Source organism: Dendrobium catenatum, unplaced genomic scaffold, assembly GCF_001605985.2.
Source record: "Dendrobium catenatum unplaced genomic scaffold, ASM160598v2 fragScaff_scaffold_158, whole genome shotgun sequence".
Classification (NCBI taxonomy): Eukaryota; Viridiplantae; Streptophyta; class Magnoliopsida; order Asparagales; family Orchidaceae; genus Dendrobium; species Dendrobium catenatum.
Window position 1 is genome coordinate 193,424 of NW_021318620.1, and position 72,089 is coordinate 265,512.

The following is a 72,089-nucleotide window of genomic DNA, read 5'->3' on the forward strand; positions in this document are numbered from 1 at the left end:
AAAAAAAGTTCAAAAATTTGCAGGATGGGCCTGGCATTGAGCATCACATGCAAGATTGGGTAAGTATTCTTGATTATCTTCACTTGGAATAGGTTGCAACTTGTGATTAGTGCACACTGCACTTGGGGGGATTTGGGATTGTCGGATTGGATAAGATCTTTGAGACACTCATGGCTTATTGTCTTTTGTTGTTGGGTGGCATGTTATGCGTCTTCTTATCATGCAGATGCGACCATTGTGAGGATTAAATATATTTGTTGGATTGTAAATCCTTTTGATATCAAGCGATCATACTGAATTTTGGGCTTGCAGTTGAAAATGCACATTTTAATTCCGATTGGTTGCTCCTGTTGTTGTCAACATTATTTGTTGTTTGCAAAGAGTTTATGTTCCTCTACTTTCCTGCTCAAGTTTAATAGGGAATGAACTTACCTAAACATGGCTACAACTTGCTCAAGCTTAGCTCATTTACACCTAGTTGCTCAGTTGTATTATTTATTAGTAATCTTTGTCCCAGTTATTTTGGGTTGTCAGTGAATCATATCATTATTCCAAGAGATAGGAGTAGCAAGGATTTAGTTCAAGTGAGGTGTATTAAGGATGAAGATAAAAAAAAATACTTTTTGTTGCGTCCTGGAGTATTCACAGCGGTAGAGAAATATATAGCTTAACGTCTTAGTATTGTATGAAGATCCAGGACACAATTAGATAAGTGAGACGGTGTAGCATTCAAAAGAGACACCAGAGTTTTTACGTGGAAACCCCTAAAAAGGGGGAAAAACCACGGGGCCTGGCCCAGTTTGAAGGAATCCACTAGTATTTGCAGTTGATTACAAATGAGGTCCTTAGGGAGAAGGCCTTGGCTTGATGTTACAAATGTACGTCATATAGAGCATATTACATGATGGGAGTTACAATAATCAACATAAACATATTTATTTGGTTGGAAGATCGGTGCTGGAGGTTGGAAGGACCATAGTCGGCAAGAGACAAAGGTCAGAAAGACCGTTGTCTGGCGATATAGGTCGGAAAGATCGTAGTCAGCAGGAGACTGGGGTCAGAAAGATCGTTGTCTCGTGATGGAGTTCGGAAGGACCATTGTAGGCGACGGAGGTCCGAAGGACCGTACTCGGTAGGAGACTGGGGTCAGAAAGACCGTTGTCTGGTTATGGAGGTCGGAAGGACCATTGTAGGTGATGGGGGTCGGAAGGACCTTAGTCGGTAGACAGTATGAGACCAGGGTCTGAAAGACCGTAGTAGGAGCGCGGTACTTCGGGAGAACTCTCGGTGTCAAGTGGTGGCCCGGAAGAAGTCTGGGCGTCAGGTGGTGGCATGGTGGAGCTCAGGGCCTCAAATAGTGGTCAGGTGGAATTTCGGGCTTTAGGTGATGGCCTGGTGGAGCACAGGGCCCCAAGCAGTGGTCCGGCGGAAGTTCGTGCCTCATGTGGTGGTCCGACAGAAGTTCGGGCCACAGGTGGTGGTCCGACGATCAACGGTGTCAGGCGGTGATCCGGCGAAGGTGAGGGCCTCAAGTGGTGGTCCGACGGAGCAACAAAGACAGGCGGTGGTCCGGAGAAGGTGAGGGCCTCAAGTGGTGGTTTGGCGGAGCAATGCCGTCAGGATGTAGTCCGGCGGAGGTGAGGGTCTGTAGTGGTGGTCCGACGGAGCAATGGCGTCAAGTGGTGGTCCGGTGGAGGTGAGGGCCTCAAGTGGTGGTCCGGCGAAGGCTAGGGCCGCAAGTGGTGGTCCGGCGGTGGTCGAGGAGGACCTTTTTCCTTCTCTTCTTGCTTAAATCCCTCCCCTTCAAGAGAAATGAGGGGTATATTTATAGATTTTCTGGAGTGACATGACCCATAAATTGGTGAGAGATCAAGGGTAAATGGGGAGTGGTTGGATGGACGGCCGATGTTGAATCCCTTGATTGTGCACCGTTCGTCAGATAATTGAAGGTCTTAATGATGTTGGAATTTGGCGATCTTGGGCTCGTTGGATTTGTCTCGTCGAGCCACTCGATTCGACTATAAGCACGTTATGTTTCAAAACCGTTTGTAACCCAAATTGTGGTTCAAAGTTCAAACTCTCCAACAGCACTTCGGACCCTTGATTTGGATCCATTTGGGCTCGGATTGAGTCGAATTTGGTGTCATTGGGTTCGTAATTCCGAGAAGTTCAATTCGACTGTAAGTTTGCTGAAATCGGAGTTCAATAGAATTGTTTTTCGGTTATGCATTTGCGTTATTCCTTCTGCAAATCTACTGCAAGAGTTGAGTACAATCATAAGGAACCAGAAACACTAATTGAAGGTTTTATAACTGCAGCAAATTGTAGAGACGTTATCCTTAATCCGAAATGAGGATGCATGGCAGCCATTTGTGATTAATCTAAGACTAGGATTAACTGTATACCATTCCTTTTACTCTTTTGTGAATTATTTTGTTGTTATATCTTTCATTCCAATCTGATAGATGCTTAATGATATATTATATCTAGGTCGTCTTACTGCTAAGGTTTGTAAGGCATTATCCTGTCATTCTCATATTAATTTTCTTTGTTTTCCTACTATTAAACTGCTTGTTGCTTGCCAAATAAGCAGCGATAGCGTTGCTGATTCCGATCACTTCTCAAAACCAGGAAAGATTGATCAAAGCAAGTCCGCCGCAGAAGAAAGTCCGTTCAGTTGTAAGCGAAGCTTCATTAATGATGATGACAATGGGATCAAGCACCTGTTGGAGCAGCCAAACTCAGAACCGTTTCAGTCTAATTAACTCGGAGCAATAGCATATCAACAAGACTAGGAGACAAACTTTCTGTTATAACTGCCACTGATTGATTCTTTTGAAGTCTCTGGTGCTTCTTGATTAGTTTGGTTTGGAGTTAGCATCAGAGCAGCACCATAGGAGATGAGCAACCAGAGCACAAGTGTAAGAATCCCGTAACCTGAGTGAGGGTGTCAATGCATCTTTTTGCTTTCTTCTCTTTTTTTTCTAATCATAATGAAAGGATTGTTATTCGGTTTTTGCTCGGTATTTTGTTGGTATTGCTAGGTATTGTTTGATAATAACGAGGTATATCGTTATGTGAAGATCAATACCGAGTAATACCGAAATACCGAGTTTTTCTAGAAAAAACTCGGTATTTTTTGGATTATCGGTATTGCTCGGTATTTTGTCTTCACATAATGGTATTTCTCGTTATTGTTGGTATTGCTCGGTATTTCTCGTTTTGTTCCTGCGATCTTAGTGCCGGCCGAACGTAGCTCTAGCTCTACGTACATTAACCAGACCAAATAAAAGTTCTAGAAGTTGAGCCGCTGAGGTTCGTCATCTTTCAGAACGGGTAGAAACTATGAAGTCCATTTTTATCTGTAATTCAAAGAGGAGCAGTATTGATAAGTGGCTACCTTCGCATTTGTATGGAATGAAGTTTAAAAAAATTATATGATTTTAAAAAAAATTTAGCTATTTTATAAACATTTTTTATTACTTTTGAAGTTTAAAAGAATTATATGATTTTTTTAAAAATTGAATTAACTATATAATTATATTATTTTATTTCAAAATATGTGAATTCATTAAATATTTACATTCCTTTTACCTCTTCCACCCTCCGTCTACCAAACTTTTATTACGTTCGGTGCAAGGACGTAGAAGAACGTCCGGTCGGAGGCAATTTTTCATCCAAAAATTAGGTATTTGCTTGGTACAACTATGTATTATTTGATAATAATGAAGAATACCGTTCTCTGAAGACCAATACCGAGTTATATCGGGCTTTACCGAGCAAATACCGAGTTATACAAAAGTTGTACCGAGTTTTTTTCTCCAGATTCAGGTAGTCAATCGTCCTTTATGTAATCAGTAAATTTTGCATTCAACTGATAACAGTAAGATGACCTTTTGAATGTATACGTGATTTGCAACTGACGCAGTCTATCAACCAAAGGATCTCCAAACCTTTTAACAAGCACATTACAAACTTCTCTAAAACTCGAAGTCCTGCATCGGAAATGAATCTTTGGAGTATATCCCTGCTTAAAATCAATCGTTAGTACTGCTATTAACTAATACCGAGCAATACTGACTCCTAGTATTGCTCGGTATTGTTCGGTATCAATCAATACCGATCAGTACAAAGCATTTAGATTAGCCTATAAGTACTATTAAGGAAGAATACCGAGCAGTACCGAGTATTATTAATGCTCGGTAAAGCTCGGCATCGAGTTGCACCGGCCTGTTACGTGCCAATAGTGGACTCATACAAGCAATTATAAGCAAATACCGAGCAGTACCGACTATTAGTGCTGCTCGGTGCAGCTCGGTACAGCTCGGTACCGAGCAATACCGTTTAATTTTTATGCTCGTTGCGCATCGGTACCGAGCAGTACCGATCAATGCTAAACTCATTTTGTTCTTTCATGGCAGTACCGCTAGGTAAACCCTAACCCTAAATACCACATAAGAAGAATAGTGCTACCAATGCTAGGTATTTTGCCGACCATTGCTTGCAAATACCTAGCAATACCGACTTTAAGAATGCTCGGTAGAGCTCGGTAGCAAGCTCTACCGATAACTTAACCAATCTTTAACTACCATAATACCGAAGCAGTATTGCTCGGTAACTTGCAAGTTTATTCGTGTTTACAGAAGAAGAAACTAACCTGAGGCATCGTAAATGCGGAGCTAGAAACTTCACTGAAATGGAAGAAGAAGCGCCGGTTGGAGAAGATGAAGGCACGGTAAAGTTTGTCTCGGCAGTTTTTCTCGACTCCGCGGTATAATATTCGGGTCCGTTGTTCGGGCCGTCATTTTTAAATTTCGCACGTGCCATTGTCCCACTCTTCGCCGGGTCGGGTATTGGGTATTGTTGTTGCCAGGTGTCGCGTTATCACGGCTTACCGAAGGTAAAGATGCGTCAGGTGGGAGGACGCAATAAAAATTCGTTGGCTACAGAGAGAGTGGTTATTTCTCCTTCCTCCTGGATCTAATGTTTCCTTAGTTGGTCTTGCCCTGGCCTGACGACTGGTTTCCGCTCTCGGATGATCCGAAACTTGTGGCTTTTCAGATAGGAGAGTCTTGGGTCTTTTCTCCTTATTGGATTCATTTGAAATTTGTGGTATGTATGTAAATCCCCTTATTTTATTTCATTTGTGCCCTAGGCTGACTTCTGGCTTCAACTCCAATGATACGAAGGTGGTAGCTTTCTTTGCTGAAATTGGTGGCTATGTTGGGCTTGGATAGCCAGGGAGGGAGAGAGAATAGTCAGCTCTCCATCATCTCCTTGGATCTAACGGTTCTTTAGTTGGTGTTGCCGTAGCCTGATGACTGGCTTCTTCTCTCGAATGATCTGAAATATATATGAGAGAGAGACGTGTTATGTATGTAAAGACCCCTTATTTCATTTTTTTCCCTAGCCTGACTACAAGCTTGTTCAGTGTGCAGTGTGTAATTTAGGTGTCACGGTTTAGGGTTTAGGGTTTATGTTGGCGTCGATCTTTGGACGGTAAATTTCGTTCGGCCTCCACACAGAATAATTTCTCCAAAATTTCATTGTAGTCTGAACTTAAAGTTACTCCGGACATAATACTTTCTCCACAAACACATTTCTCCTTCATGGATCCAACATTTCCTTGGTTTTTCCCTAGTCTAAAAGCTGGCCTAGTGGCCTCCACTGCTGAATGATCTGAAATATGTGGCTTTTTTGGACTTGGCTAGCCACAGAGAGGTGACTGCTACATGGATGGCCAGGGGCTCCTCTCCTCATGCAACCGATGCAGTGCCACTCCTCAGTTGTTTATGTCATCATTCTAGATGTGACATTTTTATTGAATTTGCTTGCTTTGATTGGGCTTTTCAGTTTGCAAACAGTAAATATTTTATTATCATTCACAACATTTCCAAAAAAAATGTCTTTCTATTTTGTAGAGATCGAGGTGCCCTTTCTTATTCCTCTTGGATCAAAATATTGTTTGTTGGGCTTGCTCTACTCTCCGGCTTAAACTCAGGAATGATATGAAATTGGGCTTGTTTAGTCACAGAGGGGTAACTGCCGCATGGATGGCCTCGGGAATCTCTCCCGAGGCAACCGATGCAGTGCCACCCATCCATTGTTTATGACTGATATATCATCAAAAAATTATCTTGATTGGGCACAAATCTCAAGGCAAAATCAGATTGGATACTTCAAAAATTAAATCAATGACCATTTGAACTCCAATTTCAGCAAACTTACAGTCGAACTGAACGTTTCGAAAATACGAACCCGATGACACCAAATTCGACTCAATCCGAGCGCAAATGAGTCCAAAACAATAACACAATTTCATTGTAGTTCGGACGAGGTAGAGCTATGTCCGGATTCCGCACGGTATAATTTCTCCACTCACACATTTCTCCGTCCAACATATCCTTGGTGTTGATAAATGCACTACATCCAGACTCACATACTTTATCGGGTGAGGTGGGGCATTATGATTCGCCATCAGACGTTCTGGTGTCCACACAGAATAATTTCTCCTTGGTGTTGCCCTAGTCTGACAGCTGGCCTCCACTGTTGAATGATTTTAAATATGTGGCTTTGTTGGGCTTGGCTAGCGATAGGGAGGTGACTGCTTCATGGATGGCCAGGGGATCCTCTCCTTAGGCAACCGATGCAGTGCCATGGTGCCACCCATTAGTTGTTTATGTCATCATTCTGGTTGCGACATTTTTATTGAATTTGATTGTTGTGATTGGGCTTTTCAGTTTGCAAACAGGAAATATTTTTAAGTGGAGAATGAGTGCGGCGTTACTTTATATTTTTAAGAATAAAGCTGATGCACAAGATTGTGCGAATTATCGAGGAATTAAGTTAATGTGTCATACTTTAAAACTATGGGTGCGAGTTATGAGAGCGTAGGTTGTGGCGTGATACTAATGTTTCTCAAAATCAATTTGGATTCATGCCGGGAAGGTCTACTCTGGAATCCATACATTTATTGTGAGGTTTGATGGAGAAATATAGAGAGAATAAGGGGATCTATATATGATATTTATTGATTTAGAGAAAGCATATGATAAAGTTTCAAAAGAAGTGCTATGGAGAATTCTTGAAAAGAAAGATGTTAATAATGCTTATATTCAAGTCATTAAAGATATGCATGCAGGAGGAGGTAGAGCGACGTCCGGAGTCTGCACGGAATAATTTATCCAATCACACATTTCTCCATCCCATCTTTAAATGTTCGGTGTCCGCACAAAATAATTTATCTTTGGTGTTCCCCTAATCTAACAAGTGCCCTCCACTGTTGAATGATCTGAAATATGTGGCTTTGTTGGACTTGGTTAGCCACAGAGAGGTGACTGCTTCATGGATGGCTAGGGGATCCTCTCCTCATGCAACTGATGCAGTGCCTTCTCTCAGTTGTTTATATCATCATTCTAGATGCGACATTTTTATTGAATTTGATTGTTGTGATTGGGCTTTTCAGTTTGCAAACAACAAATATTTTATTATCATTCACGGCATTTCCAAAAAAGTTGTCTTTCTATTTTGTAGAGATCCAGGAGTCCTTTCCTATTCCTCTTGGATCCAAAATATCGATAGTTGGATAAGATCTTTGTGTCGCCCATGGCTTATTGTCTTTTGTTGTTGAGTGCCATGTTATGTCTTCTGATCATGGAGATGCGGCCATTGTGACGATTAGATAGATTTTGTGGATTGTAAATCCTGTTGCTATCAAGCGATCATACTGAATTTTGGGCTTGCACTTGAAAATGCACAATTGATTTCCAATTGGTTGCTCCTGTGGTTGTCGATATTGTTTGATGTTTGCAAATATTTTATGTTCCTCTGCTTTCCTGCTCAAGTTTTATAGGGAATGAACTTACCTAAACATAAATTCAAATTGCTCAAGCTTAAGCTCATTTACACCTAGTTGCTCAGTTGTATTATTTATTAGTTATCTTTGTCCCTGTTATTTTGGGTTGTCAGCGAACCATATCATTATTCCAAGTGAACAATGTCACACAATATTTTTCTACATCGCTTGTGGTGGAAGCTCTATTGAAGCTACTGCTATAAAAATGCACTAGCTGTTTCTTACAACAGTAAATTATGATTAATTAGCCGATTTGCTTGATTTTTCTCTATGTTGTATTAAAGGATTAACTAAGCCTCTTGTAATGCAAGCAAATTGCATTTTCCAGTTGCCTAAAGAATTATACTACCAAATATGTATTATTAATGTTATTATTAATATTTTTAATTTAATTTAGTGTTGTTTTTATTTTTTGTCTTGGTGAAGTGCAAGATTGTGTGAATTATAGAGGAATTAAGTTAATGTTTCATACTTTAAAACTATGGGAGAGAGTTATGGAGCATAGGTTGTGGTGTGATACTAATGTTTCTCAAAATCAATTTGGATTCATGTTGGGTAGGTCTACTATGGATGCTATACATTTATTAAGAGGTTTGATGAAGAAGTATAGAGGAATAAGGAGGATCTACATACATATGATATTTATTGATTTGGAGATAGCACAAGAAATTTTTTATGGAGAGTTCTAGAAATAAAAGGGGTTTGTAATGCTTATATTCAAGTCATTAAGAATATGCATGCAGGTTCTGTTACTTGTGTTCCGACACAAGGTGTTTTGACCAAGTATTTTCTTATTTCAGTTGGATTACATGAAGGATCAGTCTTAAGCCCATATCGTTTTGCTTTAGTTATGGATGTTCTCACTTGACATTTACAAGAGGTTGTACCTAGATGTATGCTTTTTGTTGATGATATTATTCTTGTTGATAAGACTAGAGAAGTAGTTGAAGGTAAACTTGAATTATGAAGGTCAACCTTAAAGTCAAAGGCTTTCATTTGAGTAGATCTAAAATTGAATATATGGAGTGTAATTTTGGTAATAATAGTTTTGTGGGGGATTGTGACTTTGGGTGATCAAGTCGTTAATAAGAGTACGCATTTTAGATATATTGGGTCTATTGTTCAGAGTGATGGTGAAATAGATGGGGATATTATTTGTAGAATTCAAGTTGGATGGTTGAAGTGGAGGAATGCATCGGGCCTATTGTGTGATAGAAAAGTTCCCCTCAAACTTGAGGGAAAGTTCTATAAGATAGTGTTGATATCTGCAATGCTTTATAGTGCAGAATGTTGATCTTTAAAAGAGAAGCATAAAATTAAGTTAAGTGATGCAGAGATAATGATCAAAATTAAGTTAAGTGTTGCAGAGATAATGATCCTCGGGTGGATGAGTGCCTTTAGTATTTTTATCCTCGGTGGATGTGTGCCTTTACTCTTTTTAATGGAATGTGAAATGTGCATATACTAGAAAAGGTTGGAGAAGCTCCAGTAGACAAGAGAGAATTGCCTTAGATGGTTTGGTCACATAAGACTTTAGTTAATGTTATTTACATATCTAACTTCTAAAACTTTAATATTATATGCCTACCACCCATAGAACAAATATGGGTGCATGGAATGAAATATTAAAGTTTATAGGATAGTAAGAATGAAATATAGGAGTGATATATTTGATATTAAAATTTTATATGTATGTTAGGAATGTAATATTAAAATTGTAGGTATTAGATATGTATAGCATGAAATAAAGTGGTATGTATGTAAACCCCCCATCATTCTTTATTTTTACCCTAGCCTGACAAGTGGCTTCCTCTCCAATGATTCGAAATTGTGTCTTTGTTGGGTAGAGAGAGGGAGAATGGTAATTTCTCCTTCCTATTGGATCTAATGTTTCCTTAGTTGCTACTGCCCTGTCCTGATGGCTGGTTTCCGCCCTTGTATGATCCCAAACTTGTGGCTTTTCAGATAGGCGAGTCTTGGGTCTTTTCTCCTTATTGAATTCATTATAATTTTGTGATATGTATGTAAATCCCCTTCTTTCATTTGTGCCCTGGCCTGACTTCTGGCTTCAATTCCAATGATCCGAAGGTGGTAGCTTTCTTTGCTGAAATTGGTGGTTTTGTTGGGCTTGGATTGCCAGGGAGGGAGAGAATAGTCGGTTATCCATTCTCTCTTTGGATCTAACATTTCTTTAGTTGGTGTTGCCTTAGCCTGATGACTGGCTTCCACTCTCGAATGATCTGAAATGTATGACTGTATGAGAGAGAGAGAGAGAGGAAGCTACGTCCGGACACCGCACAATAATTTATCCCTCATCATGGATCCAACATATCCTTGGTGTTCCCCTAGTCTGACAGCTGCCCTCCACAGTTGAATGATCTGAAATATGTGGCTTTGTTGGGCTTGGCTAGCCACAGAGAGGTAACTGCTTCATGGACGGCCAGGGGATCCCCTTTCCTCAGGAAACCGATGCAGTTCCACCACATTCCGAACTCCGCACACAATAATTTCTCCAAACACACACGTCTCCCTCATCATGGATCCAACATTTCCTTAGTGTTGCTCTAGTTTGACAGCTGGCCTCCACTGTTGAATGGTCTGAAATATGTGAATTTGTTGGGCTTTGCTAGCCACTGAGAGGTGACTTCTTCACTGATGGCCAGGGGATCCTGTCCTCAGGCAACCGATGCAGTGCCACCTCTCAGTTGTTTATGTCATCATTCTAGATGCGCCATTTTTATTGAATTTGATTGTTGTGAATGGGCTTTTCATTTTGCAAACAACAAATATTTTATTATCATTCACACTATCTCCAAAAAAATTTCTTTCTATTTTGTAGAGATCCGGGGCCCTTTCTTATTTCTGTTGGATCCAAAATATCGTTTATTGACTTTCTAAACTTTTTAATACTGTTTTGAAAAGTAAAAAGATGTCAGTTGAGTGAAGAATGAGTTTGTTAATTCCTTTTTTTAAGAATAAAGGTGATGCTCATGATTGTGTGAATTATTGAGGAATTAAGTTAATGTGTCATATTTTAAAACTATGGGATCGAGTTATGGAGCATAGGTTGCGGCGTGATACTAATGTTTCTCAAAATCAATTTGGATTCATGTCGGGTAGGTCTATTATGGAAACCATACATATATTGAGAGGTTTGATGGAGAAATATCGAGAGAATAAGGGGGATTTACATATGATATTTATTGATTTAGAGAAAACATATGATAAATTTTCAAGAAAAGTGCTATGGAGAATTCTTGAAAGAAATGAGTTAATAACGGTTATATTTTTAAATTATTAAAGATATGTATGCTGGAGGAGGTAGAGCTACGTCCTGACTCCACACTGAATAATTTTTCCACTCACACATTTCTCCATCCCATCTTTTTGGACGTATATATTGTGTCCCCACAAAATAATTTCTCCTTGTTGTTGGCTTAGTCTAACAGCTTCCCTCTACTGTTGAATGATCTGAAATATGTGGCTTTGTTGGGCTTGGTTAGCCACAGAGAGGTGACTGCTTCATGGATGGCCAGGGGATCCTCTCCTCAGGGAACCGAAGCAGTGCCACCCCTCAATTGTTTTTGTCATCATTCTAGATGCGGCATTTTTATTGAATTTGATTGTTGTGATTGGGCTTTTCAGTTGTCAAACAGCAAATATTTTATTATGATTCACACCATTTTCAAAAAACATTATCTTTCTATTTTGTAGAGTTACAGGGGCCCTTTCTTATTCCTCTTGGATCAAAAATATCATTTTTTGGGCTTGCTCTACTCTCACGGCATGAAACTTGCTCTACTCTCACGGCATGCTTAAACTCTGGAATGATATGAAATTTGTGGCTTTGTTGGGCTTTTCTAGTAACAGATGGGTAACTTCCGCATGGATGGCAAGGGGAACCCCTCTCCTCAGGCAACCGAAGCAGTGTGCCATACATCCATTGTTTATGCCTGATATATCGTCAAAAAATTATCTTGGTCGGGCACGAATATCAAGGCCAAATCAAGTTGGAAACTTCAAAAGTTAAATCAGAGACTATTTGAACTCCAATTACAACAAAGTTACAGTCGAACCGAACATCTCGGAAATACGAACCCAATGACACCAAACTCTACTCAATTCGAGATCCAAATAAAAGACTCGAAGCACATTTGAAATGTTAAAACCATAATTTGGATTACCAAACGGTTTAGAAACATGACATGCTTATATTTGAATCGAGCGGCTCAAAGAGATGAATCCAACGATCTCAATATTGCTAAATTCTGATATCATTAAGACATTCAAATGTCTAGTAAACGGTCCACGATCAAGGGAATCAACATCGATCGTCTTTTAAAACCACTCCCAATTTATCCTTGATATCCCTCATATTTACAGGCCTCATTTGTAATCAACTGCAAATACTAGTGAATTCATTCAAATTGGGATAAATCCTATGGTTTTTCACTTTTTTGGGTTTTACACATTAAAATCCTGTTGTCTCTTATAAATACTGCACAATATCTTTTTATTTGATTGTGTGTTGGATTTTCGTAAAAAGCTAAGACGTTAAACTTTATATTTCTCTACCACCACGAATATTCCAGGATGCTACAATGCCATTATTCTGGATAAGACATGTTAATTGAATTTGATAGTTGTAATTGGACTTCTCAGTTTGCAAACAACAAATGTTTTGTTCTCATTCACACCATTTCAAAGGGTTGTCTATCGTGTAGTTGCATGCATAGTCTCTCGTTGGTGCTTCATTGGTGAATTCATACTTGGATGCGGCCCTTGTGAGGATTAGATATATTTTGTCGATTGTAAATCCTGTTGCTGTCAAGCGATCATACTGAATTTTGGGCTTGCACAATTGAATTCCAATTGGTTGCTGCTGTGGTTGTCGATATAGATTGATGTTTGCAAAGAGTTTATGTTCCTCTACTTTCCTGCTCAAGTTTGATAGGGAATGAAATTACCTAAATACGGCTACAACTTGGTCAAGCTTTAGCTTATTTACACCTAGTTGCTTAGTTGTATTCTTTATTAGTTATCCTTATCCCAGTTTTTTTGGGTTGCCAGCGAATCATATCCTTATGTCACAGAATATTTTTCTACATCGCTTGTGGTGGAATCTCTATTGAAGCTACTGCTATAAAAATGCACTAGCTGTTTCTAACAACAATAAATTATGACTAATTAGCAGATTTGCGTGATTTTTCTCTATGTTGTATTAAAGGATTAACTGAGCCTCTTGTAATGGAAGCAAATTGCATTTTCTGGTTGCCTAAAGATTTACACTACCAAATATGTATTTTTTATGTTATTATTAATATTTTTAATTTTATTTAGTGTTGTTTTTTTTTTGTCTTGGTGAAGCACAAGATTATGCGAATTATAGATGAATTAAGTTAATGTTTCATACTTTAAAACTATGGGTGAGAGTTATGGAGCATAGGTTGTGGTGTGATACTAATGTTTCTCAAAATCAATTTGGATTCATGTCGGGTAGGTCTACTATGGATACTATACATTTATTAAAAGGTTTGATGGAGAAATATTGAGAGAATAAGGAGGACTACATATGATTTTTATTGATTTAGAGAAAGCACAAGAGAAGTTTTTTGGAGAGTTCTAGTAATGCTTATATTCAAGTCATTAATATGCATGCAGGTTCTGTTACTTGTGTTCAGACATACGGTGGTTTGACCAAGAATTTTTCTTTTTCAGTTGGATTACATGAAGGATCAGTCATAAGCCCATATCGTTTTGTTTAGTCATGGATGTTCTCACTAGACATTTGCAAGGGGTTGTACCCAGGTGTATGCTTTTTGCTGATGATATTCTTTTTTTTGATAAGACTAGAGAGGGAGTTGAAGGTAAACTTGAATTATGAAGGTCAACCTTTGAGTCAAAGGCTTTCATTTGAGTAGATCTAAAATTGGATATATGGAGTTCAATTTTAGTAATAATAGTTTTGTGGGGATTGTGACTTTGGGTGATTAAGCCGTTAATAAGAGTACACGTTTTAGATATCCTCGGTCTATTGTTCTAAGTGATGGTGAAATAGATGAGGATATTATTATTAGAATTCAAGATGGATGGTTGAAGTGGAGGAATGCATTGGGCCTATTGTTTGATAGAAAAGTATCCCTCAAACTTAAGGGAAAATTCTATAAGATGGTGTTGATACCTGCAATGTTTTATAGTGCAGAATGTTGATCCTTAAAAGAGAAGCTAAAATTAAGTTAAGTGTTGCAATGATAATGATCCTCGGGTGGATGAGTGCCTTTATTCTTACTAACGGAATGCGAAATGAGTATATGCTAGAAAAGGTTGGAGTAGCTCCAATGGCATATAAGACAAGAGAGAGTCGTCTTAGATGGTTTGGTCACATAAAACTTTTGTTAATGCTATTTACATATCTAACAGCTAAAACTTTAATATTACATGCCTACCACCCAAAGAACAAATATGGGTGCATGAAATGAAATATTAAAGTTTATAGGATGATAAGAATGAAATATATGAGTGATATATTTGATATTAAAATTTATATGTATGTTAGGAATGTAATATTAAAACTTGAGGTGTTCGATATGTATAGCATGAAATAAAATGTTATGTATGTAAATCTACCGTCATTCTTTATTTGTACCCTAGCTTGACAAGTGGCTTCCTCTCCAATGATCCGAAATTGTGGCTTTGTTGGGTAGAGAGAGAGAGAGAGAGAGAGAGAGAGAGAGAGAGAGAGAGAGAGAGAGAGAGAGAGAGTGAGTGGTTATTTCTCCTTCCTATTGGATCTAATGTTTCCTTAGTTGGTATTGCCCTAGCCTGATGGCTGGTTTCTGCCCACGGATGATCCCAAACTTGTGGCTTTTTAGATAGGAGTCTTGGGTCTTTTCTCCTTATTGGATTCATAATAATTATGTGATATGTATGTAAATCCCCTTATTTCATTTGTGCCCTAGCCTGACTTCTGGCTTCAACTCCAATGATCCGAAGGTGGTAGCTTTCTTTGCTGAAATTGGTGGTTTTGTTGGGCTTGGATAGCCAGGGAGGTAGAGATAATAGTCTGGTCTCCATTCTCTCTTTGGATCTAACGTTTCTTTAGTTGGTGTTGCCTTAGCCTGATGACTGGCTTCCACTCTCGAATGATCTGAAATGTATGAGAGAGAGAGAGAGAGAGAAGAGGAAGCTATGTCCGGACTCCGCACACAATAATTTCTCCCTCATCATGGATCCAACATATCCTTGGTGTTGCCCTAGTCTGACAGCTGCCCTCCACTGTTGAATGATCTGAAATATGTGGTTTTGTTTGGCTTGGCTAGCCACAGAGAGGTAACTGCTTCATGGACTGCCAGGGGACCCCCTCTCCTCAGGAAACCGATGCAGTTCCACCACATATTCTGGACTCTGCACATAATAATTTCTTCAGACATATTTCTCCCTAATCATGGATCCAACATTTCCTTGGTGTTGCGCCAGTCTGACAGCTGGCCTATACTGTTGAATGATCTGAAATATGTGGCTTTGTTGGGTTTGGTTAGCCACAGAGTGGTGCTGCATCATGGGCGGCAAGGGGATCCTCTCCTCAGGCAACCGATGCAGTGCCACCTTTCATTTGTTTATGTCATCATTCTACATGCGACATATTTATTGAATTTGATTGTTGTGATTGGGCTTTTCAATTTGCAAACAACAAATATTTTATTATCATTCACACCATTTTGAAAAAATTGTCTTTCTATTTTGTAGAGGTTCAGGGGCCCTTTCTTATTCCTCTTGGATCCAAAATATCGTTTGTTGGGCTTGCTCTGCTCCCACGGTTGGCTAGGGCTGCAAGCGAACCAAACGTTCGACAAGCTACTCGTTGTTCGGTTCGATTAAAGCTTGTTTGTGATCGTTTTATTAACTAAACAAACAAACTTGAATAATATTTTAAATACTCGATTCTTAAATAAACAAACTTGAACACTAATGCGTTCGGCTCATTTATGTTCGCGAACAACATCATTTGAAGTTCGTGAACAAGCTCGACATTAAGCTTGATTCGTGTTCGATTTTGAACTCGTGAATAAGCTTGATAAAATAATTAATATTTGACTATATAATTAATAAATATAAATAATCATTGTCTTTGTTATATAGACTATTGCTTTTATTATAAATGTTTTTGTTCATGGATATGTTCATGAACATGTTTGTTTGATAGTTAAAAAAAATTCGTTAAATATGTTCGCGAACAAGCTCGATAAGCACTAAACGAACGAACATGAACTGAACATGAACCGAACATGAACACTCATTAATTTAAATGAACCAAACATAAACACAAACAATAAAGCTTGAACAAACATGAACCAAGCTTGAACAAGCTGATATTAAATGAACATAAACAGGAACACTCACATACTCGGCTCGGCTCGGCTCGTTTCGTTTGCAGCCCTACGGTTGGCTTAAAGTCTGGAATGATATGAAATTTGTGGCTTTGTTGGGCTTGTCTAGTCACAGAGGGGTAACTGACGCATGGATGGCCAGTGGGCCCTCTCCTCAGGCAACCGATGCAGTGTGCCACCCATCTTTTGTTTATGCCATTATTCTAGATAAGACATTTTAATTGAATTTGATAGCTGTGATTGGGCTTCTCAGTTTGCAAACAACAAATGTTTTGTTCTCATTCACTCCATTTCAAAAGGTTGTCAATCGTATAGTTGCATGCATAATCTTTCGGCGGTGCTTCATTAGTGAATTTATGCTTTGATAAATAATTACAAGCAAATCTTTGAAAAAAAATCTTTCAATTTCTGATTTATGTCACTTGCACTGAAGTACTTGTTGATATAGTTGTATGTTGCCGATTAGGCAATGATGTTTATGTTGCTTGGTCCTTGGAAGTTATTTAATTTTTTTTATTTTTAAAAGGAAGAGGCAATGATGATCAGTTTCCTTTTTGTAAACCTAAAAAAGGTGCAAATGTGTAGGATGGGCCTAGCATTGAGCTTGACATGCAAGATTGGGGAAGTATTCTTGTTGATCTTCACTTGGAATAGGTTGCAACCTGTGATGTAGTGCACACTGTACGTGGGGGAATGTGGAATCGTTGGATTGGATAAGATCTTTGAGATGCCCATGGCTTATTGTCTTTTATTGTTGGGTGGCATGTTATGTGTCTTCTGATCTTGCAGATGCGGCCCATGTAACGATTAGTTATATTTTGTGTATTGTAAATCCTGTTGCTATCAAGTGATCATACTGAATTTTCGGCTTGCACTTGAAAATGCACAATTGACTTGAAAATGCACAATTGAATTCGAATTGGTTGCTGCTATGGTTATCTATATCGCTTGATGTTTGCAAACAGTTCATGTTCCTTTGCTTTACCTACTCTAGTTTCATGCACCCCTTCCCCATTTCTCTTCGGAGAGCGTTCCAGCTCTTTTATGCAATTTCATAACTCGTTTTTTTTCTTCCGTACGTATCAAAAGCAATAAATATTTTAGATCTGTGGCGGGTTTCTAAAATAGCATCAACCCTACGTTTAAAATGAAAAAAATTGTGGACAAGGTCGGGTCGTGTCGGGCTGATATAAATTAAATTAAAAGATTTATTGAAAAAATTCCACGTGTAATCATCCACATGTCAACTAGTTATTGGCATCCGAACGTAGAGCTATGTCCGGTCTCTTGACCTAATAATTTTCCCAGTCCCAGAGAGAGAGAGAGAGAGAGAGAGAGTCTTAGGATTTTTTCTCCTTCTGGGATACTTATGTTCCGGTGTCCACACAGAATAATTTTTCCTTATTTCATTTGTGCCCTAGCCTAACGAGTGGCTTCCTCTCCAATGATCCAAAATTGTGGCTTTGTTGGCTAGAGAGAGAGAGAGAGAGAGAGAGATAGAGAGATAGAGAGAGAGAGTGGTTATTTCTCCTTCCTCTTGGATCTAATGTTTCCTTAGTTGGTATTGCCTTGGCCTGACGGCTGTTTTCTGCTCTCGTCTTTTCAGATAGGAGAGTCTTGGGTTTTTTATCCTAATTGGATTCATTAGAATTTTGTGTGTGGTATGTATGTAAATCCCCTTTGCCTGACTTCTGGCTTCAACTCCATTGATTCGAAGGTGGTAACCTTCTTTGGTGAAATTGGTGGCTTTGTTGGGCTTGGATAGCCAGGGAGGGAGAGTAGTCAGTTCTCCATTCTCTCTTTGGATCTAACGTTTCTTTAGTTGGTGTTGCCGTTGCCTGAGGACTGGCTTCATCTCTAGAACGATCTGTAATATACGAGAGAGGTGGTATGTATGTAAAGGCCCCTTATTTAATTTTTTGCCCTAGGCTAACTACAAACTTGTACAAGGTGTAGGCACGATTTCATTGTAGTCCGGAGCTAGAACTACTTCTGGACTCCCCACGGAATAATTTCTCCACTCACATTTCTCCATCAAACATTTCCTTGGGTTGATAAATGGACTCTCTCTTTACCGGGTGAGGTGGCACGTTTTGATTATCCTCCGAGCAGTTTGGTGTCAGCACAGAATAATTTCTTATTGGTGCTGCCCTAGTCTAACAGCTGGCCTCCACTGTTGAATGATCTGAAATATGTGGCTTTATTGGGCTTGGTTAGACACAGAGAGGTGACTGCTTCATGGATGGCCAGGGGATCCTCTCCTCAGGCAACCGATGCAGTGCACCCATCAGTTGTTTATGTCATCATTCTGGATGCGAAATTTTTATTGAATTTGATTGTTGTGATTGGGCTTTCCAGCTTGCAAACAGGAAATATTTTATTATCATTCACACCATTTCCAAAAAAATTGTCTTTCTATTTTGTAGAGATCCAGGGGCCCTTTCTTATCCTCTTGGATCCAAAATATCGTTTGTTGGGCTTGCTCTACTCTCACGGCATGCTTAAACTCTGGAATGATATGAAATTTGTGGCTTTGTTGGGCTTGTCTAGTTACAGAGGGGTAACTGCTGCATGGATGGCCAGGGGATCCTCTCCTCAGGCAACCGATGCAGTGTGCCACCCATCCATTGTTTATGCCATTACTCTAGATATAAGACATTTTAATTGAATTTGATAGTTGTGATTGGGCTTCTCAGTTTGCAAACAGCAAATGTTTTGTTCTAATTCGCTGCCATTTTCCTCTTCTCAATTGATGGTTGCGCAACAAAGAAATTTCAGTTTTTGCTATCTGAGTTCAGGATGCTGCAAACTTCACAATCCCATCACTAGGTGGATGAGTGGCTTTGGATACGAAATAAGCATATACGTGAGAAGTTTGGAGTAGCTCAAGTGGAAGATAAAATTAGAGAGAGTCGCCTTAGATGGTTTGGTCACATTAAACGGAGGCCTTCCGATGACCCGGTTAGGAAAGTTGAGGTATTAGATTTGAATTATGTTAAAAAAAGCAGAGGTAGACCTAAAAAGATTTGGTTAGAAAATATTAGAAATGATCTTTCTTTATTAGATTTAAATGAGAATTTGACTTTTAACCGGACTCAATGGTGAAAAAGGATTCATGTAGCCGACCTCACGCAGTTTGAATGCTATGGTTATCATAGTTCCCCATTGTAAAATCTGGTTCTGTCGGGATAATAAAGAAAGAAGACTTATGCTATATTGTCAACATCAAAATTGTGCCTAGGCGCTGACTATTCATCCTAAAAAAAAAGAAAATCTACTGTCCATTACATAGGGGGGAGAGAGAGAGAGAGAGAGAGAGAGAGAGAGAGAGAGAGAGAGATGAATATGATGTTAGGCAACTGCATCTTGGCTAGGAATTGCCTAAAACCCTTGTAAGACTAAAAAATAGATGGAGGGGACAAATTACCTAAATAATCATATAATAAATTTTTTTTAGGGGCCCAATTGCCCCCAGGCTTAAGGCGGATCTGCCACTGGCAGGAAGTAGGTGATTATCGTTGTTCCCCATTGTAACAACCCTTATACTTCTGTAAAATAAAGAGAGAAGAGTAATACTATTATGCCTACATCAAATATGTTCTTTGATGCTCAGAATTCTCAAATAAATAAAAAGCTACACTGTCCAACTCACATGGGATATAGAGAGAGATGGATATGGTGTGTGGCACTGCATCATGGATGGCTGCACGATCCTCTCGTCTGGCAACCGTTGCAGTGTCACCCATTCAATACTTGTCATTATTCTTGATGAGACCTAAATAAATTTTTGTTGGTTTTAATTGGCCTACTCAGTTTGCAAACAACAAATATCTTTTTTTTACATTTACATCGAGTAGTTGCATGTTAAGTCTCTTCTGTTCTTGATTAGCAAATTCACGAGTGGTGCTCTCACTAAAAAATAAGACCAAAATCCTAGGAAAAAAAATAATTTCCTGGTTTTTCTTTGTTGCACAGAAATAAATATTTTTGATATGCTAGTATATCTCCTTGTGGGTATTGATGGCCTTGTTACACTGCCCTTAGAAGTTATTGGATTTAGTTTGTTTTATTTTGTTATGGAAGAGACATTGATGATCAGTCTTCCTTTTGCACTTCAAAAAGGTTTTTTAGAGATATAATGAGTAGAATGACCTTTTTCAGATGAACAAAACCATATAAATTGCTTACATTCTCTCATCTATGCAGCTAATTACTCAACCTCCTTTCCCAATTATGAATCTTGAAAGAAATTTGTACATATCTTTACTTCTTTGATTTCATTCTTTTGCTTCCTGCTTGAGAAAAAAAAAAGATGAAATAAATTAAAAAAGATGACTTACTATTTGTTACAATCTGTTTGCAATCATAACGAAGGATCCTGCAGTTCTCAGGGAAAAGTTGTAGATACTGTTTATTCAATCCTTTCTTATTGAACCTTGATGCAGCGAAGAAGCTGAACTTGATCAGCCTCTGGTGCTAATTTGGCAATCTGCATTTGCAAGTTTCTCAGAACTCTTTATTGGTAAGTCCATTATTTCCAGATAGAGTTTCTCGAAACTCTTTACCGGCTTCTGAATGAAATGTTTTAATCAAAGCCAATAGAATTGTTTTTCAGTTATGCATTCGCGTTATTCCTTCTGCAAATCTACTGCAAGACTATCTGTATTTGCAAGTTTCTCAGAACTCTTTAATGGTGAGTCCATTATTTCTAGATAGAGTTTCTCGGAACTCTTTAACGGGCTTCTGAATAAAATTTCTGAATTATTTTGTTGATAGATCTTTCATTTCAATCTGATAGATGCTTGTTGATATATTATATCTAGATCGTGTTACTGCTAAGTTTTGAAAGGCATTTTCCCGTCATTCTCCAATAACTTTGCTTTGTTTTCCTCTGTTGCTTCCCTTTTCTTTCAAACCTTTTCCTCTAAACGATAAGCAAGATGATAAATTGACTTATATTGAAGTACAATAAAAGTGCTTATTGCTTGCCAAATAAGCCATAACATTGTTGATTCACATCACTTCTCCACAGCCACTGCAGAAGAAAGTCCGTTTAGTGGTAGGCGAAGCTTCATTAATGACAGTAGGATCAAGCACCTGTTGGAGCAGCCAAGCTCAGAACCATTTCAGTCTAGTTAACTCGGAGCAATAGCATATCAACAAGAAGCTGCCTGGAGAAGGTTTGAAAAAGACTTGGAGCCAAACTTTTTGTAATAACTGCTGCTGATTGATTCTTTTGCAGTCACTGGTGCTTCTTCATTAGTTTGGTCTGGAGTTAGCATCAGAGCAGCACCATGGGAGATGAGCAACCAGAGCTATAAAAGAAAAGGAGTACAAGTGTAAGAATCCCATAACCTGAGTGAGGGTGTCATTTTATGGAGCTTTTATTACGTCCGGTGAACGTACGGAGAGCTACGTTCGGCCGGCACTAAGATCGCAGGCACAAAATGAGAAATACCGAGCAATACCAACAATAACGAGAAATATCATTATGTGAAGACAAAATACCGAGTAATACCGAGCAAAAACTGAGTAACAATCCTCTGACCGAACGTAGAGCTGCGGCCGGTCAGAGGATGTAATAAAAGTTCCATTTTATGGTGTGGTAGTTAGTGATGGTAGTGTTGCAGCGGCTGAAGGCCAATTGTACTAATAAGAATTTTATGGTGTATTTAATCTCATTCAAATCCTTCAATTATAACTAACATTAAAATTACATTAGAGGGGTCATTCCAATTTCTAAATATTTAAATTTTACTATGTTTTTTTTTTTTTTATTTTAAATAAAATATCTATATTTTCAAAACTTCAACATTTAAAATATATTACATTTCTTTTACCTCTACAACCCTCTCTACTACGAGTTTTTATTTGGTCCGGTGCAAGGACCTAGAGGAAGGTTCGGTTTTGCCTAAAAAAGTGCAAATACCGAGTTTTTTGAAAAAATACCGAGTTTTTCAAAAAACTCGGTATTTGCACTTTTTACCTATTTTTGGCTAAAACCGAACCTTCCTCTACATCCAGTGAAAGGACCTAATAATTGCTCCTCTACTACCCTCTGCTGGCCACCACCACAGCCTCTACTCGTCATTGATCGGCGTCTGCAGGTCGCCAATATTTTTAGACTTTAAGTTACATTTATTTTACTTCAAAAAAAAAAAATCTTAATTTATTTCACTCATACAAACAACTCCAAAATATCATTTTTATACTATTTTCCTTTTATATTACATTTCTTTTTCATTAATTTCCTTTTTTTATCCAAGTAAATTACAAAACAGCCCCAAAATCAAAAAGAAATATTTCAAATATAACGGTATTAGGTATTAATTGATATTAATTTTTAGTTTTAACATTTTTTATTTCTAATTTAATTAATGTAAATTAAATAAGCTAAAAGCAAAACAAAATTTCTAGAGGTTTAAACTACGCGATTTAATAATTCTAAATTTAATGATATTTTAGAATTAATTAATTTAATTATATATATAAATATAATATACACATACGATCAAAATTTATAGTGCATATTTTTATAATTTAAATAATCAAATATTTATTTGATTAAATTACTTCGAGAGTCGAGACTGATTAAAAATCGATAGGTGACTCCTCCAAAGTCCAAACCAAAAGGATTCTCGTCCATGGAGCTCGAGACTCGAGAGTGATAAGAGAGAGAGAGAGGAAGAGAGTGTGTGTCTTAGGGTTTTTTTTTTCTCTTTGTTGGATCCATTAGTGTTGTCTGCAGGTAAAGCCCCCTATTTCATTTGTGCCCTAGCCTGACGAGTGGCTTCCTCTCCTATGATCCGAAATTGTGGCATTGTTGGCTACCGAGAGAGAGAGAGAGAGTGATTATTTCTCTTTCCTCCTGGATCTAATGTTTGCTTAGTCGGTATTGCCCTGGCCTGACGGCTGGTTTCCGCTCTCGGATGATCCGAAACTTGTGGCTTTTCAGTTAGGAGAGTCTTGGGTCTTTTCTCCTTATTGGATTCATTTCAATTTTGTGGTATGTATGTAAATCCCCTTTTTTTTTATTTGCCCTTGCTTGACTTCTTCAACTCCAATGATCCGAAGGTGGTATCTTTCTTTGCTGAAATTGGTGGCTTTGTTAGGCTTGGATTGCCAGGGAGAGAGAGAGAATAGTCAGCTCTCCATTCTCTCTTTGGATCTAACGTTTCTTTAGTTGGTGTTGCCGTAGCCTGGTGACTTGCTTCATCTCTCGAATGGTCTGAAATATAAGAAAGAGAGAGAGAGAGAGAGAGAGAGAGAGAGAGAGAGAGAGAGAGAGAGAGAGAGGTGTTATTTATGTGAAGCCCCCTTATTTCATTTTTTGCCCTAGCCTGACTACAAGCTTGTATAGTGTGCAGTGTGTAATTTAGGTGTCACGGTTTAGGGTTTACGGTTTATGATTGGCGCATTTTTGGTAGGTCTTTGGACGGTAAATTTCGTTCGGCGTCCGCACAGAATAATTTCTCCACGATTTCTCCGCACGTAATAATTTCTCCACGATTTCTCCGCACGTAATAATTTCTCCACACACATATTTCTCCTTCATCATGAATCCAACATTTCCTTGGTGTTGCCCTGGTCTAACAGCTGGCCTCCACTGTTGAATGATCAGACATATGTGGCTTTGTTGGGCTTCGCTAGCCACAGAGAGGTGACTGCTTCATGGATGGCCAGGGGATCCTCTCCTCAGGCAACCGATGCAGTGCCACCCATCAGTTGTTTATGCCATCATTCTAGATGCGTCATTTTTATTGAATTTGATTGTTGTTATTGGGCTTTTCTATTTGCAAACAGGAAATATTTTATTATCATTCAGACCGTTTCCAAAATAATTGTCTTTCTATTTTCTAGAGATCCAGAGGTCATTTTTTTTTTCCTTTTGGATCCAAAATATAGTTTGTTGGGCTTGCCCTGCCCTGACGGTTTGCATACACTCTGGAATGATATGAAATTTATGGCTTTGCTGGGCTTGTCTAAAGGTTTTCGCTTGAATAGATCTAAAACAGAATATATGGAGTGTAATTTTAGTAGTAATAGACCTAGTGAGGAGATTGTGACTTTGGGCGATCAAGTCATTAATAAGAGTACATGTTTTAGATATATTGGCTCTATTGTTCAGAGTGATGGTGAAATAGATGGGGATATTATCAGCAGAATTCAAGTTGGATGGTTGAAGTGGAGAAATGCATCGGGCTTGTTATGTGATAGAAATGTATCCCTCAAACTTAAGGGAAAATTCTATAAGATGGTAGTGAGGCCTGCAATGCTTTATGGTGCCGAATGTTGGCCTTTAAAAGAGAAGCATAATACTAAGTTAAGTGTGGCAGAGATGAGGATGCTCAGGTGGATGAGTGGCTTTACCCTTGGAGACAGGATAGGAAATGAGCATATACGTGAAAAGGTTGGAGTAGCTCCAATAGAAGATAAGATTAGAGAAAGTCGCCTTAGATGGTTTGGTCATATAAAACGGCGTCCTTGCGATGACCCGGTTAGGAGAGTAGAGGTATTAGATTTGACTTTTGTTAAGAAAGGTAGGGGTAGACCTAAAAAGACTTGGTTATAAAATATTAGGAATGACCTTTCTTTATTAGATTTAAACGAGAATTTGACTTTTAATAGGACACAATGGAGAAAAAGGATTCATGTAGCCGACCCCACGTAGTGGGATAAAGGCTTGATGTTGTTGTTGTTGTTGTTGTTGTTGGGGCTTGTCTAGTCACAGAGGGGTAACTGCCGCATGGATGGCCAGGGTACCCTGTCCCATTATTCTAGATAAGACTTTTTAATTAAATTTGGTAGTTGTGATTGGGCTTCTTAGTTTGCAAACAGCAAATGTTTTGTTCTCATTCACACCATTTCCAAGGGACGTCTACGGTGTAGTTGTATGCGTAGTCTCTTGTTGGTGCTTCATTAGTGAATTCGTACTTGAATAAATAATTACGGGCAAATCTTTGAAAAAAAATCTTTCAATTCCTGATTTTTGTCACTTGCACTGAAAGCACTCGTTGATATAATAGTATATTACCGATTGAGCAATGATGCTTATGGTGCTTCATTAGTCCTTTATCCGCTGATTTTCAAGCCCTTTCTTATTCCACTTGGATCCAAAATATCGTTTGTTGGGCTTGCTCTACTCTCACGGCTGGCTTAAACTCTGGAATGATATGAAATTTGTGGCTTTGTTGGGCATGTTTAGTCACAGAGGGGTAACTGCAACATGGATGGCCAGGGGAACCTCTCCCGAGGCAACCGATGCAGTGTGCCACCCATCCGTTGTTTATGATTGATATATCATCAAAAACTTATCTTGATCGGGCACGAATCTCAAGGCAAAATCAGATTGGAAACTTCAAAAATTAAATTTGAGGCCGTCTGAACTCCAATTTCAACAAACTTGCAGTTGAATTAAATTTCTCGGAAATACGAACCCAAGGACATTAAATTCGACTCAATCCGAGTGCAAATGAGTCCAAATCAATAACACAATTTCATTGTAGTTCATCCATTGTTTATGCCATTATTCTAGATAAAACATTTTAATTGAATTTGATAGTTGTGATTGGGCTTGTCATTTGCTAAGAACACATGGTTTGTTCTCATTCACACCATTTCAAAAGGTTGTCTATAGTGTAGTTGCATGAATAGTCTCTCGTTGGTGCTTCGTTAGTGAATTCATATTTGGATAAATAATTACGGGCAAATCTTTGAAAAAAAAAATCTTTCAATTCCTGATTTTTGTCATTTGCACTGAAAGTACTTGTTGATATAGTTGTATGTTACCGATTGGGCAATGATGTTTATGTTGCTTGGTCCTTGGAATTTAATTGAATTTAATTTGTTTTATTTTTTAAAGGAGGAGACAATGATGATCAGTTTCCTTTTTGTAAACCTAAAAAAAGTGCAAATGTGTAGGATGGGCCAAGCATTGAGCATGACATGCAAGATTGGGGAAGTATTCTTGATTATCTTCACTTGGAATAGGTTGCAACTTGTGATGTAGTGCACACTGCACTTGGGGGGATTTGGGATCGTCGGAGTGGATAAGATCTTTGAGACACCTATGGCTTATTGTCTTTTGTTGTTGGGTGCCATGTTATGTGTCTTCTGATCATGCAGATGCGGCCATTGTGAGGATTATATATATTTTGTGGATTGTAGATCTTGTTTCTATCAAGCGATTGTACTGAATTTTGGGCTTGCACTTGAAAATGCACAATTTAATTCCAATTGGTTGCTCCTGTTCTTGGCAATATTGCTTGATGTTTGCAAAGAGTTTATGCTCCTCTATTTTCCTGCTCAAGTTTAATGGGGAATGAACTTACCTAAACATGGTTACAACTTGCTCAAGCTGAGCTCATTTACACCTAGTTGCTCAGTTGTATTATTTATTATTTATCTTTGTCCTAGTTATTTTGGGTTGTCAGTTTATCATATCATTATTTCAAGAGATAGTTCAAGTTAATTGTATTAAGGATGAAGATTAAAAAGTATTTTTCTTAGAAGATGATATCCAACAAAGGTGGATAAGGTATTTTGCTAAACTTTTCAATAAAGAATGTGAAAATACGGTTGACTTTAATGACCTTAGCACCCTAAACCCTAAATGAAAATAAAGATGTTTTTTTTATCGGCATATTAGTAAAATTGAAGTTAGAGAGGCTTTAAAGAAAATGAAGTATGAAAAAGTTGTTGTACCTGTTGATATTCCAATAGAGATATGGAAATGCTTAGGAGATGAAGGAATTTATTGGCTTACTAAATTTTTTATTATTGTTTTGAAGACTTAAAAGATGTCAAATGAGTGGTGAATGAGTGTAATAATTCTTATTTTTAAGAATAAAGGTGATTCACAAACTTGTGTGAATTATAGATGAATTAAGTTAATGTATCATACTTTAAAACTATGGGCACGAGTTATGGTAGCGTAGGTTGCTGCATGATACTAATGTTTCTCAAAATCAATTTGGATTCATGCCGGGCAGGTCTACTATGGAAACAATACATTTATTGAGAGGTTTGATGGAGAAATATAGAGAGAATAAGGGGGATCTACATATGATATTTATATATTTAGAGAAAGCTTATGATAAAATTTCAAGAGAAGTGCTATGGAGAGTTCTTGAAAAGAAAGGAGTTAATAACGCTTATATTCAAATCATTAAAGATATGTATGCAGGAGGAGGTAGAGCTACTTCCGGACTCCACACAAAATAATTTTTTGACTCACACATTTCTCCATCCTTTCTATGGTCGTTCGGTGTCCGCATAAAATAATTTCTCCTTGGTGTTGCCCTAGTCTAACAGCTGGACTCCACTGTTGAATGATCTGAAATATGTGGCTTTGTTGGGCTTGGTTAGCCACAGAGAGGTGACTGCTTCATGGATGGCCTCCTCAGGCAACCGATGCAGTGCCTTCCCTCTGTTGTTTAGCTCATCATTCTAGATGCGACATTTTGAATTTGATTGTTGTGATTGGGCTTTTCAGTTTGCAAACATCAAATAATTTATTATCATTCACACCATTTCCAAAAAAATTTGTCTTTCTATTTTGTAAAGATCCAGTGATCCTTTCTTATTCCTCTTTGATCCAAAATTTCGTTTGTTGGATAAGATCTCTGAGATGCCCATGGGTTTTTGTCTTTTTTTGTTGGGTGGCATGTTATGCCTTCTGATCATGCAGATGCGGCCATTGTGAGGATTATATATATTTTGTGGATTGTAAATCCTGTTGCTATCAAGAGATCATACTGAATTTTGGGCTTGCACTTTAAAATGCACAATTGAATTCCAATTTGTTGCTCCTGTGGTTGTCAATTTTGCTTGATTTTTGCAAATAGTTTATGTTCCTCTGCTTTCCTGCTCAAGTTTGATAGGGAATGAACTTAGCTAAACACGGCTACAAATTGCTCGAGCTTTTAGCTCATTTACACGTAGTTGCTCAGTTGTATTATTTATTAGTTATCTTTGTCCCAGTTATTTTGGGTAATATTTTTGTACATTGCTTGTGGTGGAAGCTCTATTGAAGCTACTGCTACACAAACGCGCTAGCTGTTGCTTCACAACAATTAATTATCACTAATTTACATATTCTACTTGATTTTTCTCTATGTTGTATTTAAGGATTAACTGAGCCTCTTGTAATGCAAGCAAACTGCATTGGCCTGTTGCCTAAAGAATTAGACTATAAAATATGTATTTTTTATGTTATTATTAATAATTTTAATTTTATTCAGAATTGGTTTTTTTTGTCTTGGTATTCTTCTTTTTTTGATTTTCAGTATATTATGGCTAGCATCCTGGGTTTTCACTATCATTTCGTTTGATTTGCTGGTGATGTACTACTTTCCTTAAATCCTCTTTTTTGACATTTATGAGGCTAATAAATGTTTCACTTGCATGCTATATGTAATTGAAACACCAGTTTTCGAGTTTAATTGCTGATTAATTATCATGGCGTTCGTTTTATAAGATCAGAACCTATAGAATGTTGGTACTTCTTTTATGAACTCATATTTTTTCTCCTAATTTATGATACTTTTCAATTCTGCAATTTTTCATGTTTTCTGGATGTATATATATATATATATAATGGCTGCATGCCTCTTGGGAGTTACAATGTTCTTCATTTGTGGTCCCATGAAGGAGAGGAGTTATGTGGTCTTGGTGGGAAGTTATGTCAAATTAATATCAAGACAATATATTACATTCATATATACTCCATTAATTCTAAGGCTATAAGGCATCCATATTGGGTCCTGAACCTCAACTTTCTTAATGTTTAAAAAAAAAAAAAAAAAAAAAAAAACCTCACTCTCTTAGTCTTCTGAATCCTTCTTCAAAAAAGTAAAACAACAAAGGGCAGGTAATGCATTATTTACTTGGTATGCATGAGCTATTACTTGTATTTAAACACAAATTGGTTTGACCAAGTATTCTCCTATATCAGTTTGATTACATCAAGGTTCACCTTTAAGCTTATTTCTTTTTTTGCTTTAGTCATAGATGCTCTTACTGGACATTTGCAAGTGGATGTACCCTGGTGTATGCTTTTAGCTGTGGATTTTTTTTTTTCTTGTTGATAATACTAGAGAGGGAGTTGAAGGGAAACTTTAATTATGGAGGTCGTGTTAATGTGTAAAAGTTTTCCTTTGAGTAAATCTAAAATAGAACAAATGGAGTGTAATTTAGTAGTAATAGATCTAGTGGGAGTTTGTGATTTTAGGCGAAGAAGTCATTAAAAAGGATGCACATCTTAGATATCTCGGGTATGTTATTCAAAGCTATGTTCCATTGATTCGGATACGGCGATATGGATACGACACGATACGAATACGGGATATGTCAATTCATAAAAATATAGGATACAGGTATGGCGCGGACACGGCATTATAATTTATAAATCATATACATAAAAATAAATAAAGCAATCAAAGCATAATATTTGAAAAAAAAAATGAAAGCAACATCTTTTGTAGCCTTGTAGCTTATAATATCAAAATAAAAGTAAGCATTAACAACAAAATCATAAACATAAATTGTCTAGCACATGTCAATTGTTCAATAGAAGAAATGATATGATTAGCTTCTTCGGTGGTTTGTCTTTGAACTTCTATATCATCTTCATCAAATGTCATAGCTTCTAATTTAGGCTCATCAAGTGAAAGATTAGCAATTTCTAATATTTCCATATCATCAAGAGTTTCAAATCCATCTTGGAAATGAGAGTACCTCACTCGCAGCCGTGGAAGTAAATAATGCGTCTTTTTTTTTAGATTTTTTTTGTTTATCAACATAAACGCGTATCAGATACGCGTGTCCTTTTGAAATTAAATAGTATTTTAATTGGATATGACAAAAGCCGTATTCGACACATTGGGTCTAATGTACCTCTCAAACTTAAGGGAAAATTCTATAAGATGGTGTTGATACCTGCAATTCTTTATAGTGTAGAATGTTGATACTTAAAATAGAAGCATAAAATTAAGTCAAGTGTTGCAAAGATGATGATCCTCAGGTGCATGAGTGCCTTTACTCTTACCGACAGAATGCAAAATGAGTATATACTAGAAAAGGTTGGAGTAGCTCTAGCTCTTATTGATGGCTTGGTCACATAAAACTTCGTCCTTTCGATGACCCAATATGGATTTTAGATGTATTAGATCTGGTCTACATTAAGAAAGGTAGAGCCGTAGAGGTAGACCTAAATGATTTGGCTATCTGCTTCTTGGATGGCTAGGGGATCCTTACCTCTGGCAACTGATGCAGTGCCATCCATCAGCTGTTTATGCCATTATTCCAGATGCATCATTTTAATTTTGATTGGGCTTTTCAGTTTGCAAACAACAAATATTTTGATCTCATTCACACCATTTCCTAAAAGTTGTCTTTCTATTGTGTAGAGATGTAGGGGTTCTTTATTATTCCTCTTGGATCCAAAATATCGTTTGTTGGGCTTGGCCTACCCTAACGTGTGGCTTACACTCTGGGGAATTATATGAAATTTGTGGTTTTGCTGGGCTTGAATAGATCCTCTCCTCAGGCAACTGATGCAGTGCCACCCATCAGTTTGTTTATGATGAGACATTTTAATTGAATTTGACATTGTGATTGGGCTTCTCAGTTTGCAAACAGCAAATGTTTTGTTCTCATTCCCACCATTTAAAAGGTTTGCCTTTCTATCGTGTAGTTGCATGCTTAGTTTCTCGTTGGTGCTTCAGCAACGAATTCATTCTTGAATAAATAATTACGGGTAAATGTTTGAAAAAAAATCTTTTATTTCCTGATTTTTGTCACTTGCACTGAAAATACATGTTGATATACTAGTATGTTGCCTATTGGGCGATGAATTTTAATTTGCTCGGTCGTTAGAAGTTAATTGAATTTAATTTGTTTAATTTTTTCATGGAGAAGGCAATGATGATCAGTTTCTTTTTTGTAAATCTAAAAAAAGTGAAAATGTGCAGGATGGGCCTAGCATTGAGCTTCACATGAAAGATTGGGGAAGTATTCTTGATTACATTCACTTGGAATAGGTTGCAACATGTGATGTGCACAGTGCACTTGGGGGATGTGGGATTATCAGATTGGACAAGATCTTTGACAAGCCCATGGCTTATTGTCTTTTGTTGTTGGGTGGCATGTTATCTGTCTTGTGATCATGCAGATGCAGCCATTGTGAGGATTAGATATATTTTGTGGATTGTAAATCCTTTTCATATCAAGCAATCATACTGAATTTTGGGCCTCTACTTGAAAATACACTATTGAATTCCATTTGGTTTCTCCTATGTTTATCAATATAGCTTGATGTTTGCAAAATGTTCATGTTCCTCTGCTTTACCTAGTCTAGTTTGATAGGAAATGAACTGATCCAAGCACAGCTACAACTTGCTCAAGCTTTAGCTCATTTACACCTAGTTGCTCAGTTGTATTCTTTATTAATATTTTAAATTATATTAATTAAGTTAATCAATAATAACTTTGAGGCGTCTAGGGTTTGCCTTTCATCCTCTCTTTTCGATGTTGTTGTTCAGCTTCGTTGCTTCGCACCAGGTGTAGAGATTGAACACGTCGCTCGTTCGGCTCCTTCGTGGCTGTTTGACTTCGCTCCTTCGACGACTTTTCCTTCCTGTCGGATCGGAAGTTACAATATTTTGATCAAAAGCAACAATGGTAGCTCGTTGGCTGTGAAGACAACTTTCTACCATCCGTGCGCTTCTTCAGCCAAATCCCATAAATCCGCCGAACCAAGGGATTTATTAAATCCAGGATTTAAGTCGTAAATCCTTAAATCTGCGATTTAACGCGCGCAAAAAAATCGTTTGGTTGGATTTAGTGTAAATCCTATTTAAATCCTGCTGTGAATCCGATACCAAACAGCCCCTTAGGGTTTTTTCTCCTTCTTGGATCCATTAGAATGCTGTTTGCATGTAAAGAGCCCTTTATTTCTTTTGTGCCCTAGCCTGACGAGTGGCTTCCTCTCCAATGATCCGAAATTGTGGCTTTGTTGGCTAGAGAGAGAGAGAGCTTATTTCTCCTTCCTCTTGGATCTAATGTTTTCTTAGTTGGTATTGCCCTGGCCTGACTGCTGGTTTTCGCTCTCGTCTTTTCAAATATGAGGGTCTTTTCTCCTAATTGGATTCATTAGAATTTTGTGGTATGTATGTAATTCCCCTTATTTCATTTGTTCCCTAGCCTGGCTCCTGGCTTCAACTCCAATGATCCGAAGGTGGTAGCTTTCTTTGCTTTTTTTGTGGCTTTGTTGGGCTTTGGATAGCCAGGTAGGGAGAGAGAATAGTCAGCTCTCCATTCTCTCATTGGATCTAACGTTTCTTTAGTTGGTGTTTCCATAGCCTGATGACTGGCTTCATCTCTCGAATTATCTGAAATATGAGAGAGAGAGAGAGAGAGACCCTTTATTTCTTTTTTTGCCCTAGCTTGACTAAAAACTTGTCACTATTTCGTTGTAGTCCAGAGGTAGAGCTACGTCCCGACTCGGCAAGGAATAATAATCCACTCACACATTTCTCCTTCAACATGGATCCAGCATTTCCTTGGTGTTGCCCTAGTCTAAGAGCTGGCCTCCACAGTTGAATGATCAGAAATATGTGGTTTTGTTGGGCTTGGCTAGCCACAGAGAGGTGACTGCTACATGGATGGCCAGGGGATCCTCTCCTCATGCAACTGATGCAGTGCGACCTCTCAGTTGTTTATGTCAACATTCTAGATGCGACATTTTTATTGAATTTGATTGCTTTGATTGGGCTTTTCAGTTTGCAAACAGCAAATATTTTATTATCATTCACAACATTTCCAAAAAAATTGTCTTTCTATTTTGTAGAGATCGAGGGGCCCTTTCTTATTCCTCTTGGATTCAAAATATCGTTTGTTGGGCTTGCTCTACTCTCACGGCAGGCTTAAACTCTGGAATGATATGAAATTTGTGGCTTTGTTGGGCTTGTTTAGTCACGGAGGAGTAACTACCGCATGGATGGCCAGGGGAACCTCTCCCGAGGCAACCAATGCAGTGTGCCACCCGTCCGTTGTTTATGACTGATATATCATAAAAAAATTATCTTGATCGAGCACAAACCTCGAGGCAAAATCAGGTTGGAAACTTAAAAAATTTAATCAGGAACCAGTTGAAATCCAATTTCATGAAACTTACAGTTGAACTGAACGTCTCAGAAATACGAACCCAACGACACCAAATTCGACTCAATCCGAGCGCAAATAAGTCCAAATCAATAACACGATTTCATTGTAGTCCGGAGGAGGTAGAGCTATGTCCGAACTCCGCACAGAATTATTTCTCCACTCACACATTTCTCCATCCAACATATCCTTGGTGTTGATAAATGCACTCCATCCGGACTCACCCACTTTATCGGGTGAGGTGGCGCATTATGATTCGCCTTTAGACGTTCCAGTGTCCGCATAGAATAATTTCTCCTTGGTGTTGCCCTAGTCTAACAGCAGGCCTCCACTGTTGAATGATCTGAATTATGTGGCTTTGTTGGGCTTGGTTAGCACAGAAAGGTGACTGCTTCGTGGATGGCCAGGGGGTCCTCTCCTCGGGCAACCGAAGCAGTGCCACCCCTCAATTGTTTTTGTTATTATTCTAGATGCTACATTTTTATTGAATTTTGATTGTTGTGATTGGGTTTTTCAGTTTGCAAACAACAAATATTTTATTATGATTCACACCATTTCCAAAAAAATTGTCTTTTTATTTTGTGGAGTTACAGAGGTCCTTTGTTATTCCTCTTGGATCCAAAATATCGTTTGTTGGGCTTGCTCTACTCTCACGGCATGCTTAAACTCTGGAATGATATGAAATTTGTGGCTTTCTTGGGCTTGTCTAGTCACAGTAACTGTCGCATGGATGGCTAGGGGAACCTCTCCTCAGGCAACCGATGTAGTGTGCCAGCCATCCGTAATTTATGCTTGATATATCATCAAAAAATTTTCTTGATCGGGCACAAACCTCGAGGCAAAATCAAGTTGGAAACTTGAAAAATTAAATCAGGGACCATCTGATCTCCAATTTTAGTAAACCTACAGCCGAACTGAACGTCTCGGAAATAAGAATCCAACGACACCAAATTCGACTCAATTCGAGCCCAAATGAGTCCAAATACAATATTGAATCACATTTTGAAGTTTAAAACCATAATTTGGATTACCAAATGATTTCCAAACGTGACATGCTTATATTCGAATCAAGCGGCTCAAAGAGACAAATCCAACGAGCTCAAGATCGCTAAATTATGTTATCATTAAGACATTCAAATGCCCAAGTAAACGGTCCACGATCAAGGGAATCAACATCGACCGTCCATTAAAACCACTCCCAATTTACCCTTGATCTCTCTCCTATTTACTGGCCTCATTTGTAATCAACTGTAAATACTAGTGAATTCATTCAAATTAGGATAGACCTCGTGGTTTTTTCCTTTTTTTTAGGGTTTTACATGTAAAAATTTTGGTGTCTCTTATAAATTCTTCACCATCTCTTTTTATTTGATTGTGTTGGATTTCGTACAATGCTAAGACGTTAAACTTCATACTTCTCTACCGCCGCAAATTTTGCAGGACACAACAATGCCATTATTCTAGATATAAGACATTTTAATTGAATTTGATAGTTGTGATTGGGCTTCTCAGTTTGCAAACAACAAATGTTTTGTTCTCATTCACACCATTTCAAAAGGTTGTCTATCGTGTAGTTGCATGCATAGTCTCTCGTTGGTGCTTCATTAGTGAATTCATACTTGGATGGGGCCCTTGTGAGTATTAGATATATTTTGTGGATTGTAAATCCTGTTGCTGTCAAGCGATCAAACTGAATTTTGGGCTTGCACTTGAAAATACACTATGGAATTACAATTGGTTGCTCCTATGGTTATCAATATAGCTTCATGTTTGCAAATATTTCATCTTCCTCTGCTTTACCTACTCTAGTTTGATGGGATATGAACCAATCTGAACATTACAATTGCTCAAGCTTTAGCTCATGTACACCTAGTTGCTCAGTTGTATTCTTTATTAGTTATCCTTGTCCCAATCCCAATTATTTTGGGTTGTCAGCGAATGATATAATTTTTCCAAGTGGACAATGTCACAGAATATTTTTCTACATCGCTTGTGGTGGAAGTTCTATTGAAGCTACTGCTACAAAAATGCACTAGCTATTTCTTCACAACCATAAATTATGACTAATTAGCAGATTTTGTATTGAAGGATTGACTGAGCCTCTTGTAATGTAAGTAAACTGCATTTTCCAGTTGCCTAAAAAATTAGACTACCAAATATGAATTTTTTATGTTATTATTAATATTTTTAATTTTATTCAGAATTCTGGTCTTGGTATTCTTTCCTTTGTTGATTTTCAGTACATTATGTCTAGCATCTTGGATTTTTCACTTTTGCAGGTGATGCAGTACTCTCTGTAAATCCTCCTTTTTTGACATTTATGAGGCAAATAATTGTTGCACTCAAAAAAAAAAACTGACCAAATAATAATATTTAATTACTAATTATACAATTAATTTAAATTAGATAATTAATTTATGCACTAGTTAGATTATTAATTAATTATTAATATTTTAAATTATATTAATTAAATTTATCAATAATAACTTAGATGTGTCTAAGGGTTGCCTTTCATCTTCTCTTTTCGTCCTTGCTGTTCAGCTTCATTGCTTCGCAGGAGGTGTAGAGATTGCATGCGTCGCTGGTTGTGCAGGTAACTTTCTATTTTTCGCTCGCTTCTTCGGCCAAATCTCATAAATCCGCCGAACGGAGGGATTTAGTAAATTCGGGATTTATGCCGTAAATCCTTAAATCCGGGATTTACCCATCACCGGGATTTAACGCGCGCACAAAAACCATTTTGCTGGATTTAGCATAAATCCAACTTAAATCTTCCTGTAAATCCGACCTCTGAAATTGGTGGCTTTGTTGGACTTGGATAGCCAGTGAGGGAGGGAGAATAGTCAGCTCTCTATTCTCTCTTTAGATCTAACACCGACTGGCTTCCATTCTCGAATGATTTGAAATATACGAGAGAGATGGTATGTATGTTAAGCCACCTGGCCCACCTTATTTCATTTTTTTGCCCTAGCCTGACTACAAACTTGACACTATTGTAGTCCAGAGGTAGAGATATGTCCGGACTCCGCATGGAATAATTTCTCCAATTTCACGCATCTCCTCCATCATGGATCCTACATTTCCTTGGTGTTGCCCTAGTCTAACAGTTGCCCTTGAATGATCAGAAAAATGTGGCTTTGTTAGGCTTGGGTAGCCACAGAGAGTTGACTACATGGATGGCCAGGGGATCCTCTCCTCCGGCAACTGATGCAGTGCCACCCCTCAGTTGTTTTTGTCATCCTTCTAGATGCAACAATTCTATTTAATTTGATTGTTGTGATTGAGCTTTTCTGTTTGCAGACAGCAAATATTGTATTATATTCACACCATTTCCAAAAAAATTGTCTTTTTTTTTTTTTTTGTAGAGATCCAGGGGCCTTTCTTATTCCTCTTGGATGCAAAATATCGTTTGTTGGGCTTGCTCTACTCTCACAACTGGCTTAAACTCTGGAATGATATGAAATTTGTGTCTTTGTTGTGCTTATCTAGTCACATAGGGGTAGCTGCCGCATGGATGGCCAGGGGATCCTCTACTCAGGCAACCGATGCAGTGTGCCACCCATCCGTTGTTTATGCTATTATACTAGATAAGACATTTTAATTGAATTTGATAGTTTTGATTGGGCTTCTCAGTTTGCAAGAAACAAATTTTTTGTTCGCATTCACACCATTTCAAATGGTTGTCTATCGTGTAGTTGCATGCATAGTCTCTCGTTGTTGCTTCATTAGTGAATTCATACTTTGATAAATAATTAAGGTCAAATATTTGATAAAAATCTTTCTATTCCTGATTTTTGTCACTTGCACTGAAAGTACTTGGTGTTGCCCTAGTCCGACAGCTGGCCTCCACTTTTGAATGATCTGAAATATGTGGCTTTGTTGGGCTTGGTTTGCCACAGAGAGCTGACTGCTTCATGGATGGCCAGGGGATCCTCTCCTCAGGCAACCGATGCAATGCCACCCCTCAGTTGTTTATATCATCATATTAGACGCTGGCATTTTTATTGAATTTGATTGTTGTGATTGGGCTTTTCAGTTTGCAAACAGCAAATATTTTCTTATCATTCACGCCATTTCAAAAAAATTTGTCTTTCTATTCTGTAGAGATCCAGTGGTCCTTTCTTATTCTTCTTTGATCCAAAATATCTTTCGTTGGATAAGATCTTTGAGACGCCCGTGGCTTATTGTCTTTTGTTGTTGGGTGTCATGTTTAGTATTCTGATCATGCAGATGCGGCCATTGTGAGGATTAGATATATTTTGTGGATTGTAAATCCTGTTGCTATTAAGCGATCATACTGAATTTTGGGCTTGCATTTGAAAATACACTATTGAATTCCAATTGGTTGCTCCTATGGTTATCAATATAGGTTGATGGTTGCAAAGAGTTCATGTTTCTTTGCTTTACCTACTCTAGTTTGATAGGAAATGAACCGACCTAAACACTGCTGCAACTTGCTCAAGCTTTAGCTCATTTACACCTAGTTGCTCAGTTTTATTCTTTATTAGCAGTTATTTTAGGTTGTCAGCGAATCATATCATTATGTCACAGAATATTTTTCTAGATCGCTTGTGGTTGAAGCTCTATTAAAGCTACTGCCACAAAAAATGCAATATACCAGGGGTCCTTTTGTCAGGTTGAGTTGACTATGTAGACCCGGGATCATGATGACCCGGGACGACGATATCATGGGATATAGATCGGGTCTATCATCATTTTTCCGACCATCCACTCTAAGTGCAAGGTGATATATTTTCAATTTTAAATATTAAACTTTCAAATACCAAATCATGCTGCTACTATACCCGGATATTACATATTTGTTTGACAACCAACCATAATCGAAAGTTCTCTCTCGCTATCGGGAGGGGTAATTAACTATAGGGGCTTCTGCCTATAGGAAACTTGAACTCAAATCATAAAGTCCTCATAAAATTAGGGTGAAATATCTTGGTAATGTCTTATTTAAAACCCATTCTGCCTTTTGAAAATTTGCCTTGGAATATATTCGTTAAAACTCTCCTTGATGACCCGAAAAGAAAACCAAGGTCCCAGGGAGAGGCTAGGGAGCGAATTTTCGGAGCCCACATGTAATTTTTCTATTTGAAACTCAATTTTTTGTTCTCCTGCTTGATGATGTTTTTCAGTTTTACAAATTTTAATATTTTCTGGATGTTTATATGATAACTGAATGCTAGTCGGGAGTCACAATGTTCTTCATTTGTGGTCCTATAAAGGAAAGGAGCAATGTGGTTTTATGGGAAGTATGTCAAATTAATTGTCAGAGCATATATACGTATATACTCCATTAATTCCAAGGCTGTAATGCATTCATGTATGGTCCTTAAGCTCAACTCTCTGAGTCTTCTGAATCCTTCTTCAAACAAATCAAGCAAGGCCTCCAAACTCTTCTACCTGCGACGACGTTGTTAGAAACTTGTGGAAGAGTTATATTATTATATATATAAACACACACGTGAACGTGATTATTTTCCTCTCAATTTTGTTTTGCATCTATTTCTTTATATAATCTTTAAACCCAAAATCCAACTGATCAATGCGATCAATGGCCTAAGAATTGAATGCTGAACCATTTTCATTCATTTTCATGATGATATAGCCATTTTCTAATGATGTGAAAAGTATGAGAATAATTTCCTCTATCAAGAGAGTGTTGAAGGACTGGCCTAGCCCGGTGACCAGCTTCTACTTGAATGATCCGACTTTCTGGCTTTGTTGGGCTTGGCTAGCAACAGAGAGATTCAAGGGTTCTTTCTACTTTCCTTTGGAGCCAAAATTTCATTTTTCTGGGCTTTCTCTAGCCTGATGACTGGCTTTATTTTTTGAATGATATGAAATTTGTGGTTTTGTTGGTTTTGGATAGCCATTGATCTGTGATGGGGTTATTGCAACATCCATTTCATATCAGAGCATTGCCATACTCAAAAAATAATTTCATACAAATGGATGGGTGTCGTCTGCACCGACACTTCTAAAAGAGGCGTGCAGTGTCCGACAAGTGTCAAACATACGTGTCTTAGATATTTTTTAAATATAATTTTTTGTATTTAAAATTTTATTTATTTAAATATCTTATTTCCTCTCCACAAAATCAAATCAATTGTCCTCTCTTAATTTCCCATTCATCGATTATCTTCATTTTCATTTCTCTTTTGTCGGTCGTGATTTTGGTTTCACAACAATGCTTGATGTTATCTAAACATTGACGTCTGATGCTGTTACAATATCAACATTTTAAAACCATCTCAACATCAAAGGCTAACATTATATTGGCATTGATGCTCAACGTTAGAAATTTCTATACTTACAACTTGCTCATCTTTGTCCAACATCGTCTTATCATTGACGATCAATGCCCTCTCAACATTGACGGCAAATGTCTTCTCAACATCGACGCCCGATACTTGAGGCATAACATCGATGCCCAACTCTTGTTGATTGCAAGCTCTGTTCCTATCAAAAAATCATGCGGAATTTTGGGTTACACATTCAAATCGAAGTAGTTCCTCCTAGGGTTGCGAATAAAACTCGATGTTGACAAATAGTTCATGTTCCACTTGTTTACGTTGTTTGGTTGGTTTGATATGAAACAAACTTACTCGAACAAGGCTAAACTTGCTCAAGCTTAGCTTATTTGCACTCCTAGTTGCGCAAGTTATTCGTTAGTAATTATCCTTGTCCCAAGTATATTGTATTTTCATGTTGTTATCTTTATCTCAAGTGGACAAATTTACAGAAACATTTCCTACATTGTTTGTGGCGGAAGCTCTATTGACTATTGATTAAAAATATTCAATCTATTGTTACGCAGCAATACATTATGATTAGTCAGTAGGTTTTGAATTTTCCTTATGTTGAATTTAAGGATTGACTGAGACTCTTTGATGTGTTGGAAGTAAACTACACTATCCATTTGCCATAAGAATGAAACTACCAATGGTGTTTTTATGTTTTTTTTTTAATCTTAATCAGAGTTGGTTTTGGGGCTCTGGTATTATTTCCTGTGATGGTTCAAATGATATGATGTCTTGCAGCACGGGTTTTCATTATAGTTTCTTTTAATATTTCAAACGAAGTAATACTCTCGTTAAATCCTCGTTGTTCACATTTTCTGATGTCAATCATGCTATCCTGACCTTCGACTTGAAAGCCAACCAGTTCTGACTTGACTTATGATGCTCCCATTGTCAAGGGACTAAATTGGCATTAATTTTGCATCTCAATTTCCATCAATTTATACTCATGGGATTATTTTGGATTAATTTTATATAGTTGTGGGACTAAATTGGAGAATGTGATATCCTGAGACTAAATTGGCCACATGCTGATGGTTGTGGGACTATTTTGAGCCTCTCTCTCTCTCTCCCTCTTTCTCTCTCTAATATATATATATATATATATGCATACACAATAACAGTAAGCATTTAATCCCACTACATGGAATTGGCTACATGAATCCTTTTTGTCTATTGTGTCTTGTTAAATGTTAAACTCTTATCTAAATCTAATACAAAAGGTCATTTTTAATACTTGATAACCAAGTCTCTTTAGGTTTACCTTTATTTTTCTTAACATATGTTGGATCTAATACATCTACTCTCCTAACGGGTTCATCAGAAGGCCGACGTTTTATGTTAACAAGCCATCTAAGATGACTCTCTAATCTTAATATGCCATTGGAGCTACTCCAACTTTTTTACGTATATACATGTTTTGCATTTATTATTTAAGCGTTAAGTTTGAGCATCCTCTTTTAATGGAAAACATTATGTGCCTTAAGCATTATTGGTCTCACCATCATCTTAGAAATTTTCCCATTGAGGGGTACTTTTTATTCACACAACAGACATGATGCATTCCTCCACTTCAACTGTCAAACTTCTAATAATATCCATATCTATTTCACCATCATTTTGAACAATATATTCGAGATATCTAAAATGTGTACTTATTTTATTGACTTGATCACCCTATGTTACAATCTTCGCCACTAGATCATTTACAACTAAAATTACAATCCATTATTTTGTTTTAGTGCTACTCAAATAAAAAGCTTTAGACTCTAAGATTGACCTCCATATTTCAAGTTTTTCATCAACTCCCTCTCCAGTCTTATCAATAAGAAGAATATCATCAGCAAAAAATAGACACCAAGGTATATCATCTTGCAAATGACTAGCAAGATCATCCATAACTAAAGCAAGTGATATGGGCTTGAAGCTGATCCTTGATGTAATCCAACAATTCTTTTTCCACACAAGGTTCCTCAATTAGTTGTATCTTGTACTTGTTATTTATTACAACTAATCCAAAATCACATTTACTTGTAATTTGTTTTTTTTTACTCCCACTTAACATATTAAAAAATTACATTATTATGTTGGTGTGCTATGGGGACGCATCCATTTCTCTTTTTTTAGTCGAGCTCTTTTTTGGGCATATAGATGCGAGGGAGAGAGAGAGAGAGCAAGTTTTCTTCTTCCTCTTGGAGCCATATTTTCTCTTGTCCGCCCTAGCCTGATAACTGGCTTCAACTCCCGACTGATCCAAAAACTTGTGCTTTTGTTGGGCTTGGCTAGCCATTGAAAGTCATATATGGCTGTGATGAGGTTATTGCTACGTTCATTTGTTGTCAGAGTAATGCTTCACTCATATAACCTCACACATAAATGGATAGGCGTGATATCCAGAGCCATTTTGAAGGTTGGTATTTCATTTTCCTCTTCTCAATTGATTGTTTCGCAACAAAGAAACTTCTCTTTTTGCTTTTCAAGTTTAAGGTGTAGCAGCCATCTTATATGATTGAGTTTTAAAGTTTTTTTGTGTCGCAGGAAGGAGGTGATTATCTCTTTTTGCTTTTCCTTGTACTTCCGTAAAATAAAGAGAAGAGTAATGCTATTATGCCTACATCAAATATTTTCTGTGATACTCACAATTCCCAAATAAATAAATAAATAAAAAGCTACACTGTCCAACTCACATGGGATAGATAGAGATGGATATGGTGTGAGGCTCTGCATCATGGATGGCTGCAGGATCCTCTCGTCAGGCAACCGTTGCAGTGTCACCCATCCAATACTTGACATTATTCTTAATGAGGCCTCCTAAATAAATTTGATGGTTTTAATTGGCCTACTCAGTTTGCAAAGAACAAATATTTTTTTTACATTTACATTGAGTAGTTGCATGTTAAGTCTCTTCTGTGCTTGATTAGCAAATTCACGAGTGATACTCATTAAAAAAGTAGGCGCAAATCCTAGAAAAAAATAATTTCCTGGTTTTTCTTTCTTGCACAGAAATAAATATTTTGGATATGCTGGTATATCTTCTTGTGGGCATTGATGGCTATGTTGCATGGCCTAGAAGTTATTGGATTTAATTTGTTTTATTTTGTAATGGAATATATGGAGTGTAATTTTAGTAGTAATAGACCTAGTGAGGGGATTGTGACTTTGGGCGATCAAGTCATTAATAAGAGTACACGTTTTAGATATCTTGGATCTATTGTTCAGAGTGATGGTGAAATAGATGGGGATATTATCAGCAGAATTCAAGTTGGATGGTTGAAGTGGAGGAATGCATCGGGCTTGTTATGTGATAGAAATGTACCCCTCAAACTTAAGGGAAAATTCTATAAGATGGTAGTGAGGCCTGCAATGCTTTATGGTGCCGAATGTTGGCCTTTAAAAGAGAAGCATAATACTAAGTTAAGTGTGACAGAGATGAGGATGCTCAGGTGGATGAGTGGCTTTACCCTTAGAGATAGGATACAAAATGAGCATATACGTGAAAAGGTTGGAGTAGCTCCAGTAGAAGATAAGATTAGAGAAAGTCGCCTTAGATGGTTTGGTTACATAAAACGGCGGCCTTGGTTAGAAAATATTAGGAATGACCTTTCTTTATTAGATTTAAACGAGAATTTGACTTTTAATAGGACACAATGGAGAAAAAGGATTCATGTACCGACCCCACGTAGTGGGATAAAGGCTTGATGTTGTTGTTGTTGTTGTTGTATTTTGTAATGGAAGAAGCATTGATGACCAGTCTTCTTTTTGCACGTCAAAAATTGCAAATGTGCAGATTAGGCTTAATATTTTGTTATAGAAGTATCCTTGATTACTTTCACTTGGAATAGGTGGCAACCTGTGATATAGTGCACTTGTGAGAATTTGGGATTTTTGGATAGTGTAAATAATCTTCTAGGTTATAGTCTCTTGCTGTTGGGAGGCATTCTAGCTGTCTTTGGATCATGCAGATGCAGCCGTTCTTTTGAAAACTTCCCACTTTCCTGATGTCTCTCAGAGCTTCGGAGGAATCTTGAAAGAAATTTGTACACATCTTTACTACTTTGATTTCATTCTTTTGCTTCCTGCTAGAAAAAAAAAAAAAGATAAAATAAATTAAAAAAGATGACTTACTATTTGTTAAGAATGAATCTGTTTGCAATCATAACGAGGGAGCTGCGGTTCTCAGGAGAAAGTTGTAGATACTGTTTATTCATTCCTTTCTTATTGAACCTTGATGCAGCGAAGAAACTAACTTGATCAGCCTCTGGTGGTAATTTGGCAATCCGCATTTGCAACTCAGAAATCTTTAATGGCGAGGCCATTATTTCCAGATAAAGTTTCTCTGAACTCTTTAACGGGCTTCTGAATGAAATGTCTTAAGCAAAGCCAATAGAATTGTTTTTCGGTTATGCATTTGCGTTATTCCTTCTGCAAATCTTCTGCAAGCTTGAGAGTACTATCACAGGGAACCAGAAACACTAACTGAAGGTTATGCATTTGCGTTATTCCTTATGTTATAGTTTTGCAGTCGTTTCGAATAAATGCATGATAGATAAAATTGATATATTTCTTTGTATTTTATGAATTATTAAAATATTCCTTATTTATATAATTATTATTTATAATATTTTTTGAACCATCAGGATGTAATAACAGTTCTAGCTGGTTTGAAGCTTATTTTTGGGATAACTTGTTCAGAGTAACAACGTTTTTTGTTTTATCATCTAGACCTTCAAGCTAAAAAATTATTGAGTTCTTTCTGTGATGATCTAATCAAATGTGGCAGCTATGGAAGAAAGTGGTGCTGTATTCTGATGGGATTCAATAACTGATTATTATTATTGTTGCGTTGATGATAATTTTTAAGATTTATTCAATAAACTGATTGTCAGCCATTGAGTTTTGATGATATTTTTCAGTAAATATGAGCAACTTTTTACCCCATAAATTTTATCCTTTTTAATATATGATTATCAATGTTCTTAATATCCAAGTTATGAATCAGACATTTCTACCTCTAATTTGATATTAAAAAGATAGGAATCTTTGTTAGTTCATACAGCTGTTATAAACCATTCTAAATCTCTTCTTAAAGTTATTACAGTTCATATCTGAATAAAATATCAGCAAAAATTGCTAAGATTGTGCAATCTAATAATAAATTATTTCATTCCAGTTCAACATTATGAACTTTTTTTTTTCCATGGACTGATCTCAGAACTTATTGAGTCATATTGGAAGTTTCAGAACTTCAACCTGATGATGATTTTCTGGTTCCATCTAATGTCAAGAGCGCCTTGTATAAATCTGGGCGTCTATCCCTGAAAATTCCCCAGCTATGTCTCTGGTACTTAATTTTATCCAGGTTGAACTCAGCTGTTAAAACAGCTTCATCTTTATCATTTGCAAGTGCCACGATTTCGCCGGTAGGTCCTGATTCCAGTTTTATTTAGAAAAGAATGAACAATTTTCCATAAAGTTCAAAGAATGAAAAGAGAATGCAATAGAAATACCTGCTATGAATGAATTTCCATAGAACTTTATTGTGCTATCACCATGTTCTGTTTCAATAGTTTCCTTGCCTATTCTATTAGAGGCTACAACTGGAACCTGGAAGCATATAGGATTATAGAAATGGTGAGCTATAGTGTTGAAGAAGATTGATGAATATCGCCAATCAATTTTATGCCGATCAACGAACTTGTAAATTTTTGTACTCTTGAATGTTATGTCGTTGTCTGAGATTATTTAGTGAGGCACATAGAGCTATTATTTTTTGATAGCAGAAGCTAACTTACCAAGTTGGCTCCAGCATGACCACACATTACTCGCTTCCAGTGTTCGCGAGAATCTAGTTCTGAATCTTGTGGTTCTGATCCTATAGCAGTTGGGTAAAACAGTATCTCTGCACCTTGAAGAACCATAGCCCTTGCAGCCTCTGGAAACCATTGATCCCAGCATATTGCTACCAAGAACAAAACAAGTAGCTATCATAATCAGAATTATTAGCAGTAGCAGCAGCCTACTTGTTCATGAAATATCTCAAGTAGAACATATTGTGCCTCTAATATAACCTAAAAGTTACACCAGTAAAAAACTTGGTCTAGAAGTCTATATAAATGAAGTTTAAGTTGGTTCGACTAGCGATAGAAGATCGACAACTAGTTCCTGTAAAAAAGGGGAAAAAAATCCTCACTTTCTACACAGTAACAACATAGTTTTCAATGACCTACCAATTCCAATTTTGGCAAATTTAGTTGAAAAAACCTGCCAAAAAATGGTTGAAGAGAACAAGATCAGTTCCAGTAAATAAGAAGTTTCATTATATCAAATTTTGTCCAGAGTAAAATTATCTTGTCAAAAAAAAAAAAGTTAGGACCTACCTTGAAACCAGTATCGCCAGGATTGAAGTAGAATTTTTCCTGATATCCTGTTAAGAACAAAATTTTCGATTGCTTTATGAAACATTCCTCACAGAGCCCAACAACAAAAATTAAACATGCCTGGTCCGTCAGGAATATGAGATTTCCTATAAAGCCCAAGATCTGTTCCATCAGCATCAATTATGGCTACTGAATTATAATGTGCATTATTTGCTTCTTCAAAAAAGCTCACAGGTATGACCACACCCAATTCCTGAGCAAGTTTCTGCATCCTGAACACACAAAATTAAGGCCAAGAATGCCAAAGTGCATGTAAGCCTCCAAGCAAAACAGTTCATCAGTTACCTTAAAATTGTTGGATGATCTTTATAAGGCTTAGCACGCTTAAAGAAATCCTCCCTCTGAGCCTGACAAAAGTAATAGCCTTCAAATAATTCCTGCAGAAGAAAATGTCAAATGTTAAGTCTTTTTTTTAACTTGGTATCAGCAAAAATAAAGCTATTGGCCTACAACACTGATAAGGCTTTGTTTGAGATAGCTTTCTTGCTGCTTCTCAAAGTCATTTTCTAATAAAAATTAAAATTTTTGTTCTAGAAAGCGGCTTTTAGAAGCAACAAGAAAGCCGTTCCAAACGAAGCCTGAATTAAGAAAGTTGGTTTGGTAAGGAAGTTTAGGTCAAGGAATCAAATAATCTAAAAGTAATCATGCATGACATGAGCCTTACTCATTTTGTCCTGTTTTCCACAAAGAAATGTAACATCAAAACACAAATATTGCACATACATTAGCAAAGACCATGGGTATTCACAAAGCTAATCAGCAAAAGAAAAAACCTTGGATCTCAAACATAACTTGACTAACATCCTCAAGTAGAATAAAAACCCGAACAGTTAGATGAAAAGTCTCAATAGCCACCAAGGCATAATAAATACTCCAAAACTTGTGCTTCAGCGATGCTACTAAAAAAATTGGAGAGGTTTCTTCCTCCGTAGAAGTGCACCAGACCCTCTTTTAGAACTTTATTTTGCTTCCTCTTATTTGAAAGAATTCGATAAAATCTTCTTGCATTGATGTTTGAAGAGATAGTTATTGACCTTCTTAATCATAGGACCTAGGAGAACATGTATAAAGTTTATGAAAGAGCATGTGTAAAATTTTGACACTTATAAAACATGTATGAAAATTCTAGCATTTTCTAGATTATTCTAACATTTTTTACTTATTTGAAATATTTTTTTAAGCATTTAATTAGAATTAAATGCTTCGTTAAATTAGATGGCAGATTTTTAGGACTATATTTTTTTTAAATAACCATTTGACCTATTTCTATAGATAAAAATTTCAAAGCTTCAATTTGGCTATTTGATTTAGAATTAAATTGAGTCAAGATTCCCTCTTATTTCTTCTTAAACATATCTCTCTTCCCTCCTCTCTTTCCTCTCTACTCTCCTAAGGATTCCTTTCTCCATACTATTAGTAAACGTGTCTCTCTTCTTCTTCTTTTTTTTTAATTTGTGTTTTAGATAAACTAGTACTTTCTCAAAGATTTATTAATATAGCTTAAAATCCTTAACATCTTAATGCAATATTAAGTCAGGTGACAGTTAAATACATAAGCTTATCGACAAAACAATACAGGGGTATCTTTGAAGCTTTCCTTATCATTGGACGGATCTCAGCCTCTAAGGTATTCATGGGAGATCAACAAGTTTGCATCTGAAAAACTCGATTTCTTCAAGAAGGTATATGCCATATTCCTTCTAGGAAACATAAGCATCATCTTTTCTATAAGCAAACTCGATGTGGAGGAACTACTTTGGATGTACCAAATTTTTAGTTGTGAATGTCATCCAAAGATAATGTTTTATTTCCTCAATGATAGAAATATTATTTCTAATAAGAAGAATATCATTAGTAAGCACACCAAAGATCAAAATTCCAAAGATCAAAATTCAGGAGGATGAATGTGGAATGATGATAGAGTGATAAACTGAGTAATTTCAAAGAGCAACATTAGCAAAGACCATTTAAAATTCATTAAATTAAGCACAAGGACTTTATTTAAACCCATATATGACTCTCTGAAGCTTTCTGATTTGTTCTCTCCCTAAGCAGCATATCAGAGGGGTTGCTCTATATAAATCTCTTTGAATAGTTCTTTATAAAGAAAAGTATTACTTACATCCATTTGAAGTATCATCCGCCCTTGGTTAAAGGCCACATAGAGAATGAGGCACGAAAGATTTAGTCAAGATGTTGGGGAAATGATATTGGAGAAATGATATCAACATAGTCAATATCATGAACTTCTATCAATTTATCTTAATAGCGGGTAACACCTATAGACATGAAATGGGTAATCAAGAAGTGTCCCTATTTCAATATCCATTGCAAGCTACAAAGTAGGATCAGGCAAGTCCTAAGAATAGATTTAACAAAGAGATACAACAAAGAGATACAAGGCCAAACAATGAAAGGAAGTGGATAAATGATCAAATAATGTAAAATACTATCAGGTGGTTAGTACAATGTCGTTTACCTTTTTGAGAACAAATAAAAAGAGATTTGAGGTTTCGATTGTAGATAGACGCCCAATCGTAGTGAACAAGATGAAATGAGGTGCATGTGAAGGGGATAGATGAGGCGAACGGGTATAAACCCATAATATAAGAGTAGGCATCAAAGCATGAGGTGGAAGTGGAATTCCTAAAGAAAATTTTGTAGTGGAGGTAGAAGGGTAATAAAGAGATGCTATGTGAAATATAACAATGCAAGATGATGTCAATGATTATATAAAGGCATAAATGGATCATAACTTTGGTAACCTTGAAGAGCAAGATAATAACCGAATAAAATAAGGAAATAGTTTATGGCATTTAGGATGAAGAGAGTGAACATAATCAATACAATTGAAAACATAATGAATCAAGGAAAAAATATATTTGTGCAGATAAACAAGAGAGAAGCATCACTCAGAGCAGTGAAAGACTAATAATTGAATGAGAAGCGCACCTCCTCAAAATTGTCATGAAACTTTCATGTGAAACATTAAGGTATGAGCAATGTTAAGGAGATATTTGTTTAAATTCAACCACACCACTTTATTAGAAAGTAAAAGAATGTAAAAAGTTAAGAGTAACTGATGGATAATAGCATTTTTAGCACAAGAGCAAAAAATAGATTGTGTGTCTTTCAAGGCATCATTAAAATGATGAATTTTAAAAGAGGTGGAAAATTGAGTTTTATTTTTAATAAAATTATTTGAATACAACAAATATTTTGGGTCAACATTTTAATTGACATATCCAAGTAAACTTGATGTAGTCATCGATAAAAAAAATAACAAACACACAAATAACTAGACACTACATTTGGATCCTAGGTATCGTAATGTACCAAGTCAAAAAGGAGCACTGCTATGAGAATATGTTGACATAGGAAAAGAGACATTAAGTAGATTGAAAGGCATAAGGGAAACAATGAGTTAATTAAGTAGATTGAAAGGCAATGCTTGAATGAGGTTGCAAACAACTAATCATCATATAAGATTGTTTAGAGTGGTTACATGTGCAAGCTCGTTCGAGCAAGAAGATCCCAAGCGAAAGGAAGACTTGCAACAAGAAAGAGGTGCAACTGAATGTGAGTAATGTGGGGCAAAGTAAGGAGATGTGTGAATGCACACAACATGCATAATAGGACACACAAATTAAGTGATTAAAGCAACACATGTAGAGTTTGAGTGCAACACACAAGCCAATGAGATAATGCATCAAACGGGTGTAGCGGGCAAATAGAACACAATAAGCAAGAATGAGGCATGGCATGTGAAGTAGCATAAGCACAGCTGGTCTACAACCTACAAGTTTAATGAGCAATTGTAGTCGTTAGACATAATAGTGAAGGTACAAGAATAGAAAAGGAAAAAGACAAGGAGGGCGAATGAGGAAGGGAATTGATGACTAAGCCTAAATCGGACTCTGATGGCATGTTAATGTGATTGAAAACTAATAGATATTTTTTTGTCAAAATACTCAATGTCTCAGTAGGCAAATACATGAGAAAAAATACAAAAGAAATAATTAGGAGAATAACCTCAATTAAGGGAATACAAAATATTAAATAATAAATAACTTCCAATATGATAAAATCTCAATGATAACATGAATAAATCATAAAAAATCATAGCTTTTCACACATTGGTTCCAACATGCTTTGTTTCTACTGTGACAAAAAGAGGATGAATCTAGTCGACACTATAGCAAGTGACCATGATGGAAGAATTAGATTGTATGAATACTTGTCATCCAATTTCATAATTGGCTATTTAAAAGTTCAAGTGCTAAGAAAATTTATACTAAAAGTATGAAAGAATAAGCATACCTGAATGAGAACAATGTTTGCACCCTTCTTGTGAGCAGCCCTGACCAACCTGAATAAAGTTTTAAATTTATCATTACAATTTTAACAAAAGGATAAAAAGTCCAAACATCAAATGCATATCACCTTTTTAGCACGTACAGTTAATATAGCATATTCAACATTATCATGAGACAGGATATGACATCAATTGAGCTTTATGGACACTATCACAGACTAAATATTGCCTTATAACAACTTTTTTTTTCTCAAACTCACATTCCCAGATTAATATGCTACTCTTAGAATTCTACAAAAAAAAAAAGTTTATTTGCCAACAAAATTTTGTTTTATCTTGTTTTCTTTGATTTTCTATGTCAAATTGTATCAGGATCCTAAAAAACAACTATCTATCAAGTATAAAAATTGACATGAATCACACATCCTGAGAAAAGTGAGGTGGAGTGAACTAATCCCTAATTTACCTTCATTCCACTTAACTGATGACTTAGCCGACCCCATGTAGTGGGACAAAGGCTTGATGTTGTTGTTGTTGCCACTTAACTGATGACTAGATAAGCTTGTAACAATATAACAAGCCCTCAAATGAGATATAACACACCACATCAAGTCTGTGGACACTTGAGCTACTTGAATCGGAGCTATGTCAACCCTTAATAGGCAAAACAAGTTTAAGTAGGCCCATGTTAGACAAGACCACCAAACTGGGTCACACACTCACGCTCCTTATATAATGCAACTTCCATATATAAGCATTAATAAGCAATGACTTTGCCACCACCAAAGCTTGAACATTTGGGAACAAGAGTTGTTGGACCAATTGCATGGATTCTTCTCCTCATAAGCAGTACATTAAGGAGGTTTGATTGCATTGGAGGGCGTTTGTTAAGAAATTATTATAAAATGACTAAACTTATCCAAGCCATAGAGCCTCCTACACACCACAAGTTTCACAAGTCAATCATCTCTAAACACTCATCTCATAGAGAGGAGTTGAATCACATTAAAATGTTAAGAAATTATTACTTGGTTCAATCAAATCAATACAAGAGATATAGAACCTTCTTAGAGTTCTTCCAACCCATATGCTCAATTTTGATATATTACAACAATTGTTCTCATTACAATGGCGTTTATGATTTGGAAACTTCAAATCACTGCCCAAGATGACACCCGTGTTAATACCCATCACCGCCCGGACCAATCTAGGTTAGAGTAGGTCTTTCAAGTCAAACAAAGAATAACCATGATCATAGCTTTATTCCAAAAATTTAGGGTTGGCGAGACAAAGGATAAATAACATTGATTACAATTCAATCATCAAATTTATTGTGGTTAAATCAAAATAATGAATTCAAATAGGACTAAAACAGACCTCCAAAAAACGAAAACTACAGCTCTTGCTCAAGTAATTTAATAGATTCTCCACAATATTTGAACAAGCTAAGGACAGATACCCTCACAGTGTTAAGGGTGTTCAGAAGCACGGAAGATACACAGCAGATGTTCCGTTAACTTCTTTATCCTTCTATTTTTTTCTTAGGGCTCGTTGGTCTTTGGTAGATGGGCATGAAGTTCTAAGAGTCCAACCTTGGGATGGAGGTTGGATGAGAAGCTAGTGGGTTGTAGACTGAGGTGAACTCGTCTTCAAGAGAAATCCATGATTGATAAATTAAATCAATTCAGGGAGGATTTGCAGGAAATCAGCAACTGTAACAAAACAAAAATAAAAATGATACCTTTCAGCTGTTTCAACGTTGCCGGAGACGGAGTCGGAGCAAGCAAACTGAAGAGTAGCCACCACCACCTTCCTTTCTCCCTCCATCTCCCCGAATTCTGGGCTTTTGCAAAACACCAATTAGGTCTACCGGCAAGGAATTTTTATTAGGTCCGGTGTCGTGAGGTACCTCTACTTGCGGACCCAGTAAAATGGTGACACTTGTTTTTACTTTTTATGGCGTGGCCAATGATCCAACTTGGATCGAAATCCGGGATTGCTATGTTTGCGTATTGCTCGGCATTGCTTGACAATAACGAGAAATACAGCTTTGTAAAGACCAATACCGAGCAATACCTAGCAATACCTAGCAAAATCGGGGTATTGCTTGGTATTGATATGTATCTTCACATAATGGTATTTCTCATTATTGCCGAGCTACGAGCGGGTTATAAATTCATCGGAAGAAAAGCAAGCTTCGTCCATCGGAAGAAAAGTAAGCTTCGTCGTGCTGTTCGGCTTCAATCGAGAGGAGAAAAGCGTTGCTTCAATCGAGAGGAGAAAAGCGAAGCTTCGTCGTGCTGTTCGACTCCAATCGAGAGGAGAAAAGCGAAGCTTCGTCGTGCTGTTCGGCTTCAATCGAGAGGCTTCTTCGGCTCCTTCATTCGACTTCGCTCCGGCAAGCAGCTCCGGAGATACTTCGCTCCGGCGAGCAGCTCTACTCCGTCGCCCTCAAGTCCGGCCTCATCAACCTATCCTCGTCGTGCTGTTCGTCTTCATTGCACAAGAAGCTTCTTCGGCTCCTTCTTTCTTGTTCGACTTCGCAGAAGCTCTGTTTCTCGCAGAAGGTGAGCTTCGCAGAATGTCCTTCAATGTCTACCAACAAGCGTTACAATCCCTTTATGTTTCGTTAGGCCGCGCGGTAAACAGCAAGAGCACATGTCACCATTTTACTGGTGTCCGAATGTAGAGCTACGTCAGGACACCAGACCTAATAACAATTCCCCAGCAAGGCGCCGCCTTTCCATGTTACCACTTTAGCTAATATACCTATCCGGTTGGGGTTTAGCCATAATTTTTTTTTTTACACTTATCATACAATTATTGTATATTTATAAATCTAAGATGAAATTTTATATTTATTTATGCAACACTAAAATTTTTAAATTATATTATTATTATTAATTTTTATAAATTAAATACATCATTTTACACATATTTTTTGATACAATTTAAAAATTAAAATGTTATATAAATAAATATTAGATATATTAATACATAAAAAAATATATGATTTATATATAATTCCATAAAATCTTTTTGTGTATGTGCATATCTAAGATTTATTTAAGCCAAAATTAATGAGAATGACTAAATTCGAACTTATGAGTTATACGACAAAATTATGAAAGGAATAATAACACATTTGATTATAAAAATTACATTAATTTTGAAAATATTAGCTTAATTTCATGTTAGAAAGATTTATCATAAAAATTTATAGGCTACTAGATGTCTAACCTTGGCAGTAATACAATCAAGAGCATTTATGCTCTGATTGAATATTCTTTCATTTCTAATCCTACAAATAGTGAAAACCAAGAAAGAAATAATTAATAAATAAAGCCTTATTATTTATTTATACCCACAATTAGGTGAAGTTCCTTTGTTATAAATTTGATTGCAAAGAGAAAGAATTCCCAAAGAGAATAAACTTTCTATGTGAGGTCGGCTACATGAATCCTTTTGGTCCATTGTGTCCTGTTAAGAGTCAAATTCTCATCTAAATCTAATAAAGAAATGTCATTTTTAATTGTTTATAACCAAGTCTTTTTAAGTTTACCTCTATCCTTCGCAACAAAAATCAAATCTAATACATCTACTTTCATAACCGGGTCATTGGAAGGCCGCCAACTAACAAATTAAAGCTACATGAATCCTTTAATGAGACGTGGTATTTAGTGGTATTGTCGACCAATTTGAATGCTTTCATAAGACATCTATACACGTGGATTGATTAAAGTCATTACTTGCTAGGAGAAGTTGATGACTTGTTAGGCGAGATCATTGACTTGTTGAGAAAAGTCGAAAATTGACCTGTTGAAGAGGTCGCCAAACTACTAGGTAATCTCTCGAGTTTGGACGAATGTGCCAAGTGGATTTATTATGACTTTCATGAGTTTATAACGATTTTGGCGAGTTCGCCATCAACCCGACGAGTTCTTAGGATATGTATATATATAAAAGATTTTTTTTTGGTGATTTAATGGTTAAAACGAAATTCATTTGAAAAAGATTTAGTAATCAAATTTGTTAAAATAAAATTCTTACTTGAAAATATTTATTTTAAAATATAATTTTTATATGGTAGAATAAGTATTATGACTGAAATTTTATTTTTAATAAAATTTTAATAAAAATTCCGCCGCCAGCAACGAACACCCGTCGATCCCTCCTAACCTTCGCATCTCTGGCGAGCCAAATGGCGCATTCTGAGAGATCCACGCCACATGTCGAGATTAGGTGTCCCCTCTTTGCCACGTGTCGCATTCCTGTCCATCATCTTCCTCTGAACAGGCCTCAATACCCCGCCACTCTTCCTGATTCCGATCACTCGAGTCTTCGCTCTTTCACTGTCTCAAAATTGCTTCTCTCGTCTTGCTAAAGTCCTCAAATTTTAATTTCCTCTGGCAGAAATTTGATCATCCCGTCCCGTTGTTGCTGAAAGGTCATACAAGAACTAGGGCTTTAATGGGGAAGGGGGCGATGGACTCCCAGTCGAGCAAGGAGCAGCAAGCCAAAGGATTCGACGATCCCAAATCCTTGAATATCGATGAAATATCTCAGCACATCATGCCTCATCTTCTCAACATGTAAGCTCTTGCTCAGGCTTGGACGAGTTGTCGACTCAGAAGAGGAGAAAGAGATATAAATTTTGATTTTTGTTGCTTTTCGATTACTGTATATGGGATGTATATTAGGGTTTGTGCTGATTTGATAGGTATGGATTACGCGCGACGGCTAAAGACTTCGAAATCTACGCACCGGAAGCCACTTTTGAGGATCCTCTTATGCTTGCTCAAGGGTGAGCGAGCTTACTATTTTTTGTTTTGCGTATAGGATGTTTTATGTTGTAGATGAACGCTCAGTTTCTAGTCCTCTGTTTTTTTTACAGAGTGAAGCAGATCAAGTCGGCCTTCTATGCTCTTCCCAAGGTTCTTACATCTTTATCCATTTTAAAAAGAATGATTTTTTTTACTTGAATGATTTGTAGAAGCTTATAGTTCTGTTCTCTAAATCTTAAAAGTCTCCATTTGTTATATAATCAAACACAAGATTGTTTTAACATATTCTTAGATAATCATATTCTTTATTGCTCCATCATTCACTTCCATCTACAAGTATATTAGGCCTGTGAAGATTTATTTTCTTTTCATTTAGTTTGATCTTGAATGTTATAGATTAGTACACATACAATATTAGCTCTTTTAGTCTCTTTTAGTGGTATTCCAATCAAAATAATTAAGAAGTTCAGTTAAGAAATAAAATCAACATTATAGCATGGATTGTATGTGCTATGCTCTATAGAGCAGATAGCTTGCACAAAGTGCACGTAATATGCACTAGTTAGTACACTTATGCCTTGATATGCCAATAGAGCAAGATATGAGCATTGCTATGCTATTAGCAATATCATGCACTATTTTGTGCAATTAACAAGAATGATTTGTATGCTTCATGAATGAGCCAAACTTGAATTGCTTATCATATGGACACAATTTGTTTGGAAACATGAAGACTATTTTGATAGCCTCATTTCCAGCTGTAGAAGTTATTTGTGAACTACAATTTTAGTGAGTTTTTCTTCCATCTCCTAAGGTCACAACTAGTATTGTAGTTGGAGTTATTCATGTTCGCCAACAGCTTTGGATTCTACTGATCTTCACAATGTGCTTTTGTCTTCTTTTCATTGGCATCAATTCATGTTCACTATACTTTTTAGGATGTTGGATCGGAATTTGTCTGTGGATGGCACTTGACTTTACTATCAAGCAATCTTTTAAGTAAGAACTGAAGAGCTTAAAGAGATTCGGGTGAGTATGAAGAGAGAGAGAGAGAGAGAGAGAGAGAGAGAGAGAGAGAGAGAGAGATGGGAGTGTAAAGTATGCTCAAAGTATGCCAAGAAATCAGAGAACATCCAAAAGATCCAAATTGTGTCTTTTCACTCATTATTTATAGGAATGAGAGGGCTAAAGGAAATGCTACACAATAAATAAAAAATGTCAAAAAGTATAACATAAAGTATGACTCATTATAGATTGCATAGGACACAAGAGATTGACTAGTTTTCCACATGGCTCTTTGTTACATGTCCTTTTGTTCAAGCACAAGTCTTCACGGGTAGCGCACTGGGCAAGTCTTCAAGATAGTTGTGGAAGTCGAGTTTGTGTAGTTGAGTTCCGCGGAGGCGAAGGAGAGTCCTTCGAGGTTGTACTTGGACATTTAGCTGCAAAGGACGAGTCCCTTTGGGTAATGATGTATGTGGGTTGAGGTCTAACAAAATATTGGCGAGCGTAGTCATGGGCCCCTGAGGTGTACACTTTTTGTAGCTGGATAGGGGGATGTCAGTGGTGACTTGATAGCTTGGATGATGATGAGTAGTCATGGATGGTTGATCTTTGTCGTGATGACGAATTTCCGTGGGCTTATGTGAATCTCTACAAGTCCCCTGATGCGCACGCCTGGGACGACTCTTTGATGCAATGGATTGGGATGAATCACCAACCATGCTAGTTTGTGCCTTAGATGAGCAATGTGACTACTTTGGCCGATTTTTCTTACTGGGACCTCTAGATACCCTTGAAATAACTACATTGACATATACGAGATTCATCTAGAATATCAAGTTTAAGGATGAATAGATCAATTCAACCCCCAACTATAGAGCAATTAAGAAGGTCAATTAATTGTTGGTTTAGGATATTTAAATGCCTTTCAAAAGGAAATCTTGCATAAATAATTTATTAGAATTCACTTGATTATAAATAATTATATGTTATACAGAATCTTATGGCTTTGGTTGATAGCGGAGCATATATATGAATCATATCCAAGAAAGAAACAACCCTTCTAAATATTTTAAGATAACCACTCAAGTTTAACTTCAACTACTTATACCAGAATGCACATTAAATACAAATTGTGTAAGGCATCAATACAAATAAAATCCAATTCTTCTACTAAAGAAGTAGATAGACACTTTTCTAGAAAATCATATACCGCTGAGATCCAGTATTCCACCATCAAGAATAAGATTTTGTTTGGGACAACTTTTTTCCTGTTTCTAAAAACAGTTTTAGTACACAAATTAAATTTTTTTTTTTCTAAAAAACTGTTTTAAGAAGCAGTAAAAAAGTCATTCCAAATAAAGCCCAAGATGCATTTGTTTTTCAAATGCTTTATTAAACTTCATGATTTTTTATTTAACAAGAAATTCTTGCTTCGGATTGATTAAAGTGCTATTAAATCTATTAATCAAAAGAATGTGACAAATGTTGCATCTTAGCAAATCTTTGCCATATTGGAAGCACAGTTATATTTGTTTGATTTCGATACTGTATATATCTCTTGTTTTTCCAACTTTTTATCTATCTAACTCGTAAATTTTTATTTGGTGGGGGAAGAATGGACATCAGTCAAGGTAAGCGTCCAATGGCCCCATCACAGCAAAGTCTTAGGCAATGAGATGGAGGGAGTTTCTCTTGCAGAGGTCGACTCAGTCTAGGCAAATATCTTGCTATCCACTAAGCGGTTAAATAAGATTTAACAAAATATTTGTATGGAGAAAATTACTAGATATCGGAATAGAATGATAGGAAATACTTGAGTTCACAAACAAACCTATCATTAATCGGTAAGAACAGCGAGAAATCTGCTGATTTCAGAGAGAAATCAGTAATATGATGCAGAATTTGCATGAAATTGGAGAGTAAAATCAAGGAAAATAACTTCTATTCAATCCACAAACAAGAACATTCAATTCGAGAGGAAGAAACAACCATCCAAATTTCTAGCAAAGCCTAGAGCCCAAAAGAACCAAACCCTAGATCTCAAAATTCAACCAATCTTAAGATGAAGCCCTAACCCTCTCCAAAAGAGCTAATTAAAGACAAATGACAATTACAAATTTCCTAAATAGCCCCCCCCTAATTCAAAATTTTCCTCCTAAGCAATTTTAATTAGCATGTGGGCCCCCTAGCATCAACTGCCCCCTCCCTTTCTCCCTTCCTTGGTTCCGCCCAGTACTTGGGCTGCCTGGTGTAGGTTAAAACCAGTCCACTAGGGACCGGTTCAACCGGCCCAGGAGGGGCCGGCCTAACAAAGAATACAAACCCAGAACAATCTTATGCATTAACTATGAAGGAGTTCTTCATAGATAAACCAAGCTATTAGTATTATATAAAACCCAAAGAAGGTATTGCAGCAGCAACAACAACAACAACAAGCCTTTATCCTACTATATAGGATTGGCTATATGAATCCTTTTTTTTCATTGTGTCCTATTAAGAGTCAAAATCTCATTTAAATTTAATAAAAAAAGGTCATTTCTAATAGTTACTAACAAAGTCTTTTTAGATCTAAATCTATTTTTCTTAACATAGGTCATATCTAATATATCTACTCTCCTATTTGGGTCATTGGAAGGCCGACGTTTTGTGTGACCAAACCATTTAAGGTGACTCTCTCTAATCTTATCTGCCACTGGAGATGCTGTAACCTTTTCACATATATATTTGTTTCGCATTGTCTCTAAGAAAGTACTATTGAAATAAATTATTAAGCTTAAATAATGTTATTTGGAAAATTTTCCTTTCTTGCATGAAGTAACTTGTCATAAAGTTGCTGAAAATTCACGTTTGGTTCTTTTGATTCTTAGAAATTGCTCACTATTTTGAATATGTTATTGATAGTTGAATTTCGTAAGTTTTTTTTTTTCTTGATTGTGCTTTATCATTAAGTATGTCTTTGTTGCGTAAGGTTGTAAGTCTAGACGGTGAGCAATAAACTCTGATATATGCTCCCCATGATGATATTAAGTGTTATAAGCAACAACAACAACAACAACAACAACATCAAGCCTTTATCCCACTACGTGGGGTCGGCTACATGAATCCTTTTTATATATATATATAATGGCTCAAATAAATTTTTGATTAAGCATTGGTAAACTAAAAATTTATTTTATATGATTTTTGAGCTTTAGAAGTTCAAGTTAATTTGATCTCAATTCAAATTAAGCTAGAGCTAAGCTTGGGCTTAACATTTTATGGGCTGGGCAGATTTGGTATGGTCGCTCAAAGTGTGATTGATCCAAGCTAGCATGTGAGCTAGCTCAAGTTTATCTTGATAAATGGCTTTTGAGCTGAGGTTGATGAGCTAATAAGGCAAGATTTAGCTGGCCCTGCTAGTCCCATTGGCTTGTGTGCTTGTTCATTTAAAAAATATTAATAAAAATAAACTTAAAAATATTATGTATAAGTTTATTAAAATTTTAAAATATAAAGTCATAAAAAAATCTTAAAATTGTTGCTCTCTTCTTTATCCTACTAATTTCTCATTATGTCTCTTCTAGTTTTATATTCTTTATATCTTTTTATGTTTGCAATTACCCAAAGTAAAATCTTTTCTTTTTTATGCTATTCCCTTGTGCCGGCATGCAAGGGAGGAGCAGTGACTGATGGTTTTATTTGTGAAGAAATGCATGGGAAAGTAGATTTCAGTACTGGATTCCTACTCTTGTTTGCATTCTCAGACATGACTAGCACTTCTATTTCAGGTATTCAGCGAGTCTGAAATTGTAGAATACACTCTAAACGCGAATTCTACCTCACCAGGAAATGTTGAGGTCAGATTTCAGTATTACATTCTTTTGAGCAGAACTATACTTTGCCCATTGCTTTGTATCAGAAAGTCCAAAAATGATCACAGTATTGCATCTTCATTCAGGTTTTAATTGATAACAAGCAACACTACAAGATATTTGGAAGAGATGTGGATTTAGTATCTCTTATCAAGTTGAAAATGGAGAAAGGAAAAATCGTCCGCCATGAAGATTGGTGAGTCGTTCTGAACTATTTATCTTATCAACTTCCACACAAATAATTGAGTGAGAGGAAAGATTTTACTTGGCTTTTTTTTGAACTTTTTACTGATCCTTTGTTGAATTGCAGGTGGGATAAGAAGCCACTGAAGAACAGGGAGACAGTGAAGCTGCCATTGGTTGGCCGTCTTGCTGAAATCACCAGGAGGGGCTCGATGCTTATAACACATGCCTTAATGGGATTTGGTAAGGATCCAAATAACTGAATATTGAATGATTTGTTGTCTATGGTGATCTTCTTTGGTGTGATTTATATTAGTTTATGTATGACACTAAGATTAGTAACTGTTCTATATGTACTTTGCAAGTGAGATACATATGGAATCTGACTTCTGTAAACTTTCTCTAGATAATAATTATGTGATGCTAATTTATTAGAGTAATCATTTGCTTGAAGTGACTCGCCAAATAGAGATATGTCAGTATTCATGACTCAAATTTAAGATATCTTAGTTGGTAATCAAAGCATCTAACCAACATATCAAATAGGGGTGTCAATTTCGGGTCACAGGTCAGGTTCGGGTCGAATTCAAAATTGTCCCGGCACTATTCGAGTCAACCCAAACCCAACCCGTTTTTGCAAACGGATTGATTTTTCCGACACGACCCGAATGACCCGGAATCGTGAAAAAATTGCTAGTTTTCGGGTAAAAAACTGGTCAAACTCCGCTTTTTGGGTCGAAAATGGGTCAATATCGGGTTTTAGGGTCAAAACGTGTCAATTTTGGGTCACTATCGGATCAAAGAGTTAACCCGAACTCGAACCGATTTTTGAAACGGGTCGAATTATTGAACCCGAACCTAACCCGTTTCGGGTCCGGGTTGACCTAACCTAAAATTTTCGGGTCGGGTTCGTGTCGGATTTTTGGGTCCGGGTTGACCTTAACCCTAATACCAAATAGAGCTTCGTAAAGTAATGGAGGTACATTGCTTGGAAAGAGTGACTAGGTGGTCTTATTTGTCAGCTCCAAGTTATAGAAAGGGCCGTTTCCTCAACTTCACATGTAACCATCAACCCTGCTTTAAGGAGACCCAACTTTAGCTAGTTTAGTTTGAGCCAATACAACTTGAGTTTAGGCATATAACTCCAGATGGTTTCTAAATCATGTGATATTGTCAATGAATTTATCTTAATAACTATATTTTATGATGTTAAGTTCTATGTTATTAGATATTTGATAAATTTATAGAGTAAAAAAGATCATTAATTTCACTACTTTAGGCTTTATTTAGGATGACTTTCTTACTGCTCCTTTTTTTTCTTATGAGAATGCGGTCTAACTCAATTTTCTTACTGCTTCTTAAAATAGTTTTTTAATATAAAATAGTTTAATTTTGTACTAAAATACTGTTTTAAGAAGTTGTAAGAAAGCTATCCCAAACGAAATCTTAGTTTGAAATTTGTGCTTTATGCTAAAATATATGCTTAATTAATTATAAATTTTTGCTATGCTAACCTTTATCATGATTAAATACAATACGATAAATAGTAATTTGTGAAGCCAATGTCACAAAAAGTTGTTTCGGATAGCTTTCTTATTGTTTTGTAAATCAGTCTTTTAGTACAAAAATTTCTTGAAAATAGGAAAAAATTAGTGTCCATAAGCTGTCCCAAACAAAATCTTAAATTGCAAACCAGTTGCAACTAAGTTAGTCATCATCAATATCATCATCATCTTTGTGTTCATCATCCTCAATGTCATTATAGAGTACAACTTAGACAACCTTACCACTAAGGTTTCGTTTGGGACAGTTTTTTTGCTGCTTCTTAAAACAGTTTTTTAGTAGAAAAGTTAAAAAATTTGTATTCAAAAACTGTTTTAAGAAGCAGTAAAAAAGTCATCTCAAACGAATCCTAAATCTCCTAAGCATAATCTATCAGTCTACTTATATGTGATAATCATCTGAATAATATGTGATAGGTACCTATCATGAAGTTTTTTTTTTTTTTTTTTTTTTAAAAAAACACCTTTTTTTTTTTTTTTTGATAAAATAGCACTGAGAACAACTACTGATATTTATTAAAACCAGCAGTACTTTTTCACTATTCAGTACAAGTTTTTAAAGATTTTGAGCTTCTGAATTCACTAAGTACCAAACCAGCAGCTCTCTTTTGAGTCTCCAACTGTTCAAAGCTTGGAGGGGAACTTATTTAAAATTTAAATAAGTTGCTTTCCAAAGTTCTCAGAATAAAAGCAATCTGAAAAGAAAAAATAAAGAAAAATAAGATCAAAAATGATTTTACAAATTAATCAATTAGACTGTAATTGAAAGAACATTCATAATATGAAAAAAAAAGGTTGCATTAATGATATGTCAAAATTTTCATCTAAAAAATAAAGGTTGGCATGATTAAGCTTGATATGAAGTTAAAACAATTAATATCTCAATAGTTGGAGAAATTATTCAATGCGGACGTTGAACGTAATCCAATGATCAATTAGAATGCGTCATATCACCTCTTGCTCAGTACCCGGCTTGGTATTGCAGCTCGGTATCGCTCGACACCTGGCTTGGTATTGCAGCTCGGTACTGCTAGGCACCCAGATCGGTACTGTTGATGTGACACGTTCTGATTGTTATTCGGACGATAAATTATGTTTGGCATCCGCACAAAATAGTTTCTCCAATAAATAGTTGAAAGATTGATGTGGTACAAATGTTATTGAGCAAAATACCAATCTGGAGATGAGATCTAAGTACTATACTGAGAAAAAGTGTAACATCATGGGAGCCACTTCTTGAATCCTTCTCAGGAAAAATAAAATACTACGTGATGGGAATCACTTCTTAAAACTATAGGGGTCATCTCTAGAATCTAACTTCTTGATGAATAATTTTTAGTTGTATATAAGGATACTGATGATACTGTTAAATACTTAAATGAGGGAGATTGTGAAATCCCTCAGGCAATATTTTTAAATATTGATCCACCTTTTGGTATAGAGGCTAAAATTTTACTAGAAAGTTTAAAATTAAAAGTGCTCGAATAGGAGCACTCATGGGCTTATAATCCCTAAGAACATATACCAAGGAGATAAAATCATAAGATCATCAGGCTAAAATCGATAATATCTTGATCTTTAATTTTGAATTATTATATTGATGATTTGTATATACAGCTTGTAATAGGCTAGAAAATAGGATCGAGCCAATCGATTCACTTATTCGACTATGAATAAGCTCTCCGACTAATTCAATTCATTATTAAAATCATTTCTCCTTAGAATTAGAATGAATCACATTTTATGTTAAGTATATCATATTCAATGTTACAACATTTGTATTAAGAAGATTGTTTTATCTTATCTTTGATAATGGTTGAACTATTTTAAATATTTGATTTCAAAATATTTTATAATTCTTATGAAAGTAGACATATTTCATAAATTCTTATAAGATTTTATTTTATGCAAAAAAATCTAATTTTTTAAAAAATTATAATGCATAATTCTAAATTGCTCGGTTTTGCTCGGTATTGATCGATTTTGCTCTGCAATAACTAATACCGAGCAAATTCAGAGCAATACCGAGCAATACCGAGTTGTACCGAGTTTTTTTCTAGAAAAACTCGGTATTGGTCTTCACATAAGCGGTATTTCTCGTTATTGCCAACCAATACTTAGTAATACCGAATAATACCAAGCAAATACCGAGTAATATTTTGCAATACGCGAACATAGCATTCCCGGGTTCCAGTCCGAGTCAAGTCGTCGGGCCACGCGGTAAAGAGTAAGAACACGTGGCGATATATTATTGGTAGCTGAACGTAGCTCTACGTCCGATCAAAGAACGTAATAATTGTTCCAATCATAGACCTTTCAAATAAAAAAAAAATTTCAACTTTTCAAACATATTTTTTAAACTATTTTTATTGGTTTTAAAATAATAATTGTCCTGTCTTTTCCTAAATAAATTAATAGTGACCGCTTATCACTGTAGAAAAAGAGCTGACGCAAATCATAACTGAACAAACATATTACCAAAAAAAAGAAGAAAAAAAAAAACAAATTTCATTACAGTAAGAAAAAAAAACCCAAAAATTTTCCACTGCTAACTCTCTAACTGTTTCAAGATTTAATCTCCTCTCTAATCAAGAAATGCTAAGACCCTCATCCGCCGGAGCCGGCGGCGAAACACAGACGGCGACAGCCCCTTCCTTCTCCGGCGCTCGAGCGGGAGATGAAGCCGGAGTGTAAAACACCGGGGACTCGCACGGTGTCGCGAACAAATCATCTTCTTCCTTCTCTTCGAACTCCAAACCCTCTCTCTCTTCCTCCTTTATCGTATAAAGCACTCTCGAAGGCCCAAACGCCACTGCCCGCCACATGGCCAGCGCACATTCGTCGTCCACCTCCGCCGCCGCCGGCGGAATCTTTACCTGCTCGCCGCTGGAGGAACAGAGCACCGAAGAATCCCCGGCGGGTTCAACACGTGACCGAATCTTACAGCAAAGAAAGTTGAGCACTGTGGATTCTTTAAAGTAGGCACCTTTGCAACCGAGCTCAACATTGCCGGCGAGTGGTTGTTTCTGGCTTCGCCGCCGGCGGCGGCGGCAGAGAAAGCAGAGGAGCGTGACGGCGAGGCAGAGGAGGAAGAGGGCGAAGACGACGGAAAGGAGGAGGGTTACGCCGAGCTTGCTGAAACTTCTCATTTCTTCTTCCCGATGAAGGGAGTAAACCGAAAGGCGTCGATGGAAGGTTATTAAAGCCGAGTGAAGTCTCTTAAATGAAGGTGGTGCGGTGGGGGAGGAGAATTACCGGATTAGGAGCTAAGAGGTGTACTGGGGAACCTGCGAATGTACGGATGACCGTCTGTAGCCGGTAGGACTGCCGTTGGGGAGTTATTATGCAAAAAATTTCTGTTTTTTTTTTGGGGTCAAATCAAACAGAAGAAATAAATTTGACTGTTAATATGGTCTTAGTGTTTAAAATATTGGGTTAACTTAGAAAATTCTTATTTATATGATTTATTAAAGGATAAATTAATTATTATATGTGATTATTTTGTTGAGTTAGTTGACTTATTTTTATAAGCTATATAACTTATGAATTTTTTTATTAAATTTAATTTGATGAAAGTAATTAAAGGGGTAGATTTCGGGATAAAAGAATGATAAAACATATATCAAAGTTTGTATAATTGAAAAAAAAATATATGAGTTATGACCTATTGAAATGATGTACTATATAAGTAAGATTACATAAGTACACAAAAATTAATAAAGACAATATTATAAAGTTGGAAATACTAGCTTGGTCTCCTGCGATTGCAGTAGAGATTGCTTGAGTAGTAATGCAAGTGATGATAGTCAAATAATGCAAAAGCAATGATGGTCGATTGATGGGATTTGGTTGATAGTGGTGGGGTGATGATGGTTGGACAATGGTGGTCAGACAACGTAGAATGGGATGATGGTTTGATGATGACAAATTGATGCAGTGCATTATAGTACAGCTAGCATTATACATATTATTACTATTATGCTTATTATTTGTCTCTTCTTATATTTTACTGTGAGGAGTTGTCTTCCCACTATCCTAGTTTGCTTCTTTAGGAAAAAGAGTACAAGGTAGCTTTTGGTTATGCTTAACCATTTTCAGCGTGAGAAAGAACTCACGATAGTAGCTTTTATACTTGTTTGAGAAGGGAAAAGGAGGTAGACTAAAAATACTATACTTTTTGAGCTTGGCTCTAGTTCTTCCCTATGTTTCTCTTCCTGTTCTTACTATTCTTCTTAGTTACCCTGCTTCTACCGAAGTATACCACATCAGTTCTTGGTATCAGAGCCTGCGGCTTGGTGAGATGGCAGAGAGTAGCAAACGTGTATCGGGCAATGAGGACCGCAGCCTAGAGGCTCTTTGGGAGGCACACGTCGATGTCGTGAAACGGCTGGACGATCTAAACGTGAGCTTCAATCGTCTGGCAATGGAGTTGAGGTGAGACCGTGGAGTAGGTGGACTTCCGGCCAGAGAAAACGCTCCCAGACCTTTGCGGTTCGTTACACCTCCACCGCAACGACAAGGCGGACGTGGGTTTCGTGGATAGCGGCCATTTCACCATGTTCAGGTAGTGTCAGATTCGGAAGAGGAGATTGAAGACAGATTTTCAGATGGCTTTCAAGATTCCGATGGAGACAATGCGGCGCCGCCGTACCAGCAGCGGAGGCCGATGCCTTTTGATAGGCAACGTGGTGAGTTTCGGGCTAAGCTGGATATCCCCTTCTTTGAGGGGCGATTGCACATCGAGGACTATCTCGATTGGGAGCGGGCTGTGGAAATTTTTTTTGATTATATGGAGGTTGAACCCGAAAAGCAAGTTAAGTATGTGGCTTGTAGATTGAAGGGAGGGGCAAGTGCGTGGTGGTCTCATCTATCGCAGTCCCGCCGGAGAGAGGGCCGAGGCAGTGTGCGCAGTTGGGCGCGTATGAAGCAATTACTACGCTCACAGTTCCTCCCAACTGACTATGAACAGTTGCTCTACCTGAAGTATCAACAATGTGCCCAAGGCAGTCGCTCTGTAAGTGAATACACCGAGGAGTTCTATAGTCTCTGTACTCGAAATGACTTGCATGAGTCTACTAATCAATTAGTATCCCGATACGTTGGGGGGTTGAAGGACACAATTCGAGACAAGCTCGAATTAAATGCGGTGTGGTCGTTGGCTGAAGCAGTCAATTTCGCTCTCAAAGAGGAAATACAGTTGGAACGGCAATCCCGCAGCCATTCATCGAGGCGGCATTATACAGAACAGGGTGCGGACTTGAGCAAGCCGCCTAGCACGCTAGCAAGGAAATTCCCTGGACAACCGAAAGGTAATCCCCAATGAATTATTGGAAAATCCCCTTCGGAATCGAGAATTCCACTGAAACCTGTAAATGCAATCCGAGAAAATCTTTATGCAAAGCCCCAGGTGATCAAGTGTTTTCGGTGTTTTCAAGTCGGACACAAATCTAATGTGTGTCCTAATCGGCCCCAGCTACAGCTGCTAGACGCGGATGGTGAAGACGATGATGGAACTCCATAAGAGAAACTACCGACAGAGGTGGAGGATGTCGAAGGTGATAAAGGTGATCCTCTTATATGTGTCCTAGAAAAGCTATTGCTGGCACCTCGGCGACCAAGAAACTCTCACCGTCACACCATCTTCCGGACGCGATGCACGATCAATGGGAAGGTGTGTGACCTACTTGTAGATAGTGGGAGCTCGGAAAACATCATGTCCCGCACTGTTGTCCAAGCGCTTCACCTCAAAACGACAAAACATCCGCAGCCATACAAGATTAGTTGGGTGAAGAAGGGAATGGACATTATTGTGTCCGAAATGTGTCGAATTGTGTTCTCTATAGGCAAGCATTACTCTTGCGAAGTTGTTTGTGATGTCCTCGACATGGACGTTTGTCACCTAATCTTGGGGCGCCCGTGGCAATTCGACGTCGAAGCCGTGTACGACGGTAGAGCCAACACCTATTCTTTTTAGTGGAAAGGGAAACGGCTGAGGCTGATCTCACAAGTCACTGACATCCAAACCAAGGAAGTTGATGCAAAGACCTCCTTGTACATTGTAACAGGTAATATACTTTACTCTTCCTGGAAGCAACAAATGCCTATGTTTGCACTTGTGGTTCAGGAACAAGCGGCGGCTCATGGGGAGGTGAAGTCAGATTCCACTATCCAGGACATGCTGGAGCAATTCCGGATGTTATGTCCGATGCTCTGCCGTCCGACTTGCCTCCACTAAGAGCATTGCAACATCAGATCGACTTCCATCCAGGTGCGGCCCTCCCAAATCTACCGCATTACCGACTGAGTCCGAAGGAACAGCAAATCTTACAGCAGATTGTGGAAGAGTTATTAGAGAAGAAACTTATACAACCCATCCTTAGCCCTTGCGCTGTTCCTGCATTATTAGTGCCCAAGAAGGATGGGAGCTGGCGTATGTGTGTGGAACGGTGAAATTCCGTTTTCCTGTCCCCCGGGTAGATGAGCTACTTGAAAAGCTCACACATGCCACCATATTCTCTAAATTGGATCTCCGAAGCGGTTACCACCAGATCCGGATTCGACCTGGTGACGAATGGAAAACTGCCTTCAAAACTTGTCATGGCTTGTACGAATGGAAGGTGATGCCATTCGGCCTTTGCAACGCGCCCTTGACCTTCATGCGGTTGATGACGGAGATCCTCAAACCGTTCCTCAATAAGTTCTGCGTCGCTTATTTCGACGATATTCTTGTCTACAGTAGTTCATTACCGGAACACCTAGATCACTTGCATCAAATTCTTACAGCTCTCAAAATCAGCTTCATCTCAATCCTGCCAAGTGTGAGTTTGCAGTACCCAACACTTATTTCCTTGGCTTCATGATCTCTGCTAGTGGTGTGCAGGTGGATCAAAAGAAGATTGCAGCCATCACTCAGTGGCCGGTTCCGCAATCCTTCTTTGATGTCCGCAGCTTTCACGGCCTCGCAAATTTCTACCGCCGATTCATCCGTGGGTTCAGCATTCTCATGGCGCCTATCACTAATTGTTTGAAACTTAAACAATTTCATTGGACAGATGAACAACAGCGAAGCTTTGAGGCTATTAAGGCCGCATTAGTCACAACTCCAGTGCTTGCCCTCCTGAACTTTAGCAAGAAGTTTCACGTGGACACCGATGCCTCCGCCACCGGCATTGGTGCTGTCTTGAGTCAAGACAACAAGCTGGTAGAGTTCTTTAGTGAGAAATTGAGCCGTCCAAGATAGAAGTGGACAGTCTACGAGCAGGAGTTATATGCCGTCGTCAGGGCGCTAAAGCAGTGGGAACATTATCTGTTGAATGCTGACTTTTGTTTTATGCAGTGATCACAAGGCCTTGCAATATATCAATAGCCAAAAACACATAAACCGGATGCATGCCCGCTGGTTGTTGTACTTACAACGATTTTCGTTTGTGTTGAAACATAAAACCGGCTCTCAAAACATCGTCACCGATGCTCTAAGTCGAAGTTGCTCACAGTCGAAGCTCACCCTTCTTACACAGTTACAAACCGAAATTACTGGGCTCGATTGCCTCAAGGACCTGTATGCAGTTGATGAGGATTTTGGTACTGTTTGGAAAGCTTGCCAGGATAACTGCCCTGTAGCAGAATATACCATAAGGCATTGTTACTTGTTTAAAAGCAATCAACTATGTATTCCTAACTCTTCTTGGAGACCACAGTTGATTAAGGAGCTCCACTGTGGAGGGTTGGCTGCTCATGTGGGCCGCAGCACACACCCTGGCTCAGCTATAATCCTGATTTTTCTGGCCGCATCTCCGGCGAGATGTGATGAGATTTGTGGAGCGCTTCCCATTGTGCCAAAGCTATAAAGGGGGCGGACAAAGTTAGGGCCTTTAATTACCATTACCAGTGCCGGAGAGTATTTGGGAAGATTTAATCGTAGACTTCGTCCTTGGATTGCATCGCACACGACGAGGAAATGATTCCATCATGGTTGTGGTGGATAGGTTCTCAAAAATGGAGCACTTCATCGCATGTCGGAAGACTTTCGACGCACTAAATGTGGCCAAACTGTTCTTTAGCGAGATAGTCCGTCTCCATGGTATCCCGCGCAGCCTCACGTTGGATAGAGATGTCAAGTTTGTCAGCCACTTTTGGAAGGAATTATGGAAGCGGTTGCAAACCTAGATCAAGCTCAGCTCAGCCTACCATCCGCAAACTGACGGCCAAACCGAGGTGGTGAACCGTAACCTCGGTAATATGCTCCGGTGTCTAGTCCAAGAGCACCCAAAATAGTGGGATGAGTTACTAGGACAGGCCGAATTTTCTTACAATAGCATGCCAAACCGATCGACCGGAGCGTGACCGTTCAAGGTGGTTTACACCAAACCGCCTAATCACACAATTGATATAGCCGTCTTGCCCAAAGGCCACAGCAAATCAGCAGTCACACTTGCGGAACTATTCGCCACCATGCTACAGGGTGTGCGCCAACGACTCATTGAAGCAAATAAGCACTATAAGACGGCGGCGGACAAACATAGGCGTGCCAAGCTTTTTCAACCTGGAGATCTAGTGATGGTCCAATTGAGGCGAGAGCGACTTGCTGCAGGCACCTATTCGAAATTGAGTGGTCGGAAGGTCGGTCCTGTACCGATTACCCGTCGAATTAACGACAACGCCTACATTGTCGATCTACCACAGGAATATAATACGTCCTCTACATTCAACGTGGCAGACCTCTCGGCGTACCACCTTCCCGATCAGGCGACAATCATCCTTTCTTCCACAGAGTCGGACTCCTCAGACGATGAGGGAGAATGATGCGGTGCATTATAGTACAGCTAGCATTATACGTATTGTTACTATTATGCTTATTATTTTTCTCTTCTTATATTTTACTATGAGGAGTTGTCTTCCCACTATCCTAGTTTGCTTCTTTAGGTAAAAGATTACAATGTAGCTTTTGGTTATGCCATTTTCAGCGTGAGAAAGAACTCACGATAGTAACTTTTATACTTGTTGGAGAAGGGAAAAGGAGGTAGACTAAAAATACTATACTTTTTGAGCTTGGCTCTAGTTCTTCCCTCTGTTTCAATTCTCTTCCTGTTCTTCTTAGTTACCCTGCTTCTACCGAAGTATACCACATCACAAATAAGAGACGACAGTCATGCAAAGAAGATGATTGACAATAGTGATTATCAAAAATGATTGTTGGGTGAAACTTTAGAGTTATTCTAATCTCAAAACTCTCTCCACTTTCAAGTTATGATCCAAATTTAACATTTTTATGTGGATAATACAATTATTTTTATAGCTTTCTAGCGTGACATTTTGATAAATGTATCTAAGATATAAAAAGTTCTTTATTATATGTATCATATTGATTTCTTTGAATATTGCCTGTTTTTTAGCATTTAAGTATTTTAATGATATCATAATTGAGTGATTTTGATCTTGTTAAATTTCTCTAATCCAGATGCTCGATTTAATTATAAGCACACAAGATTTAAAGATCATTTGATCCTTTAATAAATGTCACAATATTTTCAACTATACTTTAAGAACATATTTTGAGCTAATTTGAAGTCAGATCAGATCACCTCTAATGTTAATGGGTTTGTCTCATCAAGACATTCAATTCTAATATAAATTTGCTAAAAAAATAAAATATAAAAAAGATAAAAAATAAATAAAAAAATTTCTAATATAAAATAAAAATTCAAATGATCTTGAATTTAACAATGAAAAATTTTCATTTAAAAATTACATAGAGATTTGTGTTTGATATAAATTTTGATATTGTATCAAATTTAATTTTATTTTTGTTGCGGGTAAGAATATTCATGGCGGTAGAGAAATTAAGAGCTTAACATCTTTGCTTTGAATGAAGATCTAGTACACAAACAGCTAAAGGGGGAGATGTGCAAGAGTCATAAAAGACACTAAGATTTTTACTGGGAAAGTACTGAAAAGGGTAAAACCCACGGGGCATGACCTAGCTAAAATTATTATACTGGTGTTTTAGTTGATCACAAATGATGTTGTTTCTCGGGGGAGAGCCTTGGTTCAATATAGTAAATATACATCATATATAACACATTAGATGATGAAAGTTAGAAGAATCCAATTCTACGAGAATTACTCTCAAGAGAAAGTTGATCTATTCGTTTGGTTGGTAGGACCGTAGTTTGGTGATGGAGGCAGGATGGGCAGTAGTCGGGCAACAGAGGTAAAGGGGATCGTTGCCGAGTG

The 72,089-nt window shown here is 37.3% G+C and overlaps 3 protein-coding genes and 2 long non-coding RNA genes across 6 annotated transcripts; 3 read left to right on the forward strand and 2 right to left on the reverse strand.

The window, feature by feature from the left end:
• Window positions 1–2,209: 2,209 nt before the first annotated feature.
• On the forward strand, window positions 2,210–2,977 carry LOC110102703. The gene is made up of 2 exons (XR_003699978.1): window positions 2,210–2,399; window positions 2,632–2,977. It is a non-coding gene; the product is annotated as an uncharacterized LOC110102703 (long non-coding RNA).
• Window positions 2,978–4,941: 1,964 nt separating this feature from the next.
• Window positions 4,942–21,972, forward strand: LOC110102700. 2 transcript variants are annotated; one of them, XR_002303854.2, is made up of 5 exons: window positions 4,942–5,112; window positions 20,617–20,764; window positions 20,858–20,935; window positions 21,275–21,422; window positions 21,485–21,972. It is a non-coding gene; the product is annotated as an uncharacterized LOC110102700 (long non-coding RNA). The 2 variants fall into 2 exon arrangements; XR_002303855.2 differs by having other exon boundaries at window positions 20,688–20,764.
• Window positions 21,973–44,717: 22,745 nt separating this feature from the next.
• Window positions 44,718–52,383, reverse strand: LOC110102695 (N-carbamoylputrescine amidase). Its single transcript, XM_020831134.2, has 9 exons — window positions 52,213–52,383; window positions 50,477–50,525; window positions 46,442–46,533; window positions 46,217–46,368; window positions 46,097–46,143; window positions 45,947–45,980; window positions 45,512–45,678; window positions 45,227–45,323; window positions 44,718–45,146 (listed from the first exon to the last, which is right to left on the reverse strand). The coding sequence occupies exons 1-9, from the start codon at window positions 52,296–52,298 to the stop codon at window positions 44,965–44,967; spliced, it is 906 nt and encodes a 301-aa protein (XP_020686793.1). The 5' UTR covers window positions 52,299–52,383; the 3' UTR covers window positions 44,718–44,964.
• A 2,399-nt stretch (window positions 52,384–54,782) lies between these two features.
• LOC110102710 lies at window positions 54,783–60,747 on the forward strand. The gene is made up of 6 exons (XM_020831157.2): window positions 54,783–55,063; window positions 55,192–55,275; window positions 55,366–55,405; window positions 60,028–60,096; window positions 60,198–60,307; window positions 60,422–60,747. The coding sequence occupies exons 1-6, from the start codon at window positions 54,942–54,944 to the stop codon at window positions 60,555–60,557; spliced, it is 561 nt and encodes a 186-aa protein (XP_020686816.1). The 5' UTR covers window positions 54,783–54,941; the 3' UTR covers window positions 60,558–60,747.
• Window positions 60,748–64,444: 3,697 nt separating this feature from the next.
• On the reverse strand, window positions 64,445–65,005 carry LOC110102697. The gene has a single exon (XM_020831137.2). The coding sequence runs from the start codon at window positions 65,003–65,005 to the stop codon at window positions 64,445–64,447; it is 561 nt and encodes a 186-aa protein (XP_020686796.1).
• Between the last annotated feature and the right edge of the window lie 7,084 nt (window positions 65,006–72,089).

Coding starts and splice junctions, on each gene's coding strand:
- LOC110102710 (XM_020831157.2), top strand. CDS start 54,942: ATGGGGAAGGGGGCGATGGACTCCCAGTCGAGCAAGGAGCAGCAAGCC. Junction 55,064..55,191: donor ATGCCTCATCTTCTCAACAT/GTAAGCTCTTGC, acceptor CTGATTTGATAG/GTATGGATTACGCGCGACGG. Junction 55,406..60,027: donor CCTTCTATGCTCTTCCCAAG/GTTCTTACATCT, acceptor CTTCTATTTCAG/GTATTCAGCGAGTCTGAAAT.
- LOC110102695 (XM_020831134.2), bottom strand. CDS start 52,298: ATGGAGGGAGAAAGGAAGGTGGTGGTGGCTACTCTTCAGTTTGCTTGC. Junction 46,144..46,216: donor TCATATTCCTGACGGACCAG/GCATGTTTAATT, acceptor TGTTCTTAACAG/GATATCAGGAAAAATTCTAC. Junction 45,981..46,096: donor CTGGCGATACTGGTTTCAAG/GTAGGTCCTAAC, acceptor ATTTTTTGGCAG/GTTTTTTCAACTAAATTTGC.
- LOC110102697 (XM_020831137.2), bottom strand. CDS start 65,005: ATGAGAAGTTTCAGCAAGCTCGGCGTAACCCTCCTCCTTTCCGTCGTC.